The sequence below is a fragment of the Oryctolagus cuniculus genome, chromosome 13 (assembly GCF_964237555.1).
Source record: "Oryctolagus cuniculus chromosome 13, mOryCun1.1, whole genome shotgun sequence".
Lineage (NCBI taxonomy): Eukaryota > Metazoa > Chordata > Mammalia > Lagomorpha > Leporidae > Oryctolagus > Oryctolagus cuniculus.
This window is the reverse complement of record NC_091444.1, coordinates 36,822,429-36,883,376: the sequence shown is the minus strand read 5'-3', so window position 1 is coordinate 36,883,376 and position 60,948 is coordinate 36,822,429. Positions and strand designations below refer to the sequence as shown.

At 41.3% G+C, this 60,948-nt stretch overlaps 1 long non-coding RNA gene across 1 annotated transcript; it reads left to right on the top strand.

Moving 5' to 3' along the window:
• The first annotated feature begins 3,132 nt into the window (after positions 1–3,132).
• LOC138844951 (uncharacterized) lies at positions 3,133–16,706 on the top strand. The gene is made up of 2 exons (XR_011381465.1): positions 3,133–4,001; positions 9,457–16,706. It is a non-coding gene; the product is annotated as an uncharacterized lncRNA (long non-coding RNA).
• Positions 16,707–60,948: the final 44,242 nt, after the last annotated feature.

Sequence of the window (60,948 nt, the reverse complement as noted above, 5' to 3'; positions counted from 1 at the left end):
ACTGATAAGCTGTAGGAGCTGATCCTGCTCCTGATTGGAGGAGAGCAGCATGCTCGGCGTGTGGGCAGCAGAGTTGGGATTGGTGGAAGAGGACTATAAAAGAGGAGAGAGACAACATGCACCAGGAACATCTGAGGGAACACCTGAGCAGCCCCCGAGAGAGCCGGCCGGCAGTGTGCCGCTCCTCCGCGGAAGCAGGGAAAGTGGCAGGGGGGGCCGCCCCTCCACAGAGGTGGAGGGGTCAGCAGCCAACCCGGGAAGGACCAGCAGCAAACCCGGGAAGGGCTGAGCAGACAAAAGAACAGCTCAGGGTCCTGTGTCGTTCCTCCATGAATGGGGGAGCGACATAATGGTGCCGTGACTCAGATATGAAGCCTAGGAGGGATAATGGTGCCGTGACTCGGATATGAAGCCTAGGAGGGATAATGGTGCCGTGACTCGGATATGAAGCCTAGGAGGGAAGAAGCGGGAAAATACCGGAGAGAGAGACTAGCAAAGAGCCTAGGGAAAAGCCGGACGGAAAAAGTGCCGGGAGAAATCTAGGGTTGAAAGTGAAAGTGAAAGCTATAAGAAACTTAGACTTGGATACGGACTATGGGAGAAGCTAGGAGAAAGCTAAGATTAAAAGTGAAAGTGAAAGCTAGAAAAAACTTAGACTCGGATACAGACTGTGGGGAGAAGCCAGGAGAAATGAGAGAGAAATATTGTTGGAAGAAAGTTAGGAAATATACCGGGTAGAGAAAAATACAAGCTAGGGAAAATGAAGCCGCAGGGGTAGGCCAAAGCGGAGACGTAAGCTAGGTTGGGATTCGTCAAGTCAGCCTGGGGAGCAAAAGACGGGAAGCCAAACTGAAAAGCAGAGACGTAAGCTAGGTTGGAATTCGTCAGGTTAGCCTGGGGAACTTAGACTGAAAACTAAACCGAGCAGCGGAAACGTGAGCTAGGCCGTGACTCGCAGAACCAGCCGAGCGCAGAGAAAGCGCGCGGGGCACAAGCGGAGAGAGCGCACAGGGCGCGAGTAGATAGGAGAGCGCCGGGCTGGCGCAGAGGCCATGGTACGGGTGCGAAGGGTGCGAAGGGCGCAGAGACCATGGAGCGCGCGCAAAGCTGGGAAGCTGCGCAGATGCGAGAAGCACAGGCTGAAGCCGCGCAGAGCTGGGAAGCCGCCGTGGGGTGGGTGCTGGGAAGCCGCGGGGATAAGAGAAACAGAAGTATAGAAGTAAAATGAGAGAAATAGGAATGCTGGCAGATAGAAGTAAAATAAGAGAAATAGGAATGCCCGGAGATAGAGAAATAGAGAAAAGTAAGGCCTCCCCACAACATGGTGATGAGAGGGCTCGGATTCGGTCTGTCTGATTTCTCCCGGCACTTTTTCCATCCGGCTTTTCCCTAGGCTCTTTGCTAGTCTCTTTCTCTGGTATTTTCCCGCTTCTTCCCTCCTAGGTTTCCTATCCGAGTCACGGCACCATTATCCCTCCTAGGCTTCATATCCGAGTCACGGCACCATTATCCCTCCTAGGCTTCATATCTGAGTCACAGCACCATTATCTCTCCTAGGCTTCATATCTGAGTCACGGCACCATTATCTCTCCTAGGCTTCATATCTGAGTCACGGCACCATTATGTCGCTCCCCCATTCATGGAGGAACGACACAGGACCCTGAGCTGTTCTTTTGTCTGCTCAGCCCTTCCCGGGTTTGCTGCTGGTCCTTCCCGGGTTGGCTGCTGACCCCTCCACCTCTGTGGAGGGGCGGCCCCCCCTGCCACTTTCCCTGCTTCCGCGGAGGAGCGGCACACTGCCGGCCGGCTCTCTCGGGGGCTGCTCAGGTGTTCCCTCAGATGTTCCTGGTGCATGTTGTCTCTCTCCTCTTTTATAGTCCTCTTCCACCAATCCCAACTCTGCTGCCCACACGCCGAGCATGCTGCTCTCCTCCAATCAGGAGCAGGATCAGCTCCTGCAGCTTATCAGTCAAATTGGTGAGAGGCAGGTGCGTAGAAGTTTACTCCTCCCCAGCGCCATATTGTGGGAGAGCAGATGCATAGAATAAGTCTTAATTCCAGTAACTTAGTCTAGTCCCAGTTGCTCCCCACAACAGAGGTACAGAGAGAGGTAGAAACAGAGAAAGGTCTTCCATCCGCTGGTTAACTCCCCAGATGGCCACAATGGCCGGAGCTGTGCCTATCAGAAGCCAGGAGCCAGGAGCTTCTTCTGGGTCACCCTCGTGGGTGCAGGGGCCCAAGGGCTTGGGCCGTCCTCTACTGCTATCCCAGGCCATAGCAGAGAGCTGGATTGGAAGAGGAGCAGCTGGGACTAGAACCAGCGCCCATGTGGGATGCCGGCACTTCAGGCTAGGGCATTAACCTGCTGCACCACAGTGCCAGCTCCCTGTCCTAGAACTTTATCTAAAGTGAGAGGTTTAATAGAAAACAGTCATGGATGAGCATCCATTGTGACTTCCCTCCTTGTTATGAAAAGAAGGGCAGAGATAGGCAGGGATATGATGAATCTTTTTTTTTTTTTAAGATTTATTTATTTATTTGAAAGACAGAGTTACACAGAGGAAAGGCAGAGAGAGAGAGAGAGAGAGAGAGAGAGAGAGAGAGAGAAAGAAAAAGAGAAAGTCTTCTATCCGCTGGTTCACTCCCCAACTGGCCAGAGCCATGCCGATCTGATGCCAGGAGCTAGGAGCTTCTTCCGGTTTCTCCACATGGGTGCAGGGGCCCAAGGACCTGGGCCATCTTCTAGTGCTTTCCCAGGCCATAGCAGAGAGCTGGATTGGAAGTGGAGTGGCCGGGACTCGAACCAGCATCCATGTGGGATGCTGGCACTGCAGGCGGTGGCTTCACCTGCTATGCCACAGTGCTGGCCCCAATAGATAAACCTTGCTGAATTTTGCTGGTCTTGGGAGAAAGGTGAATATTTCAGTAGCTGGACTGTGTATTCAAGCGGTCAGTGTATTCAATTCACATAACATGCTTATTGTGCTGGCTGGGGCTCAGAGACCAATAAAATAAAGATGAATAAAATTAAATATTCCTGCCTTCAAGATTAGTCTCCTGGGAGGACATCTGTGACCCTGCAATTGCAAAACAATGTAGTAAACACTTGATGAGAGGAGCAAGATGGGGAGGCAGGGTGGTCAGGAAGAGCTGAGAGTAGGGATCCAAGAAGGCATCAGGCAGTTGAGGATGGAGGTGGAAATTTCTTGTTGGACAGAAGAGCAGAGAGGGAGAGAAGGCACTCCAGGCAGAGATAATTGTGAGGTTTGCATAGCTAGTATGGGTTTGGGAGGAGCTTTTACTAGGTGGAAAACATTAGATTCTGGATACAGGTAGGTGGTAGGGGATAGAAAAGGAGAAAGGGGGACTGCTGGTCAAGGATACTAGGGTTAGGGAAGGGCATCTCTGCATATTAACTGTCTTTGGTGTGGCCCAGTGTACCCCAGATCACTCTATGCCAAACCACATTACCTCTGGGAAACAACCCTGGCCTTGGCATCATGTTTGGGTCACAGGATTTACAATTCCATCTTTGATCTCTTTTTCCTGAATGAAATTCAGGGAAGGGATGACTGGGGCTGTGGTTAGCCTCTCCCTAAGGCAGGCTGTGGCCTCTGAAGCTGATGATGACACAATTGCTCATCAACCCAACAGGCAGTGAGGGGTGTGGCAGCATCTTTCTTTCAGAACCTTGTGGCAGATGAGTGAACCCTTTACCCAGTTGGGGTTGAGCAGTCCTCTGAGTGTGGCCTGAACACCAGCTGCAGGTTGCAGGCTGCTGTGGAGAACACCCCATTGTATGGAGCAAGACATTCTGCAGAGCTGTTGGGACTTGAATAAATGCAGTGACCAAGGCTGCACTATGTCCAAAGCTGCTGTCAGAAACAAAATAAGGGAGAGTCGTCTTGAACCAGTGACCATCTGGGATGCCAGCACTGCAGGCTGCAGCTTAACACACTGTGCCATAGCCCTGGCCTCTACTTCATTTTTTAAGGACTATGGTGAGTACATTGTACCCATCTGAATTATCCAAGTTAATCTTCCTATTTTAAGATTAGCTGATTAGCAGTCTTAAATTTTCAGCATCATTAATTCTTCTCTCCCATATGTCCTAACATATTCACAAGTTAAAAGACATCATTGGGAGGCTTTTATTCTGCCTGTCATGTATATGTTCTCCCAAGTTTCATTTTTCCAAGTTCCACTGAACACTTTTATACCTTATCTCTTGATATGAATAATTTTTGAAAATCAATCATGGAGGATTCCAAGATGCTGGTATAGCAACAGGACAATCCAAGTCATGAGGGGCAAAATAGGTAGTTAAAAAGGAGAGAGGATACACACCAGGGATAAGAGCCATGGGAAGCCCAGGAGATCAACAGAGACTGGGCAGGTCCACGCTGAAGGAGCAAATAAGAAAGGGAAGTGGCAGAGGCATGGTGGAGGCATGGAATGGGGAGGCTGGCGCCAACCTCCACCAGACCAGGTTATATGGGAAATCACAGATCCATGGAGCTGCAGATAGCAGCAGGGGGGAGCTTAGTGAACTGCGTTTGAAGTTCCATGCAGGAAAAAAGAGAAGGTATAGAGGAACAAACAGAGGTTGGGCACCCCACTGCCCATCTACGTACACCCCTCTCCCCAACTGGACTTGCAGCCAGCTGGGAGAAGCCATCTTGTTTGTTTACATTTTTGAACATAAGTAGGGGACTGCCACCTTTGCCTCCCCTGCACATGCCCATCAATTGTGGGGGCCACCTCACCATACACCCCACCCAGGAACAAAGACCACAACATTTCAGAATAATTTCTTCTCCACTGCGCAAGCTGCACAGCAAGGAGAAGTCCCGAATATTGAAAACTTGAGCTTTTTCCATCCACCAGTGAGAAGTAAACAGGGGCCCCAGTAGGCAGGGCTCCGTGCACCAGAACTTGTACCCGCCCCCACCATGATTGAGAAGTGAGCGGGGCTCCAGTAGGTAGGGCTCTTCCACTAGCAACACATAGACACATAGCAGCTCATATCAGGGAAACCTCACCACAAGCACAGACACACAAATTAAAGAGAAAAGCAACCAAACAAAAAGAGAAAAAAATACACAAATGCTGAAAAACAAAGGAAAAACCCTAACTAATAAGGGAGACACTGCGAGTTCCCTAAAGGAACACTACAATTCTTCAATAATAGGTGGAGATGAAGAGATCAAGGATATGCCAGAAATGGAATTCAGAAAATTAATCATCAGATTACTCAGAAGCAATCAGAAGCAAATTCACTATCTAAATGAAAAGCTTTCCCAAGAAATTGAGATACTAAAGAGAAGTCAGAATGAAATACTAGAAATGAAGAATTCAATAGATCAAATAAAAAATGCAGTGCAAAGCCTTAGAAACAGAATAGGTGAGATAGAAGAAAGAATATCAGAACTAGAAGACAAATTTCTGGAAATATTACAGTCAGACCACATAAAAGAAGAATAAATTAGAAAACCAAAAAACATGGTTGGAAATCTACAAGATTCTATCAAACAACCAACATATGGATCTTAGGAATTCCAGAAGGCTTGGAAAGAGGGTAAGGATTAGAAGGCACTCTTAATGAAATAATAACAGAAAATGTCTCCAATCTGGAGAAAGAGACATCCAAGTACAGGAAGTACACAGAACTCCCAATAGACACGACCAGAAAAGATCTTCACCATGACACAATGTGGTAAAACTCCTCACAGTAAAACATAAGCAAAAGATCTTAAAATGTGCATAAGAGAAATGCCAAATTATAGTCAGAGGAACTCCAATTAGACTCACTGCAGATTTCTCATCAGAAACTCTACGGACAAGAAAAGAATGGCAAGATATATTCCAGTCCTAAGAGATAAAAACTGTCAACCCAGAATACTGTACCCTGCAAAGCTCCCACTTATGAATGAAGGAGAAATAAAGATCTTCCACACAGAAATCGAAAGAATTTGTAACTACTTGCCCAGCTCTACAAAAGATGTTCAAGGATGTGCTACACACAGAAACACAGAAACAGGAACATCACTATGAAAGAAGATGAATGCAGAAAATGACTCAGCAGAAGTACAAAGGAAACCCAAAATACAAAATTGGGACTATTTATGGAAATATGACAAGGCAAAGTCTGTGGGGAGCAACTGGGAGCAACTCGGACTAGACTAAGTTACTGGAATTAAGACTTATTCTATGCATCTGCTCTCCCACAATATGGCGCTGAGAAGGGAGAAACAGCTTCTACACAGCTGCCTCCAGTTCAACCAATAAACTGTAGGACCTGCTCCTGATTGGAGGAGAGCAGCATACTCGGCGTGTGGGTAGCAGAGTTGGGATTGGCGGAAGAGAACTATAAAGGAGGAGAGAGACAACATGCACCAGGAACATCTAAGAGGAACATCTATCTGAAGGAACACCTGTGCAGCCCCCGAGAGAGCCGGCCGGCGGTGTGCCGCTCCCCTGCGGAAGTGGGGAAAGTGGCCAGGGGGAACCGCCCTTCCACGGAGGTGGAAGGGACGGAAGCCAACCCGGGAAGAACCAGCAGCTAACCCGGGGAGGGCCGAGCAGATAAAAGAACAGCGCAGGGTCCTGTGTCGTTCCTCCGTGAAGAGGGGGAGCAACAAAGTCTGTATTTAACAATAGTCACCCTGAATGTAAATGGTCTCAACTCCCCAGTTAAAAGACACAGACTGGTTGAATTGATTAAAAAAAGAGCTCATTTTTTTTGATGCCTACAAGAAACACATCTTACAAACAAAGATGCACACAGACTGAAAGTGAGAGGATGGAAAAAGATAATTCATGCTAACAGAAACCAAAAAAGAGCTGGTGTGGCCATTCTAATATCAGACAAAATAGATTTAACGCAAAAAACTTTAAAAGAGACAAAGAAGGACACTCTATAATGATTAAAGGATCAATTCATCAGGAAGATGTGAGTATTATAAATGTATGTGCAGGGGGCTGGTGCTGTGGCATAGCAGGTAAAGATGCTGCCTGTGGTGCTGGCATCTTATATGGGTACCAGTTTGAGTCCCAGCTGCTACACTTATGATCCAGCTGTCTGTTAATGTCCAGGGAAAGCAGTAGAATATGGCCCAAGTCCTTGGGCCTCTGCATCTGCATGGGAGACCCAGAAGAAACTGGCTTCTAGCTTTGCCCTGGCACAGCCCCAGCCATTGCAGCCATTTGGGTAGTAAACGAGCAGATGGAAGATCGCTCTCTCTTCCCCCCTTCTCTCCCTGTCTCTCTCTATTACTCTGCCCATCAACAGAGGACTGGATAAAGAAATTATGGGATATGTACTTTGTGGAATACTACACAGAAGAAAAAAGAAATCCAGTAATTTGCAACAAATGAATCTGGAAAATCATACTTAGTGAAATAAGCCAGTCTCAAAGGGACAAATACCACATGTTCTCACTGATCTGTGATAACTAACAGAGCACCTAAAAGGAAATTTGTAGAAGTGAAATTGACACTTTGAGAAACAGTGACTTGAACAGCCTTTGTCTTGACTGTCAAGGAACAGTTTTTTCCCTCTTCCTTCTTAATACCATTGGTTGAAGTCTTTACTTAACATTGAATTAATCATATGTGTATAAAGTCAAGTGAAAATAGATGCCAGGAAAAATAAGAGTGTTAATAAAAGAGGGAGGAGCTATATAGTTCTGCATACATTCCTATGGAAATACTTCTAAAGGTACAGCTAAAAACTTGCCACGGAACTCCAAATCCCATTAAACTGGATGGTAGTAATACCATCTTAAGTGTTAAAGTGATTATATTAAATGTTAAATTGATCATATAGATAGATTAGGTGTTAAAGGGATAATATAAGTAATACCAAGTGTCTGGCAATAACAATACATAGAATTAAAAAGGAGAGAATGTTCCAACATGGGAAGCATCACACACAGCAGACTCATAGAATGACAATTGCTATAAATAACACTCTGACCTCAGAACCAGCCCTTAAGGCATTCTCATCTGGCTGAAAAGCCCATTAGAGCATTTCAGGCATGGAAAATCAATACACTGTGGCAAGAAAATATGTCCTACATAAAGATTCTTCGTGAGTGAGACCCCAGCTGAAAGAAGGGGCCATCAAAGAAGGATGTACTTTTCTCTGAAGGGAGGAGAGAACTTCTACTTTGCTTATGGCCTTGTCTAAATACTGATGGAATTTGTGGATTCAAAAGGCTTCCATAGCCATGGCAGCTCATATCAAGAGTCTCAGGGATCACTGATTTCATACATAAGAGTGTTAATTGTTAAGTTAACAACAAGAGTCACTGTGCACTTACTCCTCATGCAGGACCTCTTGTCCTCAATGAGTTGTACTATGAGAATTAACTGTAAAACTTGTTCTCAAAGTTTTGTTCTCACATATTTTGTGTATATGAGCAAATTGTTGAAGTCTTAGCTTGGAATTTGTCTTTCTGTATAAATTTAATTGCAAATGAATCTTAGTCGAGAATTAGGGATGGGAATGGGAGAGGGAGGAGGCGGAGGAGGGCTGGGAGTGGTGGTAGGAGGGTGGGAATGGTGGGAAGAATATCTGCATTCCTAAAGTTGTACTTATGAAATTTGTACGCATTAAATAAAAGGTTTCTTTGGAAAAAAAAAGGAAAACAAGGAGATGTCCACGTCTGGCTGCCAAGATGTCACACCTCATAGGCTAGAACTGGACAGAGTGACTTGCTGACATCCCTGCTATTAACAAAGGGCACATCTGTCTTCCCTGATGGTCTCAAGGCTCTTACTGACACCCTGGCTGGGCCTGTGGCTGCTGGCCCTGTGAGGACCTCTGCCTGCTGTCCAAGGCCCTTTATGTCTGGAATAGGGTGCATGAGGGCTTTGTTTCTGCTTGTCTGAATCACCCCGAGTGACATTCTTCAGGGTCTCTGTAGAATAGCAACAGCAGGAAAACCTTAGGGAAGAGAACCAGAGGATGGAGATTACAGATGCTAACTCTGTAGCCTGATGGATTCTTCCTTGAGCGTTGAATACAGACTGTTCTCAAGGCCTCTGGGAAGGAAGTGATGAACCAGTGGAGCAGGCAGATGTTTCCCATGGGTGGACCTGGGAGGGGAGACAGATGAAAATTGGGCGAGGACAGCAGATAAGCATAGGGTATGGGAGCAGAAGGCAGGGGAGAGGGGAGGTGCCATGTGGCCTTGCAGAAAGGAGGCAGGAACTGGGGGAGATAATACTTTCCAGATGAGGCCCAGAGGCCAGGCTGGGTGGGTCCCTGGCGATGGGGGCTGGGTTGGAGAGAGGGCTTCTAGAGAGCCAGTACAGGGAAGGAGTCATCACACTACAACGGAGAAGAATGGCCATGAACTTGTGGAAAGATTTATCAGGAGGTGTGAGGAAAATATCAGGGCTTTCTTTACCAATCTTTTCTTTTTCTCCTTTTCCCTCTGCCTCTTCCAGGCTCCCCCAATCTTTCCAGGCCTTCTTGAATAACTCCAGGTTTGACTGAAAAAGTAACATTTTATTCCAACCCTCAACCTCCTATGATTCCTTGATTTCAAAGCTGAGGTTCTGATGTAGAGAGCATCAGGTTTCTGAGGATAGCCTGGTGAGTGTGGGAATGTGGGAGACTGGGTAGTAGAGAGGGCAAGTTAGTTGCATGCAAAGTGGGGTCAGACTTTTGTCCCACTCCCTGGGTGGAGGGTGAGAAACTGTGACATGAAAGCAGAATCCTGGGCCCCTGAGGACTCTGGGCCATTCATGATGGGTCCTTGCTGAGGGGAGTTGAGATAGTAGTGGACATGTGGTTGAAAGGTGGAAAGGGGTTAGGTACCTCCAATGGCTCTCTCACTATTATAGTTTGGCCAAGGGAATTTCTTCTATAGCCCTTGAATAATTTAATTCTCTCTGCACGATTCAATCAAGGGGCTGGGATGTAGTTATCTGGTGGGATGATCAATCATACAATTTTTTCTTCTCCTTCCTTTTACCCCCAATTAATGAAGTGGGAAAACAAAACAGGAAAGAACCCCAAAAGACTGGATGCAAACCATCAGCATTCAAGAGCATAAATGGTTTTCTTCCACAGGACCCTTGCTTGTTGACTGCCATGACCCCTGGGCCCCCACCCACTTTCCACATTAAGGGAATTATGTTGTAAGGTAGAGCATTCAGTGGAGGGAACTGGAATCCTACTTCTGGGATGGCTTTATTAGACATTTGGGATCAGGGGATCTGATATAGGCCAAGGAATACCAGCTTGGGCGCAGTGTAATAACTATTTCTTTTTTTCTTTTTGACAGGCTGAGTGGATAGTGAGAGAGAGAGACAGAGAGAAAGGTCTTCCTTTTGCTGTTGGTTCACCCTCCAATGGCCTCCACAGCTGGCGTGCTGCGGCCGGCGCACCGCGATGATCCGAAGGCAGGAGCCAGGTGCTTCTCCTGGTCTCCCATGGGGTGCAGGGCCCAAGCACTTGGGCCATCCTCCACTGCCTTCCCGGGCCACAGCAGAGAGCTGGCCTAGAAGAGGGGCAACCGGGAAAGAATCCGGCGCCCCAACCAGGACTAGAACCCGGTGTGCCAGCGCTGCTAGGTGGAGGATTAGCCTATTGAGCCGCGGTGCCGGCCCATAACTATTTCTTTTGGCTTCACTGGGAGTAAGCTGAGGGGCAGGGCAATGCTGAAGTGAGTGAGTGGCTGGGGGACAGACACGGTGCAGTTCCTGGGCTCAAAAAGAAGCTCTGGGGAAAATGGGGATTCCTGCCATTGATCCTGGCTCTCTCCTTCCATTCATTTCTGCCATTTTGTAAAAATCTTTCCAAAGCTTTTTTGGGATTGCCAGAGAATTTTGGGAAATCCTAAAGTTTTTAGTTCTCTGAAATCCCTAGGGGCCTTGTCCTTGCTAAAGCTCTGGGAGAAGGAATAAGGGATCTATAAAAGAATTCTATATATATTTTAAAAAATAACAACAAAAATATTCAAGAAACATTTCATATTAATATAAAATTCTTTACATCTCAGCTCCTGAAGAGTCCTGTGTTGGGACTGTCAAACTTCTGAGAATCACATATCTTCATCCTCCACAAGGCAGTTGGTTGAAATGGTTTTGAGGTTTGCAAATCTGTCCTCTCCTCTGTGACTTGGCATCCCTAGGGCAGAGGAGCTCATATTTATGAATGCCTATCATGTGTCCTATTTGCTGTTTCAGACCTTTTTCCCAGTCAGCCCTACCCACCTCCAGATAGGTATTATCCCTATTGTGCAGGTGAGAACAATGAGGATCAGGGGGTAGGTGTCTGGTCCAGTTTAATAAAAGCCAAAATGCAGAGTAAAGAGGGGTCAGTCCTGGGATCTGGGCCCAGGTCAGCCTGACTTGGACAGATTTGCTATTCCACTACTGCATGCCCTCTTGTTATGGCTTTGGTTCTTGTTTTAAAGGTCACAAACACAAAACATTCTATTATTCAGGTCAGGTGTGCCATAATTCCAGGCTTGGCATTGAGCTCTTGGCCTCTGTGAGTGCCTTCAAGGTGAAGCCTATGATTTGAGTAGATGCCCCCGTTTCTCACAGCTGTGGGCTGAGTTGGGTTGAGACGGCCAGTGGCACAGAAGGTAGATAATTGATTTTCTTTTTATGAACGTTCATTTGAGGTTACTTCTCCATCTGTTCTCCTTCTGCGGTTTCAAAAAGGTCACGAGTCCTATACAGGAGCAAACCTGTCCCTTTCCTTCTAGGTCACTTCTTTACCATGGGAGGATTGGGGCTGAGCATGAACTGAGAGTGCTGGGTAAATGTCATGGTGCGGGGCTTTTCCAGATTGCTTATCCTTGATTGTATCAGGCTTTTTGGGGCCATCTGATGAATTGATTCTCAGCATGGCCAACTGCACAGAAATGCAAGACTGCTTGCAGTGGGACTGGGAGACAATGGCCACCTGAGTTACATGGCAAGCCCCCTGGATAGCTCTAGGAAGGGGAGGGCTGACAAGGTTGCTGATAATAGTCTATGATGGAGAGAAAGAATCCAAAGTACAAAGGGGTCATTGGCTTTGACGGATTTGGTGCCAATAGCATTTGCTTTTAGTCGTTTGTGTGGGTTAAGGACCACAAGGAAATGTCTATTTGGACTCAACAGTTGCTGCTATGTCTTAGAGGAGGGTTGATTTAAGGACCTTTTTACCATGTCCCATGAATTCCAGAGTAATCAAGTACATGTTAAAGCCATGACTGAGCCACAGAAAAGGCTTTTACCTGGTTTTCTATCAATACATATTAAGCTATTTTTCCCCATCCATAAAATGTGATAATGAATATTCCTGATAATGCCTCCTAAAGATATACCTGTCTTAAATGGGCCCCGATATTAACACAAATGGAAAAAATATATTCATAAAAGTTTTCATGTAAAGTACATTTTACATGGTAATAGCTATTTGAAAATTATTCATCCTTGTGTTGCATATTTAAGAATATTTTCAGTGTTGAGATAATAATTCTGGCCATAGTAGATAATATATGGCTTATTTTCTATATTTTCATTCAACATTCATTTACTCATTCATCTTTTATACTCTTTATTTACTAGCACAATGCTTTGCATAGGGTACACGGGCAATAAAACTTAGGTTTTGTTATTTGAAGAGCATGAAAGGTCACATATTAGGCCTAGCAATTAAGACACAGGTTAAGTAAGATACCTGTATCCCACATTGTTTCTGGATTTTTTTTAAGGATTTATTTATTTATTTGAAAGAGTTACAGAGAGAAAAGGAGAGGAAGAGAGGGAGAAAGATAAAGAGGTCTGGCTTCCATCTGCTCGTTTACTCCTCCACTAGCCACAATGGCCAGAGCTGCACCCATCTGAAGCCAGGAGCTTCTTCTGGGTCTCCTACATGGGTGCAGGGGCCCAAGGACTTGGTTCATCTTCTGCTGCTTTCTTAGGCCCTAGCAGAGAGCTGGATTGGAAGTGGATGGGACCGGTGCTGTGGCGCAGTGGGTTAACACCCTGGCCTGAAGCGCCAGCATCCCATATGGGTGCTGGTTCAAGACCTGGCTGCTCCACTTCTGATCTAGCTCTCCGCTATGGCCTGGGAAAGAGGTAGAAGATGGCCCAAGTCCTTGGGCCCCTGCACCCACGTGGGAGACCCAGAAAAGGTTCCTGGCTCCTGGCTTTGGATTGGCACAGCTCTGGCCATTGTGGCCAATTGGGGAGTGAACCATTGGATGGAAGACCTCTCTCTTTCTATCTCTGCCTCTCCTCTCTCTCTGTATAACTCTGACTTAAAAAAAGAAAAAGGAAGTGGAGCAGCTGGGACTTGAACCGGCACTCATATGAGATGCCGGCACTGCAGGCAGCAGCTTTACCTGCTATGCCATGGTACTGGTCCTGTTCCTGGATTTGTAACAAAAATTTAAGTTATACAGGTTTCATATATTTCATATATACAGATTTAGGAACATAGTGGGACTTCCTCCCCACCCTCCATCCCACCCACACTCCAATCCTTCCTCCCCCCCCCACCTCGGATTCCCACTCTTAATTTTTGCTATAATCTATTTTCAGTATATTTAACCTATAGTTAACCCTACTCTAGATAAGAGTTCAACAAATAGTATGAAGAGAAATAAAAACAAGACAAAAACAAAAAACAAAAAACCGCACTGTCGCTCCCCCTCTTCGTGGAGGAACGACACAGGACCCTGCGCTGTTCTTTTATCTGCTCGGCCCTCCCCGGGTTAGCTGCTGGTTCTTCCCGGGTTGGCTACCATCCCTTCCACCTCCGTGGAAGGGCGGTTCCCCCTGGCCACTTTCCCCACTTCCGCGGGGGAGCGGCACACCGCCGGCCGGCTCTCTCAGGGGCTGCACAGGTATTCCCTCAGATGTTCCTGGTGCATGTTGTCTCTCTCCTCCTTTATAGTCCTCTTCCACTAATCCCAACTCTGCTACCCACACGCCGAGTATGCTGCTCTCCTCCAATCAGGAGCAGGTCCTGCTGTTTATTGGTTGAACTGGAGGCAGCTGTGTAGAAGCTGTTTCTCCCTTCTCAGCGCCATATTGTGGGAGAGCAGATGCATAGAATAAGTCTTAATTCCAGTAACTTAGTCTAGTCCGAGTTGCTCTCAGTTGCTCCCCACACCGCACTGTTCCTCAATGGAACAGACAAGGGCCATAACCATTGATTCTCAAAATGTCTTATTTCACTCCAGTACATTACATTTCAGGTATTCGATTAGTTATATTGCATCAGGGAAAACGTGATAGTTTCTGGATTTGATATTTGGTTCTGTCTCCTGACTCCAGCTTTCTGCTGATGTAGACTGCAGGGGGCAACAGTGATGGTTTAAGTAATTGGATTCCTGCCACCTATGTGGGAGACCTGAATGAGTTCCTGGTCAGCGTGGCCCAGTGGGCTGTTTTGAGCATTTGAGGAGTGAAGTCTCTCTCTGTGTCTATCTGCTTTTCTTCCTCTCAAATAAATAAAAATATAAAGAAAGAGAAGAATATGAGTTTAGCAACAGTTGTAGGCCCTGTGCTGGGCACCAGAGGCAGAGTGTTGAGTAAGACACAGCCAGCGTTGGACTGGAGCTTAGGTCTAGGGGAAGCAGAAGGCAAAGCAATCTCTCAGGGAATGCCTCAGTAGAATACCAGAGGAAGAGCACCTCTCCAGGTCTTGAAGTACTCAGGGAATCTGAGGATAAACAGACATTAGCCAGGCAGAGGGGAGGAGTGGCTGCAGGAGCCTCACTTATCTGAAAGTTATGAGAGAGAGCATTGTATTACAAAGGACGTCTGTTCCCTGGAGAGAGGTCCCTGTCCTATGTTCCTGATGGCCTTCTTGCAGTCTGTACCCTTGCCTTTGGAAGTTTCCAAACAGTGTAAATTTGTTGCCTTTCCTCCCTCTTCAACCCCATCTCTCCGGGGATGTTTGGCAATGTCTGCAGACATTTTTGGTGGTTGCAGCCAGAGGGCTGGGGGTTGCTGCTGGCATCTAGTGGGTCCAGGCCAATGGTACAGCTAAACTTCCTAACCTTGCACAGGACACTCCTCCAACAAAGTATAAACAATGTTGCTGGTGAGAAACCCTCCTCCACACTTCATCTTTGGCCTCTGAGGTCCTTTGATGAGCACGTTCAGTAGTGCAAGGTGCGGCCCTCAGCTAGATGAGAGATTGAGGCACCAATTAGGAGCCTTTTCTCAGGTCCAGCTGCTGGATGTTGGAGAAGGAATTTTCTCTCCTCCACTCATGACCCTTTAGAAACTAATAGAGAACAGTAGGTCAATAACTAAAATGGATCAATATGCAAGCTGCTGCCTTTCAATGACGTTTTCACCAATAATCACCCTTAAGAGTTTGCAAAATGGAAATCATAGCCTTGTGTTGGGCAACTGTGACAAGTAAAGGAGATGACCTATATGAAGTATTTCACACAGAATGCGTCATTAGTGCTTCTTACTATTTTTATTCTGTGGCATGGCTTCTTTGACGTGTCATCTTGGCTCCCCAGTTAATCAAGCAATAATCTAGGTCTGTGGTGAAAGTATTTTGCAGATTGTAATTAGTGCCCCTAATCTTGTGACTTTAAGCAGATTTTATCCTGGGTCACCTAGGTGGTTCTGACTGAGTGGTGGCGATGACAGAGACCCAAAGACTAGGGCTAAGGCTCTCCCAAGTGAAAGAAGGAATTCTGCCTGTGGGAACAACCCTTGGCCTATGCTCATGAATTTCAGCCTGATTGAGATCTCCCCTTTCTGACTAGGAATATTGGACTTGCATAAGCAACACCTAATGAAATGCTGTTCCTATGTGTTCTAAATAGATGGTTCTGCTTATCTGGTTGAACCTTGACTGAGACAATTAGAATGAAGAATATCTTGTGTCCAAATGGCAGGAGGGACTTCAAGGAGCTTGAAACATGTTTAGAAACAGTTTCTGCTCCAACTTCTGTCTCTTACCTACATATGAGGTGATTGTAACAGAACCCAACCCTCAGAATAAAATGAAATTTATTTCAGCCAATGTTTCAGGATCTGAAGCCCAGAAAGTAGATTTCATGTGGAATTGGTATGGATGATTCAGTAGATAGGTCCTCTAAAATATTCCCATCTAAAAATATGTTTCACGGTCAGCTTCCTTATTTTGGATTTGCAGTTGTGCTTTCTGGAGGGTGGATCTCATGTTGAAGCATTTGTTTGTGGGGCTGAGTGATGACAGGGTGGAGGAAGATTAGAGTGAATCTTTTCTAGCCAAGGCAAAGTGTTGAGAAACCATGGAAGGGCTGATTGAGAGAAGAGGCTGTACAAGGAGAATTTCATGGGAAGAAACAGAAAAATATATTGGGGTTATAGACGAAATCTTGCTTATGGTATGAGAATATAAACTTTCCCATGTCTCCCCATTTAATCTTCAAAAAGTATTTATTTTTATCACTGAATTATGAGTGTAGGGTATAAAATGTAGAGTCTGGCTGCATGGCAAGTGTGTGGTATGGTGCAGGGTTCCTCATGGATCCAGTCAAATATGGACTACAAGACTGTTAAGGATGCACATTATATAGTTTTGGTACATCAGTTAGAAATGTTTGTTTTTTTATGATAGTGTCATTATTTAATGCATTCCTGAGATGGTTCTGGGTTCCATGATGGGAACTAAGAATATATCTGAGAACAAGATTGCCATTGATGTTATGCCGTTGACCATAGCATTATTAATATGAGAACATAATACAGATCAATAGAAGGCAATGCAAATATAATGTGTTGTGATGACAAGGCAAGTAGAAGATGCTACTGGAGCCCACCAGAACAACCCAGACCTGGGGGATCATGGAGCTTTCTGGGAAAAGTGACAGCTAATTTTAAACCAGAGGATGGGCAGGAGATAAGAAGACAAGAGCTAGAGACAGATGGCTAATGCCCATAGTCTAGCAAGCAATTTGTTGCTTGGATGCTATGTTTTTAGGGACTTGTCACTCTTCTATTTAGATTGCTTCTATTGGAAGTGTCCTATGGACTTGGTGCCTTGACATAGAGTGAGGACTCTATGTGAAGCTAAGGCTTTTTAACTCACTTCTAGTGGACAATCATTCTCCATGAAAGCCTCTGGTATGTGCTGAATATTTGTGTTCCCCCACATGTATATGTTGATTCTTAACCTCCAAGGTAATGATATTAGGAAGTAGGGCTTCAGGAAGGGGCTCAGGTCATGAAGGCAGAGGTCTCAGAAAGGTATTAGTGCCTTTAAGGAAAGAGCTCACTGGCCCTTTTCATCATGTGAGGATACAGTGAGAAAGGGCTGTCTGTTGCATTGTCTGGGCTTCATGCTGAGTACTGGAGATATGTCTGAGAATTCTTATGGTCTGGCCTGGAGAATGTGATACAGATCAGTAAAAGATAATGCCTAAAAAGGCAAGTAGTGGGTGCTATGGGAGTCTGTTAGAACAACCCAGATCTAGGGGGTCATGGGAGGAGTGACAGCTTATTCATCACTTGAGAAGGTTCATACAGTGAGAAGGTACTATCCATGAAGCAGGCCCTCACCACAAAGCAAAATTGTTGGTGACTTGATCTTGGACTTCTCAGCTCCAGAACCATGAGAAATAAATGTGTGTTGCCGGCGCCGCGGCTCACTAGGCTAATCCTCCACCTAGCAGCGCTGGCACACCGGGTTCTAGTCCCGGTCGGGGCGCCGGATTCTGTCCCGGTTGCCCCTCTTCCAGGCCAGCCCTCTGCTGTGGCCAGGGAGTGCAGTGGAGGATGGCCCAGGTGCTTGGGCCCTGCACCCCATGGGAGACCAGGAAAAGCACCTGGCTCCTGGCTCCTGCCATTGGATCAGCGCGGTGCGCCGGCCGCAGCGCGCCGGCAGCGGCGGCCATTGGAGGGTGAACCAACGGCAAAGGAAGACCTTTGTCTCTGTCTCTCTCTCTCACTGTCCACTCTGTCTGTCCAAAAAAAAAAAAAAAAAAAAAAAAAAAAAAAAAAAAAGAAATAAATGTGTGTTGTTTATAATTTGTACAGGTTATAGTGCTTTGCTATTTAGCCCAAATGGACTAAGTCAGCCTCCCAGGCAGAAACAATGACAGGCAGGCCCATCTGGCTGGCTTTTTGACCATCCTGTATGCAAAGGTTAAGGGAGGTACAATAGAAGCTGAGGAAATTATGAAGGCACATGCATTCACTTGATACCAAATCTCAAAATAACAGAATTTAGAAGTAACCCATAAAGCTGGAGAAAGGCAGTTTAAGAGCAAATGCAGGGGCTGGTGCTGTGGTGTAGTAGGTTAAGCCTCCACTGTGGCACTGGCATCCCAGGTGGGCACCAGTTACAGTCCCAGCTGCTCCATGTCTGATTCAGCTCCCTGCTGATGGCCTGAGAAAGCAGTGGAAGATGGCCCAGGTACTTGGGACCCTGTATTCATGTGGGAGACCCAGAAGAAACTCCTGCCTCTTGGATTCAGATCGACTCAGCTCTGGCTGTTGCAGCCACTTGGGGAGTGAACCAGAGGATGGAAGACCTTTCTCTCTGTCTCTCCCTCTCTCTGAAACTCTGCCTCTCAGATAAATAAATAAATCTTTAAAAAAAGAGCAAATACAAAGAAAGTCTTCACAGAGAATATTTTATGGAACGTTTATTCTCTACAATGTAACACAGAATGAAATTATAGAAGAGTTCAAGACCTTGGACAAATGAATAGATTAATAATGGGCTATTAAGGGAATCAAAGGCTAGTTGGAATAAATCACATTATCATCAAATTTTGACATCATGGGAGATTTAAAATGCCTCAGTAGCCCTGCTGGAGGGAGATGCTAGAAGACTTGTGGCCTGGGGACCCACACAATGACAGTGTGCTTTCTGTCAGAGGATGTCCTAAACCACATGTACTTCTGTTTGCATGAGGGGTCTTCAAAAAGTTCATGGAAAATGTGATTGGGAAAAACTGTGCATGGATTTCAAAAATTTTTTGTACCCAAATAAACTTCTCTTTTAATTCAACTTCCCATGAACTTTTGAAGTACTTTTATACAAATATTCTTTCTTTTCTCTCTTCTTTCCTGAAGGCAGGCTTATAGTTGCTGAGAGCCCATGATAGCTGCACACAGGAAACATGTATGCTACCTGCCTCACCATCCATTTTCTGCTTGCCATACTTTGCCTGTGCATCCTGTCTTCTTTCCTTGCTTTCTTTTCTCAGACTTTGATCCATATAGCTGCTTTTTCATTTTAAATCACCCATGTCTGCTGATTTATTTCTTTCAGAACTCTGAACCTGACTCTTGAGCTATCACAGTGAGAGTTTCTTTCATGTATGTTAATATGAGAATCAGCCAGAGTGAAGATACTTGCTCATCACTTGATGTGGCCATGGGATGCGTTGATTTGTCCGTGGACGTCTCTTTTGTTGATTGCAGCAAGGCATGGAAAATAATTTTCTAGGAAAGGACTAGGGCAAGAATTTTAGCTGAGTTGGGGAAGGACTGTTGTACGCCCTCTTGGTTTTAGGGTACTGCTAACCTATATGGAGTTGAGAACCTGTTATTCAGTCAACTCATCAACCAGCGATGATTTGTGGGTAGAGTATGGTCACCATTTTCAGGATTGTTGGCGTGGTTTTCCATGTCATGTTGCACTATGCAAAGCTTATGCTATACTTAGTGAGTTGCAGCGGCAGGTGGCAGAATGTGGAGTGAATGCCTTTTCCTTACCTGTTCCTGGGTGCTGTCTGCCTTGGGTGAGCTTGGCCTGGTGCTTCTCTTCTCCAAGCACAGCTGCATCAACATCCTCCTGTGTGCTCTCCATGCTCCAGGGCAGCCTGTAGCCGTGGTCTGTGGCTTTGTCTATTACTTCTGCCCTGTTATTGACTCTTTGCACTCTGACGCTTTCCTCTGAAATGTGAAGTAGAACTTGGGCCAGGAAGGCATGCAGTTCGTATGGTAGGTGATTTCTGGAAAAGGGAGGCCCTGTTAGCCCTGGATATAGTTGTTAAGGCACTAGACAGGGTGAAGTAGAAGAGTTCCTTGAAAGAGAAGGGAAGGAGGTGGCAACTTCTGATGTTCTAATAATGCTGTCTGATTCTAAGCTGCAAATGACAACTTTTTCTTTTTCTACATAATTTCTAAATTTGTTGTCATTATGTATGTTGAGTAAAATGTAAAATTTCTCTGATTTCATACTTTCTGAAAACTTGTGGCCTTCTTGAGTGTGAGATCAATTGAATCTTTCTTCTTAAATTAAGTAAAACCACTTTTGCTAATTAATTCAATAGATTAAAAGAAAATCAAAAAATACAGGCTCATAATACATGAAACAATACAAAGATGTATATATAAAACTAATAATATTTTCTGTACTACCAAGTTCTTAATAGAAGCACACACAAAAATAGCTGACATGTATTTTTTGCCCCCTAAAAATAAGCTCGTACTATATCATATCCCTGTCTTGTGTTTTTTACTCCTAAAAATGCATGACAGTCATCTCTTTGGATGAGTAAATGTCTCAGATCCTCTTCTGTTCAATGCATATGAGTATTGAGCACTTGAAACATGGCCAATCCTGATTTCTAGGATTTAATGTGAAAACAGAAAGAACATAAAAATATCACATATCTGATTAATTATTTTTGTTGATTGCAGATTGAAATAAAAATATTAGGATATATTGAGTTAAGTATAACATATTATTAAAATGGATTTTATTCTTAATATACAGTTGGTCTTCTGCGTACAAAGTTAATTGAAAATGAATCTTAATGGAGAATGGGACTGGGAAGCGGGAGAGGGAAGAGAAAGAGGGCTAGGAGTGTGGGTGGGAGGGTAGGTATGGTGGGAAGAAAAACTATATTTCTAAAGTTGTACATATGAAATTTGTATTCCTTAAAAAATAAATTAAATTAAAAAAAGGAACAACATAATGTAATGAGTACTGTACAACATGTTCCAGCAATGGATGTTAAAATTAAAGAATAAAAGTTTAAGAAAAAATGGATTTCATTTCTTTTATTTTAAGAAATGCGACTGTTAGATGATGTAAAATCGGGGCCCCTGCTGTGGCTCACTGGGTTTAAGCTATAGCCTGCAGTGCTAGCATTCCGTATGGCCTCCGGTTCGAATCCTGGCTGCTTCTGGTCTAGCTCCCTGCTAATGTGCCTAGGAAAGCAGTGGAAGATGGCCCAAATCCTTGGGCCCCTGCACCTATGTGGGAGATGCAGAAGAAGCTCCTGGCTCCTGGCTTTGGTCTGGCCCAGCTCTGGATGTTGCAGCCATTTAGGAAGTGAGCCAGAGGATGGAAGATCTCTCTCTCTCTCTCTCCCCGCCCCCCGCTCGCTCTCTCTCTCTCTCTCTCTCTCTCTGCCTCTCTGTAACTCTGCCATTCAAATAAATAAATCAATCTTAAAAAAAGAAGAGGTAAAATTACTTGCATTAACTTTATATTGCACAACACTGCTCTTACCCATTTTTCTTAACAGGTACATTATATTCTAAAGAACTTCATGTAAATATAAAAGTGTTTTGTTTGAAAGTCTTTCCATGGAGAGCACTTTATCTGACTATTGGTCTAGGGATGTGGCTGTTTTTCTTGAAGACCCTAACAGAGCAGTCATAACTAATGCAAACTATACATTCCTAATTAGATATTGAACAAACTGCAAAACTGCTAAATTATACCTGTTGCAACAGCAATTCCCCTGAGTCCTGCTCTTTTTGAAAAGTGGCCATTTATGCAAATTATTTTGCAGAGTTACTTATACGTAATGCTGATGATAGAGGTTCTGAACCTACCTAGGACAAGTAGAGCTAGGAAGGCTTCATAGAAGCTTTAAATTTGATGTGGAATTTGCTTAAGGAGAGGCATTTGATAGAGTAATTTGGAAGAATATTTTAGGAGGAGCAATAAACTGATGAGTCTGTTGGATAAGCTATGTAGAACTTATAGCATTTTTTCTTTTATATAGAACAAAATCTGTTTTGGAATCAGAGGACCTAGGGTAGAGTTTGGCTTCAGCTGAATACCAGCTTTTTTTTTTTTTTTATTGAGTACCAGCTTTTAATCCCTACAATTCTCTAGGCCTTGGATTTCTCATTTGGTGAAATGAGGGAAAATGACCCCAATCTGACACTATTTACTTTTATACCATGATGTCTTTGAAGTCGATAGAAGAATATAATGATTTTAAATAAATTAGATATAAAGTTGTTTTATTTATTTTATTAAAAAGGACAGTCAATTTTACAAATATGCAACAGTAATAATGTCATAAATATATGCATCATCTTTATTTCAAAGGACCTAAATTGTATTCCTAGTTCTTTCATTTTCTCCTATTTTGTGGTCATGGATTTTAGAGAAGTAGACTTGCTCATGGTTGTATCATTAGTGGTCTAATTTCTCAGTCCTGTCCTTAATTTTGTTCCCTGTCTTTAAAATACCCCAACACAGTGTTTTCTAATATCTTCAGACTTATTCATGTATTTTAGTGACTAAATCCTTCCAAGAAGGAAAATTGTTTTAAGAGTGGAAAATTTGGGGGATATATATCTTGGACATACAGTTTGGCTGTGTCATAGGGAAATATTTATAAGCAGTGTACTAATGACTATTACAGATGGTCTCATGTTCATGGGTAGGGGTCTTCTTTTGGGCATTCTGCCTGCTCCTGTGCAGTGGTCCTTGCTCTTGGGCTCTGTTGTCTGTGCTGCCACAGGCCAGAGGAAGAGTAGAGTTGCTCCATGGCCAACTGAGAGCACCAGGCTAGTGATTCCTGCATTTGGTTTGGCTGCTTGTCCAGGCTAATGACCTTGTTGCAAAGCCTCTGGCAGGTGTGGTAAAGGGTTGGATGACTTTCATCAGGAAGGCCAGGCAGATATCAAAGCTCCAGACTGTGTCTCCAGGGAGAAGGGAAAATGCACAGGGCTGTCACAGATTTTGGTTGAAACAGTACGTGTGTATGAGTGTGTGTGTGTGTGTGTGTGTGTGTCTCCGGAAATGCTCAGGTTAACTTTGGCTACCAGGCAAAAGACATTCTACTCTTTTCGGGTATAACTCATGGGCCATCAAGTCCTCCAAGAAGAAATTGAGCTATCAGAACTCTGATAGTTCTGGGGTTGATTGTACTTTCCCAGAGTTTCACATTATTCATTTCCAGAAAGTAATTTTAGCGATTGCCTTGTGGTCTTTTTGAATGAGACGTTTTGAGAAATAGGAGAAATTTGAAAGGATTGGCTCACCATCAAAATATATCCTTTCTGAATGCTCCTAAGGGCAGTGCAACTGCCAATTTGGGAAGGAAACTTGTTGGAATTTCTGTCTCTGGAGGTTTTTAATGGGAAGCTAGATAGCTATCTTTCTTGGTCCATTTAGTTGGATACATGCCTGGGACAGGAGTATCAGTTGACCTTGTAGTCTCTTCCAGTACTGGCTTTTTATGACTGAGGGGGTAGATTCATGAGGCTGGATTAGTTTGAGGTTTTTACCTGTCTTGCCCATCTTTAATATTTGGCCCAGTGTCTCTTAATTTTGTTTCTCCAAGCATATTTAAAATTCTTTGAGGTCTGGAGTGCTGCCTTGTACTTTTTTCATGTTCTCCATAGAAGTGAGACAGAGTACTGGTATAATTTTCAAGCAAGATTCTGGAGGAGATGGTGTTCAGGCAAACGGGAGCTAGTTTCCAGGTGGAAGGTGGATCATTAAAGGGAGGGAGGATCCCATATCTTCCAGGTTTGGAGGGAAGGGATCAAAAATGGTGTGGCTGTGTGTTATAGACTGATGTATGAGGAGTCTTCAACAAGTTTTGGGGAAAATGTGTATTATAAAAAAAACCTTTGCATGGATTTCAAAAACTTTTGCACCAAAATAAACTTTTAATTCGAATTTTCACAAACTTTCTAAAGTGCTCTAGTATGTGTCCCTTCTAAATTCTTAAACCCCAACTGGTTGTATTTAGAATGAGGAAGTAATTAAGATGAAATGATGTCATCAGGGTGGGGCCCTGCTCAAATAGGATTAGTATCCTTATAAGAGGTGGCACCACAAGGGGGCCTTGCCTAGCCATTAAGATGCCATTTGGGATGCCTCCTGGCAAGAAAGTGCTTGGGTTCAAGTTCTGGCTCCACTCCCAATTCTAGCTTCCTGTAAATTTGTGTCCTGGGAAGCAGTAGGTGATAGTTCAAGGAGTTGGTCCCTGATACAAACATGGGAGGCTCAGATTGAGTTCCAGTCTCCTGACTTTGGCCTGGCTCAGCCTTAACTGTTACAGACATTTGAGGAGCCAGCCAGTGGATTGGAACTTGCTCTCAAATAAATAAAACGAAAAAGAAGTGATACCAGAGAGTGTTCTCTCTTCCCCTCCCTCTCTTATCACACCCACTCAGGAAAAGCCAAAGCCATGTGAGGAACTAAAAGCTGTTTATTTTGTTGCAATAGTTTTTGGAAATTTATGCATAGTTTTTCATATATGTATTTTCCATGAACTTTTGAAGTCCCCCTCATTAACTTAAGCTTCATTGATAAAGAATGAGGTGATAGATAAGAAGTGGGTAGAAAGCAGATTGGATACATTTGGAAAAACTATTGTGGGCAATAGCTGTGGGTGCTGATCAAGGAAAAGCCAAAGATTTGTTGGGTGGTGCTCAGGTAAATTTGGAAGTTGCAAATAGACAGTGAAGCCAATTCTGAGCGCTATCAGGCTGGTGTCATTGTTCTACAGCTGGAAGGGACAGGATTGGGGAATGGGGATGGAGCATTGACTTGGGATTGGAATCTTCCTGAGAAATGTGGTAGAAAGATAGAAATACAAGGTAATTGGCCGGCGCCACGGCTTACTGGGCTAATCCTCCGCCTTGCGGCTCTGGCACACTGGGTTCTAGTCCCGGTCGGGGCGCCGGATTCTGTCCCAGTTGCCTCTCTTCCAGGCCAGCTCTCTGCTATGGCCAGGGAGTGCAGTGGAGGATGGCCCAAGTTCTTGGGCCCTGCACCCCATGGGAGACCAGGAGAAGTCCCTGGCTCCTGCCATCGGATCAGCGTGGTGCACCGGCCGCATTGCGCCAGCCGTGGCGGCCATTGGAGGGTGAACCAACGGCAAAGGAAGACCTTTGTCTCTGTCTCTCTCTCTCACTGTCCACTCTGCCTGTCCAAAAAAAAAAAAAAAAAAAAGAAATACAAGGTAATCAAGGTCAGCAGACAGAGAGTTGGGGGAACCATCTAGGGATATAGACTTGGCAGAAAACCATCTAGGGATATAGACTTGGCAGAAAAGGCAAAATTCTGCTGGCTGTTACAAAAACATGGAAGGGCCAAGAGGCGGGACTATTCTGTGAGGCCATAGAATGAGTGAATGAGTGTGGTGGAAATAAGGAAATGAGAAAACTCAGAAGAGATGAGAATATCGCCAAGGAATGGAATATCCAGGTTCATGATTTTTGGGAGATGACAAAACTCAGGCAAGCTGTGGCTGTGAGGATGTATAGTCTAAATGCAGGGAAGGAAATGTGAGTAGAGTTAGGGAGACACATGAACATTAACATTTCATTGTTGGAGGCTTATCACATGAGTGAATGTGCATATTTCCTAGGGTTTGGTTAGGTGTAAGAGTGGAAAGAAGGACTATGAGTGAGCCCTCAACAAATCATAATGGGTAGAGCATATAGTGCTTTGGGTGCCCAAAGGTGGGTCTCTTAACCAGACCCAGGGGCACAGGTCAGACTTCTGGGGAAAGTGATGGTGAACCTGAACCTCAAAGGATAAGTCAGGTAAACCAGAGGAGGGAGAAGCATAACAAAGTGGAGAGTGGAAGAGGAGGGTTGTTGTAGGTAGAGGGAAGGAAAGTGTTAAATACACCAATGTTTTATGAAGTGCCTAGGTTCATAAAATGAAAGCTAATGGAGATGTAGAATCTTTTACTAAATTATGTGATATATGGGTTGATAATTCTCCCTACTAACAGTAGCCCCTATTTTGTTCTTTTTAATTAAATTTTTTCTTATTAACTTAGACTGCCAGGGGCTGCAATTGGCATTCGTATATTCACAACAGATTGTGAAACCATTTACTCTATGGAAGGATAGGAGATGTTTCCAAGGAATAGGATATCTTCCTCACATATTGCATTGACTTAACCCTCTTTCTCCAGATCTGTTTTAAACTATAGAACAACTGTATTTTTATCCTATAAGACTGAATTAAAAAACCCAAGGACTGGCAAAGCATAGTGCAAAACATGGAAGATGGATAATATACCCAAGAGCATTTTGACTTGTGCCTTGGAGAGGTGAAAATGAAGGAGCGTTATTAATATGTGCAAATGTTCACATGTGAATTGTGGATTAAGAAGAGAGAAAAGCACTCAGAGAGCCAAAATATGTTCAGGGAAATGAGAAAGTCATAAAAGAAGCCAACTGTGTTTCAACTAAATACCCTGTATCATAAATTATTTCCAAGGAGATTTAATTAACTGACATGTTGCAGTTGGAACTCTGTTCCTTTACTGAGAAGGCGCAGGATGCGAGGCAATATGGAGAGCTCAGGCTTTGGACCAAGATGGATCTGAGCCTACATCCTGGCTCTGCCGTGCTCTTGGTGAGCAGTTGACCTTGAGCAAGTGTCCAAGTTTTTTCTGGGCCTTAATTTCAGCATCAGGAGAAGAAAAGACAAAAATCTGAGGGGAAGGATCAGTGGAACTTTTAGAAATTATGTATGTAAAGTACTTAGAACAGTATTTCAAACATAGAAAGCAAATAAATGGTAGCTATTACCTACCACTACTGTTAACTGTTAGCACTCTGTTCAATAACTGAGTTTACAGTAGGAGGAATGCCTGAAAGGGGGTTTTGACATGCATTTTTAATAAATTATTGCCTTATAAAAATAATTCAGAATGCAAGTGGTGCGTTGGCAGTGTTGTGGACATGGTCACACTTCCTCTGGGGTGCCAGGAGACATTTGTCAATGAGCTGATATGTGTGTGTTTGTGGAGAAGGGTGTTGGGGAGATAGGAAGGTAATTGGGAGGTGGGGCAGCTTCTACTCTCTAAAAACAGTCTAGAAGCCTATCACACTAGACTTTTCTGAATGTGACTTAGAGAAATAATCTATCCATAGCAGCCATGTACTAACACTGCTGGGATCTATTTTGCATAGGGAAGATAGTGACCCTCTTGGCAGTATTCCCAACTCCTTATTTGAGGTAAGGTTCATAGAAAAAGGTGGCATCAGAATATTGGCATAGGACTATGACCTGCGAGAAAGGGAGATGGGGTGCTGAGCCTTCTTGTAAAAGCCTGTGTGCTATGAGTCTTGAGGGGCCCCTCCTGTTCACCTTCCTGAACTCATGGCATATGTCCAGCTGGATTGTATACAGTACTGGCTTTCAGTTCCAATTGTGCACCTGTCCTGAGAAGGTGCCAGGAAGCTTCCATCTTCCTGCTTAATCAACAAATTAACTGAAATTTAGATTTGACTATTTACATGACATCCAGAAATGCATTTTAAGCATATAATCACTGCTTAGATGCCCCTGAAAATAAGAAAAGCATATTTGAAAATTTGAAGTTTCATGAAATAGTGTCATTAGGATAACATAACAAGGATGAAGGCAAAATGAAATAGATAAAGTGAAATATTGGCTTGATGATTTTAGAATTGGGAAGTATAATCTCCAAAAGGAGATTTTTTTTTCAGTAAACACAGTTAAATTTCTAGGAAAATCACCTGGGAATGCTGTCGGTTTTTCTTCTTCAGACTCCCTGAGGTTAGGCCTTCATTTGCTTTGAATGAATGAAGGAAGCCTGCCTACAGGTGGAGGTGTTGCTTAGGGAACTGGGGGTCTCATGTTGTTGAACCTTTTTGATTCCACATTAAAGAGTAGAGCTGTACATTTTAAATGAAGTATTTAAAATATTTAGATATGTGGATTTCTGGAGTCATGCAACTAACAAAATATTTATATTATTTATTCCCCTAAAGTGAACCTGGCTTGGACTGGCAAATGTGGGCTGGCTGTGGACAAAGTGCTCCCCAGATGCTGACAATTGTGATTTCTCTTGGTTGAGTGACATCTGTGTTTTTGGCCAGCTGCTTTTCCCCCCCTCCTTTCTGTCTTCTAAAAATCACCTTTTATCTGCCCAGAAGGTTGATTTATTTATTTATTTATGTATTTTTAAATTTATTTATTTATTTATTTTTAACTCAGAAACCTTTAATTAAGGTGTACAAACTTCATGCATTTCATAAATACAAATTTAAGAGCATAGTGATTCTTCCCACCCTACCTGCCCTTCTACCTGCACTCCCACCCTTCTTCCTCCTCCCTCTACTAGTCCCATTCTTATTTTGTACAAACATTTATTTTCAGTTAACTTTATATTCATAAGACTAACTCTACACTAAGTAAAGTTTTTAATAAATAGTATGAAGAAAAAAACCCCTATTCCTCAACAGTCAAGACAAGGGCTGTTAAAATCATTTCATCTCAAAGTGTCAATTTCACTCCTATAGGTTGTCTTTTAGGTACTCTATTAGTTACCACAGATCAGAGAAAACATACGGTATTTGTCTTTTGGGGTCTGGCATATTTCACTAAGTATGATGGTTTCCAGTTGCATCCATTTTGTTGCATATGACAGGATTTCATTTTATTTTACCTCTGTGTAGTATTCCACAGTGTTATATCTGATAAATCTTTATTCAGTCTTTTTAAAATTTATTTCTTTTTATTTTTTTAACAGGCAGAGTGGACAGTGAGAGAGAGAGAGACAGAGAGAAAGGTCTTCCTTTGCTGTTGGTTCACCCCCCCCCCCCCCCAACAGCCGCTGCGGTGGGTGGTGCGCTGCGGCTGGCGCACTGCACTGATCCGAAGCCAGGAGCCAGGCGCTTCTCTTGGTCTCCCATGTGCGTGCAGGGCCCAGGCACTTGGGCCACCCTCCACTGCACTCCTGGACCACAGCAGAGAGCTGGACTGAAAGAGGGGCACTGGGACAGAATCTGGCGCCCCGACCGGGACTAGAACCTGGGGTGCCGGCGCTGCAGGCGGAGGATTAGCCTATTGAGCTGTGGCACCGGCCTCCAGTCTTTAGTTGCTGGACGTTTGGGTTGATGCTATATCTTAGATATTGTGAATTGAGCTGTAATAAATATTAGTGTACAAATTACTCCTTCATATGCTGATTTCATTTCATTTGGGTAAATCCCTAGGAGTGGGATGGCTGGGTCTTATGGTAGATGTATTTTCAAATATCTGAGGAATCCCCATACTGTCTCCAAAAATCTTATTACTAGTTTACATTGCCACCAACAGTATGGGATGGTACCTTTTCCCCCACATTATCACAAGCATTTATTATTTTTTGATTTTTGGATTATGGCCATTGTAACTGGAGTGAAGTGAAACTTCATTGTGGTTTTTCACTTGTATTTACCTGATGGTCAGGATTCAAAGCACTTTTTTTTAATGTGTATCTTGGGCCTTTGTATTTCATCCTTTGAAAAATACCTGCTCATGTATTTTGCCAATTTCTTAACTGGATTGTTTGTTTTGTTGTTGAGTTTCTTGAGCTCTTTATAGATCCTGGGTATTAATTCTTTATCAGTTGCATAGTTTGCAAATATTTTCTCCCATTCTGTTGGTTCCCTCTTCACTTTGTTGAGTGTCTCATTTGCAGTGTAGAAGCTTATTAGCTTGATGTAATCCCATTTGCCTATTATGTATTTATAGCCTGTGCTTTTGGGGTCCTTTCCAAGAAGACTTTGCAAAGACTCTTGGAAACTCTGCCAATATCTTAGAGTTTCTTCAACACTTTCCTCTAGTAATTTGGTGATATCATGTCATTGGTTTAAGAATGCTTTAAAAAAAAAAGGTTTATTTATTTATTTATTTGAAAGGCAGAGTTACATAGAGACAGAGGGAGAGAGAGCGAGAGGGGTCTTCCATCCACTGGTTCACTCCCTAAATGGCTGCAGTGGCCGGAGCTGGGCTGATCTGAAGCCAGGAGCCAGGAGCTTCTTTCCAGTCTCCCATGCAAGTGTAGGGGCTCAAGCACTTGAGCCATCTTCTGCTTTCCCAGGCCTTAGCAGAGAGCTAGATTGGAAGTGGAGCAGCCAGGACTCGAACTGGTGACCATATGGGATGCCAGCCCTGCAGGTGGCTGCTTTACCTGCTACACCACAATGCTGGCTCCTCATGTTGTATATTTAGATCTTTGATCCATTGTTAGTTCATGTTTGTATAAGGTCTAAGGTAGGGGTCTTGTTTCATATTTATGCCTGTGACGATCCAATTTTCCCAGAACCATTTGTTGGAGAGACTGTCCTTTCTTCAGGGATTGGTTGTAGCTCATTTGTCAAAGATTAGTTGGTTGTAGCTGTGTGGATTAATTTCTGGGGTTTCCATTCTGTTCCAGTGGTCTACGTGTCTATTTTCATGCCAGTACCAGGTTATTTTGATTATAACTACCCTGTAGTATATCTTGAAATCTGGTATTGTGATGCTTCCAGCTTTGTTTTTGTTGTTTAAGATTACTTTAGGTATTCAGGGTCTCTTGTTTTCCCAAATGAATTTTAGCATTGCTTTTCTAGGTCTAAGAAGAATGTTGTTGGCATTTTGATTGAGATTACATTGTGTCTGTAAATTGCTTTGAGTAGTAAGGACATTTTGAAGGTACTAACTTCCACTCCATGAACATGAATGATTTTTCCATATTTTGCATTTTCTTCTATTTATTTGTGTAGTGTTTTGTAATTTTCATTCTAGAGATCTTTTTTATCCTTGATTAAGTTTATTCCAAGGTATTTAATTTTTGGTAGCTATCGTGAATGGTACTGATCTTATAAGTTATTTCTCAGCCATGGCATCATATTTGTATATAAGGGCTGTTGATTTTTCTGTGTTCAATTTATATCCTGCAACTTAACCTTTGTCTTTTAGGAGTTTCAATAGTCTCTTACTGGAATTTTCTGGTTTTCCTGTATATAGGATCATGTCATCTGCAAACAGAAATAATTTGACTTCCTCTTTTCTAATTTGTACTCTTTGATTTCTTTTTCTTGCATATGGCTCTGGCTATAACTTCCAGAACTGTATTGAATAGCAATGGTAAAATTGGCCATCCTCGACTAGTTCCAGATCTTAGTGGAAATGCCTCCAACTTCTCCCCATTCCATATGATATTGGCTGTGTGTTTGTCATAAAATGCCTTGAATGTGTTGAGGAATGTTCTTTCTAACAAACCTTCGGTTTGCTTAAGGTTTTTATTTTGAAAGAATGTTGTATTTTATCAAATGCTTTCTTTGCATCTACTGAGATAGTCATATGGTTTTTTTCTTCAATTTGTTAATGTGATGTATCACATTCATTGATTTGAGTATATTGAACTCTCATCCCTCCATAATAGGGATAAATCCTACTTGTTCTAGGTGAATGTCTTTCTGGTGTGTGGTTTGATTCAATTAGCTAATATTTTGTTGAGGATTTTTTTTTCATTTGTGTTCATTAGTGATGTTGGTCTGCAGTTCTCTTTCTTTGTTGTATCTTTTTCTGGTTTTGGAATTAAGACTATGCTGGCCTAATAGTTGGAGTTTGGGAGGATTCCCTCCCTATTAGTTGTTTTTAACAGTTGAGGAGAATGCAATTAGTTCTTTTTAAAATTTTTTTTTATTTTTTAAGGAATACAAATTTCATAAGTACAACTTTAGGAGTATAGTTATTCTTCCCAACATACCAGCCCTCCAACCCACACTTGCACCCCACCTCCTCCTTCCTCTCTCCTTCCTAGTCTCATTCTCCATTAAGATTCATTTTCAATTAACTTTGTACACAGAAGATCAACTCTATACTAAGTAGATTTCAACAATTTGCACACACACACACACACACACACAATTGTTTGAGAACTGGTAGAAGTCCTGCATGGGGAGTTAGTGCACAGTGACTCTGGTTGTTAATTTAACAATTAATACTTTTATGTATGATGTCAGTGACCACCCGAGGCTCTTGAAATGAACTGCCTAGACTATGGAGGCATTTTGAGTGCACAAACTCCATAAGTATTTGCACAAGGCCATAAGCAAAGTGGAAGTTCTCTCTTCCCTTTAGAGAAAAGTACATCCTCTTTGATAGCCACTTCTTTCCATTGAGGTCTCAATCACAGAGTTCCTTCTTGTAGAATATTTTTGCCACAGTGTCTTGGCTTACCATACCTGAAATGCTCTCATAGGCTTTTCAGCCAGACCAAGAAGCCTTAAGGGCTGATTTTGAAGTCAGAGTGTTACTTAAAGCGATTGTCTTTCTATGAGTCTGCTGTGCGGCCTGCTTCCCATGTTGGACATTCTCTGCTTTTTAATTATGTCTATTATTATAAACAGGCATTTGATTCTATTTGTATGATCCCTTTAATACTTAATCCTATCTATATGTTCACTTTAACACTTAATATGATCACTTTAATAATTAAGATGACATTTTTACCACCAAGTTTATTGAGATTTGGAGTCCCATGACAAGTTTTTTTTTTTTAAGTTTTATTTTATTTATTTGAAAGACAGAGTTACAGAGAGGTAGAGACAGAGAGAGGTTTTCCATCTGCTGGTTCACTCCCCAGATGGCTGTAACAGTTGAAGCTGTGCTGATCTGAAGCCAGGAGCCAGGAGCTTCTTCTGGATTTCCCATGTGGGTGCAGGGGCCCAAGGACTTGGGCCATCTTCACTGCTTTTCCAGTCCATAGCAGAGAGCTGGATCCGAAGAGGAGCAGCTGGGATGCCGGCGCTTCAGGCCAGGGTTTTAACCTGCTGTGCAAAAATGCCAATCCCCATGACAAGTTTTTACATTGTGCTTTTGGAAGTAAGTCCATAGGAATGTATGCAGACTATACAGTTTTTTTTTAAAAAAGATTCATTTTATTTGAAACTCAGAATTACACACAAAGAGAAGGAGAGGCAGAGAGAGAAAGAGAGAGAGAAAGAGAGAAAGAGAGAAAGAGAGAGGGGGGGGAGGGAGGGAGAGGTCTTCCATCCACTGGTTCATTCCCAGTTTGCCACGACGGATGGAGCTGCACCAATCTGAAGGCAGGATCCAGGAGCTTCTTCAGGGTTTCCCATGTGGGTGCAGGGACCCAAGGACTTGGGCCATCTTCTACTGCTTTCACAGGCCATAGCAGAGATCTGGATTGGAAGTGGAGCACCTGGGACTTGAACTGGCACCCATATGAGATACCGGCACTGCAGGCAGTGGCTTTACCCACTACACCACAGTACCAGACCCAAACTATACAATTTTACAGTTACAAACTTCCTCCTTCCTCTCTTATTCCTATTCTTATTTTTTTTACAGAGATCTATTTTCAATTGGCTTTATATACAATGATTAATTCTATGCCAAGAGTTCAACAAATAGTGTGAAGAAAAAAAAAAGATGAAAAAACAAAGAAAAGAAAATTGTTCCTGGACAGTCTAGATAAGGACAGCTCAAGTCATCCCTTCTTGAAGTGTGAATTTCACTTCTACAAATTTTGCTTTAGGTGCTCTATTAGTTCTCAGATATGGTATTTGTCCCTTTGGGACTGGCTGATTTCACAAAGTATGATGTTTTCCAGATTCATCCATTTTGTTGAAAATGACCAGATTTTTTTTACTGCTGTGTAATATTCCATAGTATGCATGTCCCATAATTAATTTATTTTTAAGGAAAGCTTTTATTTAATAAATAGAAATTTCATAAATACAACTTTTGGAGTATAGTGGTTCTTCCCCCCATATCCACCATCCCACCCCCGTACTGTCCTACCTCTTATTCTCTCTCCCATCCCATTCTTCATTAAGATTCATTTTTAATTATCTTTATATACAGAAGATCAACTTTATACTAAGTAAAGATGTCAACAGTTTGCACCCATAGACACACAAAGTATAAAGTACTGTTTGAAGACAAGTTTTACCGTTAATTCTCATAGTCCAGTTCATTAAGGGCAGAGGTCCTACATGGGGAGCAAGTGCACAGTGACTCCTATTGTTGATTTAATAATTGACACTCCTATTTATGACATCAGTGATCACCCAAGGCTCTTGTCATGAGCTGCCAAGGCTATGGAAGCCTTTTGAGTCCACAAATTCCAAAAGTATTTAGACAGGGCCATAATCAAAGTGGAACTTCTCTCCTCTCTTCAGAGAAAAGTACATTCTTCTTTGATGGCCCCTTCTTTCCACTGGGATCTCAGTCATAGAAATCCTTCATGTAGATAATTTTTTGCTACTGTGTCTTGGGTTTCCATGCCTGAAATGCTCTAATAGGCTTTTCAGCCAGATAAGAATGCCTTAAGGGCTGATTCTGAGGCCAGAGTGCTATTTTGGGCATTTGTCATTCTATGAGTCTGCTATGTGGCCTGCTTCCCATGCTGGATCATTCTCTTCTTTTTAATTCTTTTTTTTTTAACAGGAAGAGTGGACAGTGAAAGAGAGAGAGAGAGACAGAGACAAAGGTCTTTCTTTTGCCGTTGGTTCACCCTCCAATGGCCGCCACGGCCAGCGCGCTGTGGCCAGCACATTGCGCTGATCCGAAGCCAGGAGCCAGGTGCTTCTCCTGGTCTCCCATGCAGGTGCAAGGCCCAAGGACTTGGGCCATCCTCCACTGCACTCCCTGGCCATAGCAGAGAGCTGGCCTGGAAGAGGGGCAACCGGGACAGAATCTGGCGCCCCGACCAGGACTAGAACCCTGTGTGCCGGGGCCGCAAGGTGGAGGATTAGCCTATTGAGCCATGGCGCCGGCCTTCTTTTTAATTCTATCTATTGTTATTAGCAGACACTTGGTCTTATTTATGTGATCCCTTTGACACTTAATTCTATATGATCAGTTACATACTTAATGTGATCACTTTAACATATAAAATAACATTATACCTGCCAACTTAATGGAATTTGGAGTCCTATGGCAAATTTTTAGCTTTACGCTTATGTGTAAGTCTGAATGTGTGCTGAACTGTACATCTCCTCCCTCTCTCATTCCCACTTTTATTATTTACAGGGATAAATTTTCAATTACATCTAAACACCTAAGAATATTTCTGTGTTAAGTAAAGAGTTCAACCAATGGTATTAAGTAGAAAAAAGAAAATATTAAAAAGAATGAAATAGTAAGCTGTTCCTCTACAGTCAGGACAAGGGCTGATCAAGTCATTGCTTCTCATAGTGTCAGTTTCATTTCTACAAGTTTCCTTTTAGGTACTAAGTTATTTGTCACAGATCAGGGAGAACATATAATATTTGTTCCTTTGAGACTGGCTTATTTCATTCAGTATGGTGTTTTGCAGCTTCTTCCATTTTTTTGTAAATGACCAGATTTCATTTTTTTAACTGCTGTGTAGTATTCCATAGAGTACATATCCCATAATTTCTTTATCCAGTCTTCCCTTGATAAACATTTAGATTGATTTCAGGTCTTAGCTATTATGGATTGAGCTTCAATAAACATTGAGGTGCAGATAGCTCTTTTATTTGCCAGTTGAATTTTTCTTGGGTAAATTCTGAAGAGTGGGATGGCTGGGTCATATATTCAGATTTCTGAGGTATCTCCAAACTGTCATCCATAGTGGCTTTACCAGTTTGCATTCCTACCAACAGTGTTAGTGTACCTTTTTCCCCACACCCTCACCAGCATTTGTTGTTTATTGATTTTTGTATGAAAGCCATTCTAGCCAGGTGAGGTGAAACATCATTGTGGTTTTGATTTGCATTTCTCTGATTGCTAGTGATCCTGAACATATTTTTATGTTTCTGTTGGCCATTTGGATTTCCTCTTTTGAAAAATTTCTGTTTAAATCCTTGATCCATCTCTTTAGGTGGGTTGTTTGTTTTGTTGTTGTTTAGTTTCTTGATCTCTTTGTAAATTCTGGTTATTAATCCTTTTTTCAGTTGCATAGTTTGCAAATTATTTCCTCCATTCTGTCAGTTGCCTTCTTCATTTTCCTGTTTCTTTTGCTGTAAAGTAACTTACTGATTTGAGGTAATCCCATTTGTTGATTTTAGCTTTGTCTTTGCCTCTGGGGTCTTTTCTAAGAACTCTTTGCCTGTGCCAATGTCTTGCAAGGTTTCCCTAATATTCTCTAATAATTTGATGCTGTCAGGTTTTAGATTTAGATCTTTAATCCATGTTGGGTGGATTTTTGTCTGAGGTGTAAGGTTGGGGTCTTGCTTCATATTTCTGCATGTGGAAATCCAGTTTTCCCAGCACCATTTGTTGAAGAGTCTGTCCTTGTTCTAGGGATTGGTTTTAGCTCCTTGGTTATATATAAGTTGGTTGTATATATTTGGATTGATTTCTGATGTTTCTATTCTGTTCCATTGGTCTATCCATCTGTTTCTGTACTAGTACCAGGCTGTTTTGATTATAACTGCCTTGTAATATGTCTTGAAATCTGGTATTGTGATGCCTCAGGCTTTGCTTTAGTTGTATAAGATTGTTTTAGCTTTGAGGTCTTCTATATTTCCATATGAATTTCAGCATCATTTTTTCTAGGTCTGAGAAGAATGTCTTTGGTATTTTGATTGGTATTGCTTTGAATCTGTAAATTACTTTTGGAAGAACGGACATTTTGTTGATATTGATTCTTCTAATCCATGAACATGGAAGATTTTTCCATTTTTTTGTATCTTCCTCTATTTCTTTCCAACTGGCCTCATAGTTGGAGTTTGGGAGGATTCTCTCCCTATCAGTTGTTTTTAATAGTTGTGATGAATTGCAATTAGTTCTTCTTAAAAAGTTTGGTAGAATTCAGCAGATAAGCCATCTGGTCCTGGGCTTTTCTTTGTTGGGAAAGTCTTTTCACTGATTCAGTCTCCATCTGGTTATTGGTGTGTTTAGGTTTTGAATGCTTCCAACTTTCCCCCATTTGATAGAATGTTGATGTGGGTTTATCATAAATTGCCTTGATTCTGTTGAGGAATGTTCCTCCTTTACCCGATTTTCTTAGTGTTTTCATCATGAAAGGGTGTTGTATTTTATCAAAAGCTTTCTCTGCATGTATTGAGATAATCATATGGTTTTTGTTCAGCAGTTTGTTAATGTGATGTACCTCATTTATTGATTTGGGTATGTTGAACCTTCATCCCTCTGTAATAAGGATAAATCCTACTTGTTCTAGGTGAATGTCTTTCTGATATGTGCTTTGATTCAATTAGCTAATATTTTGTTGTGAATTTTTACATTTGTGTTCATCAGTAATGGTGGTCTGTAGTTCTCTTTCTTTGTTGTATCTTTTTCTGGTTTTGGAATTAAGACAATGCTGGCCTTATAGTTGGAATTTGGGAGGTTTCCCTCCCTTCCAGTTGTTTTTAATAGTTGCAAAGAATTGAAATTATTTCTTCTTTACAAGTTTGGTAGAATTCAGCAGTTAAGCCATCTGGTCCTGGGCTTTTCTTTGTTGGGAAGGTCTTTTTTACTGAATCAGTCTCCATCTTGGTTATTGGTATGTTTAGGTTTTGTATGTCTTCATGACTCAATTTTGATAGATTTTATGTATCCAGGAATCTTTTTTCTATATTTTCCAATTTGTTTGTGTAACTGTTTATATTAATTCCTGATGATTCTTTTTATCTGTGGTGTCCTTGTCCTTCGTAACATCTGCTTTTTATTTCTGATCTTATTATGAGTTGTCTATCTCCAACTCCCCTTTTTTTGTTAGTTGGGCCAAGGATGTATCAATTTTGTTTATTTATTCAAAAAATCAGTTCTTTATTTCACTGATATTTTGTATTTTTTTTGGTTTCAGTCTTATTCTTTAATTTTAATTATTTCTTTGCTCCGACTAATTTTAGTTTTGGTTCCTGTTTTTCTAGGCCCTTGACAGGCATTGTTGGGTCATTTACTTGATGGAGCAAATTTACCTAAAGGCCTTTCCAATTTCTTGATGTAAGTTCTAAGTGCTATAAACTTCCTTCATAGTACTGGGTTTTTGTTGAATCCATAGTATTGATATGTTGTGTTGTCATCTTCATTAATTTCTAGGAACATTTATTTTTCTTTTTTATTTCTTCTATGACCCACTGTTCATTCAGGAATGGGTTGTTCAGTCTCCACATAATTACATATTTTCTAGAGTTTCTTAAGTTATTAATTTCCAGCTTCATTCCATTGTGGTCAGAAAAGATACATGGTATTTCAAATGTTTTAATTTTGTTGAGACTTACTTTATAGCCTAGTGTGTGGTCTATCCTAGAGAAAGTTCCATGAATTGGTGAAAATTCTGCAGCTGTGGATAAAATATTCTGTAGATATCAATTAGGTAAATTTGCTCCCTAGTATAAATTTGCTCTGCTGTTTCTTTGTTGATTTTTTTTGTCTAGTTGATTTGTGTCTATTGATAAAAGTGGGATGTTGAAGTCTCCCATCATTATTATACTGGAGTTTATGTCTTTCTTTAGATTCAGTAACATTTATTTTAAATAGACAGGTGGCCTAGCATTGGGTGCATATACATTTACTATAATCACATCTTTCTGTTGAATTGATACCATAATCATTACATAATAACCTTCTTTGTCTCTTTTAACAGTTTATGTGTTAAAGTCTATTTTTTTTCTGTTATTAGGATGACTACTAGTTCTTGCTCTGCTCATATTTGCTTTCCATTAGCATGGAATATCTTTATCCTTTTACTTTCAGTCTGTATGTATCTTTGTTGGTGATGTGTGTTTCTTGCAGACAGCAAATGGCCAGTCTTTGTCTTTTGATTGGATAATTTGGCTATTTTACATTCAAAGTTTTTATTGATAAGTAATGATTTGGTCTTTCCATTTCTCCATAAATATATCTATTGTTTGTTTTGGATTTACATTGTACTTTTAAAATGTTACCTTGCTGTTTCTTAAAATTTTTTTAATTTGACAAGTAGAGTTATAGACAGTGAGAGAAAGACAGAGTGAAAGGTCCTCCCTCTGTTGGTTCACTCCCCAAATGGCCGCCACAGCTGGCACTGCACCAATCCGAAGCCAGGAGCCAGGTGCCTCCCCCTGGTCTCCCATGCTGGTGCAGGGGCCCATCCTCCACTGCCCTCCCGGGCCACAGCAGAGAGCTGAACTGGAAGAGGAGCAACAAGGACTAGAACCTGACACCCATATGGGATGCTGGCGCTGCAGGTGGAGGATTAACCAAGTGAGCCATGCTGCCGGCCCCAGTGCTTTTTAAATTTTTTGAAAATATTTTATTTAAGCTACACAAATTTCATGTATTTCATATATACAGATTTAGGAACATAGTGATACTTCCCACTCTGCCCTCCTTCCCACCCATGCTCCCATCCTTCTTCCACCTCCCTCTCCTATTCCCACTCTCAATTTTTATAAAGATATATTTTCAGGCCGGCGCCGCGGCTCACTAGGCTAATCCTCCTCCTAGCGGCGCCGGCACACCGGGTTCTAGTCCCGGTTGGGGCGCCGGATTCTGTCCCGGTTGCTCCTCTTCCAGGCCAGCTCTCTGCTGTGGCCAGGGAGTGCAGTGGAGGATGGCCCAGGTGCTTGGGCCCTGCACCCCATGGGAGACCAGGAAAAGCACCTGGCTCCTGGCTCCTGCCATCGGATCAGCGCGGTGCGCCGGCCGCAGCGCGCTGGCCGTGGCGGCCATTGGAGGGTGAACCAACGGTAAAAGGAGGACCTTTCTCTCTGTCTCTCTCTCTCACTGTCCACTCTGCCTGTCAATGACTATGACCTTGTCTAAACAAGATAAGAGTCGGAGAACTCAGAGGGCTTCCATAGCCTTGGAAACTCTTGACTGGAGCATAGGGAGATTACTGATGCCATAGACAGGAGTGTCAATTGGTAAAGTCAACAACAGGAGTCACTGTGCACTTACTCCTCATGTAGGATCTCTGTCCTTAATGTGCTGTGCATTGAGATTTAATGCTATAACGAGTACTCAAACAATATATTTCACTTTGTGTTTCTATGGGGGTGCAAACTGTTGAAATCTTTACTTAATGCATACTAAACTGATCTTCTGTTAAAAAAAAAAAGAAATTATCAATTCCCAACTTGACTCTCACTGGGATTAAACATGACAATAGGTCTGATCTGATTTCATCATCATTTAAAAAAAATCATCTATTATTTTTCACTTTATGTTTCTGTGTGGGAGCAAACTGTTGAAATCCTTACTTAATGTATACTAAGCTGATCTTCTGTATATTAAGATAATCGAAAATGAATCTTGATGTGAATGGAAGGGGAGAGGGAGTGGGAAAGGGGAGGGTTGTGGGTGGGAGGGACGGTATGGGGGGGAAGCCATTGTAATCCATAAATCGTACTTTGGAAATTTATATTCATTAAATAAAAGTTAAAAAAAAGAAAGAGATGGAGGAGGGGCGAGAGAAATGAGAAATAGAAAAAAACAACAAACAAAAAAAAATAAAATGAGTTACACGTTACAAAAAAAAAAGGATATATTTTCAGTTTACTTTATATTCATAAGTTTAACCCTGCTCTAAATAAAAGGTTCAACATATAGTATGAAGAAAAAAAACCCACTATTCCTCAACAGTTGAGAAAAGAGCTATTAACAATCATCAAATCTCAAAACGTCCATTTCACTCCAATATATTACATTTTAGGTGCTCTATTAGTTACTCCAGATCAGGGAAAACATATGATATCTGTCTTTTGTGGACTGACATATGTCACTAAGTATAATGGTTTCTATTTGCATACATTTTGTTGTAAAATGCAGGATTTCATTTTTTCTTTTTTTTTTCTTTTCTTTTTTACAGCTGAGTAGTACTCCATAGTATATATATATATATATATATATATATATATCATAATTTATTTATCCAGTGTTCAGTTCATGGACATCTGAGTTCATTCCATATCTTAGCTATTGTGAATTGAGCTGCTATAAACATAGGGGTATAGATCACTCTTTCGTATATTGATCTCTTTTTGTTTGGGTAAATTCCCAGTAGTAGGTGACTGGATCACATGATAGGTCTATATTTATATTTCTAAAGTATCTCCATACTGTCTTCCACAGTGACTGCATCAGTTTACATTCCCACCAACACTGGATTATGGTACCTTCCCCTCCACATCCTCACCAACATTTGTTGTTTGTTGATTTCTGTATGTAAGCCATGATAATTGGGGTGAGGTAAAGCCTCATTGTGGTTTTTATTTGCATTTCCCTGATGACTAGTGATCCTAAGCATTTTTTCCAAATGTCTTGGCCACTTGAATTTCCTCTCTTCCAAAAATGCCTGTTCAAGTGCTTTGCTCACTTTGTAACTGGATTGTTGGTTTTATTGTTGTTGGATTTCTTGAGCTCTTTATAGATTCTGGATATTAATCCATCATCAGTCTCATAGTTTGCAAGTATTTTCTCCCCTATTGTTGGTTGCCTCTTCACATTGCTGAGTATTTCTTTTGCAGTACAGAAGCTTCTCAGTTTGATGTAATCCCATTTGTCAGTTTTGGCTTTGATTGCCTGTACTTCTGGAATTTTTTCCAAGAAGTCTTTGCCTGTGCCAATGTCTTGAGAGTTTCCTTGGTGTTCTCTAATAATTTGATGGTAACGGGTCATAGATTCAGATCTTTGATCCATTTTCTGTGGATTTTTGTGTAAGGGGTATGGTATGGGTCTAGTTTCATACTTCTCTATGTGGAGGTCCAGTTTTCCCAGCACCATTTGTTGAAGAGAGCATCTTTGTTCTTTTTTTTTTTTAAAGATTTATTTATTTATTTGAAAGGTAGTTTTTTAAAATGTTTATTTAATAAATATAAATTTCCAAAGTACAACTTTTGGATTATAGTGGCTTCCCCCCCCCCCCCATTACCTCCCTCCCACCCTCAACCATCCCATCTCCCACTCCCTCTCCCATCCCATTCTTCATCAAGATTCATTGAAAGGTAGTTTTACAGAGGCAGGGAGAGAGAGAGAGAGAGAGAGAGAGCGCACGCGTGCGAGAGAGAGATCTTCCATCCTCTGGTTCACTCCCCAAATGGGCGCAATGGCTGGAGATGGGCCTATCCAAAGCCTGGAGCCTGGAGCTTCTTCCGAGTATCCCACCTGGGTGTAGGGGCCCAAGCACCTGGACCATCCTCTACTGCTTTCCCAGGCAAAGAGCTGGATTGGAAGCTGAGCATCTGGGACTCTAATCAGCACTCATATGGGATGACAGCACTGTAGGCACAGGTTTTACATGTTATGCCACAGCACAGGCCTCGTCCTTCTTGTGTGATTGATTTTAGCTCCTTTGTCAAAGATAAGTTGGTTGTAGATGCATGGATTGATTTCTGGAGTGTGTATTCCATTCCATTGCTCTATACACCTTTTTTTTTTTTTTTTTTGCCAGTACCAGTTTGTTTTAATTATAACTGCCTTGTAGTATGTCTTGAATCTGGTATTGTAATGCTCTGGCTTTGTTTTTTGATGTATAAGATTGCTCTAGTTGTTTGAGATTTCTTATGTTTCCATATGAATTTTACCATCATATTTCTAGATATGAGAGAAATGTCATTGGTATTTCGATTGGAATTGAATCTGTAAATTGCTTTCAGTATTATGGACATTTTGATGATATTGAATCTTCCAGTCCATTTTGTGGAAGTTTTTTTCCATTTTTAATATGTTTTTCTCTTTCATTCTTTAATATTTCATCATAGAGATCTTTGACATCTGTGGATCTGTGGTTAAATGTATTACAAGATGTTTAAGTTTTTTTTTTTTGACAGGCAGAGTGGACAGTGAGAGAGAGAGACAGAGAGAAAGGTCTTCCGTTTGCCATTGGTTCACTCACCAATGGCCGCCGCGGCTGGCGTGCTGCGGCTGGCACACCGCGCTGATCCGATGGCAGGAGCCAAGTACTTATCCTGGTCTCCCATGGGGTGCAGGGCCCAAGCACTTGGGCCATCCTCCACTGCCTTCCCGGGCCACAGCAGAGAGCTGGCCTGGAAAAGGGGCAACCAGGACAGAATCTGGTGCCCCAACCGGTGTGTTGGCGCCGCAAGGCAGAGGATTAGCCTAGTGAACTGCGGTGCTGGCCTTTAATTTTTTCTAGCTGTTGTGAATGGGATTGATCTTAGTAGTTCTTTCTCAGCCATGACATTGCTTGTGTATACAAAGGCTATTTATTTTTGTGTGTTGATTTTATATCCTGCCACTTTACCAAACTCTTTTGTGCATTTCCATAGTCTCAATGGAGTCTTTTGGATCCCTTATATATAGACCATGTCATCTGCTAATATGGATAGTTTGACTTCCTCCAATCCAATTGTTTCCCTTTGGTTTCTTTTTTTTTTGCATAATGGCTCTGGTTAAATTTTCCATGATTATGTTGAAAAGCAATTGTGAGAGTCTGTGGAGCCAACATCCCATGTGGGCGCCACTTCTAGTCCTGGCTGATCCTTTTCTGATACAGCTCTCTGCTGTGGCCTGGGAATGCAGTAGAAGATGGCCAAAAGTTCTTGGGCACCTGCACCCATGTGGGAAACCTGGATAAAACTTCTGGCTCCTGTCTTCAGATTGGCCCAACTCCAGCTATTGCAACCATTTGGGTAGTGAACCATCAGATGGAAGACTTTTCTTTCTGTCTGTCTCTGTAACTGTACCTCTCAAATAAATAAATAAAACTTAAAAAAAGATGTTGGCTGTGGTTTTGTCATAGATTTCCTTGATTTTGTTGAGGAATGTTCCTTCTATACCCAATTTGCTTAGAGTCATCATGAAAAGATGTTGTATTTTATCAAATGCTTTCTCTGCATCGATTGAAATAATCGTATGGTTTTTGTTCTTCGTTAACGTGATGCATCAAATTTATTGATTTCTGAATGTTGAACTATCCCTACATACCAGGAATAAATCCTACCTGGTTCAGGTGAATGATCTTTCTGATGTATTGTTGGATTTGATTAGCTAGTATTTTGTTAAGGATTTTTGCATCTATTGTCATCAGGCATATTAGTCTGCAGTTATCTTTCTCTGTTGTATCTTTTTCTGGTTTAGGAATTAAGGTGATGCAGGTTTCATAGAAGGAGTTTCAGAAGATTCCTTCCCTTTCAGTTGTTTTGAGTATCTTGAGAAGAATTGTAGTTGTTCTTTAAATGCCTGGTAGAATTCAGCAGTGGAGCTGTCTGGTCCTGGGCTTTTTTCTTTCGGGAAGGTCGTTATTACTGATTCAATCTCTGTCCTGGTTATTGGTCTGTTTAGGTTTTCTATGTCTTCATGTCTCAATTTTTGTACATTGTATGTGTCCAGAAATTTATCCATTACTTCTAGGTCTCCTAATTTGTTGATATATAGCTCTTTGTAGTAATTCTTGATGATTCTTTTTAAAATTTTTTTATTGTTTCAACCAACTTCTATTTACAGAATATAAATCTCTTCAAAAAGATACATTCTGGCTGGCCCTGTGGCGCAGTGGGTTAACGCCCTGGCCTGAAGTGCTGGCATCCCATATAGGCGCTGGTTCTAGTCCCGGCTGCTCACTTCCGATTCAGCTCTCTGCTGTGGCCTGGGAAAGCAGTAGAAGATGGCCCAAGTCCTTGGGCCCCTGCATCTGCATAGGAGACCCAGAAGAAGCTCCTCGCTCCTGGCTCCTGGTTTCAGATCTGCGTAGCTCCAGCCATTGCGGCCAATTGGGGATTGAACCAGCAGATGGAAGACCACCCTCTCTCTCTCTCTCTCTCTCTCTGCCTCTCCTCTATCTGTGTAACTCTTTCAAATAAATAAATAAATCTTTAAAAAGAATAAAAAGAAACCGAAAAGATACATTCCCTCATTTAAAAGCTTTATTAAACAGAAAGCCTAACCATCATTATTTATATTTAAACAGAAATATATATCATTAAAAGTGTATAAACATAGAACACAAAATGTAATTTTTACTTAAGCAGTTACATGAATGAGACTCTTTTTAAGTTTCTTCACTGATGATCCCATTGAACCATTGAGCAAATTGTACTTAAACTAACCATAGTAAAAATGTAAAAATTCAAGTTTAAACATAAAATTGTGGAACAACAACAAAAAAGAACAGGAAGTATCTTCATTACCAAGCAGATTAACAAACGCGCAGACACTCAGATACTTTTGGAGGCATATCAAGAGACCTATATCAAAGGTTAACTTCATTTGAGAAGTATCAGTACATGTTCAGTGCTGAGACTATTTGTAGCATAAAGATGTTCACAGTGCTTATATACACTGTCATTATTTTCATCCTTTAAGTAGTTCAAATCTTTCTTTCATTTCTAATTTTATCCAGAAATAAAAATCTAATTCATTACATAATGTATCTTATCAATTTCAGTTTTCAAGTATTCAAGTAAAGAAAACCGAAGTATTATCTTTGTGGCAACAACACACTTATGGACTGAACTTCAAAGATAGGGAAAAATTCATTTAAAATAACTGATACACTCTTCTGCCTGAAGACATAAGAACTAATACTTAACACTGGAATACACAAATGGTATGTAACAAAAGAAGGAAAAAAAGAGATGGTCCAATATAATCAATGTCTTCTTTTTAAAAAGATTCAAATCCAGTTTGCCTTAATATGTGGCTAGATTCCCAGGGACAGATATTCTGAAATCTAAGGAACAACAGAAGAAAAACCAATGTAAGTTCAATTTCCCTGCTGTTTTCCCATAAATATTCCTGTTATTTACTTTGCATTTCCTTCGTACTTTTACTGGGAAATTTTCTTTTTTTTTTTTTTTTTAAATTTTTTATTTATTTTTTATTTATTTTTAACTTTTATATAATGAATATAAATTTCCAAAGTACGATTTATGGATTACAATGGCTTACCCCCCATACCGTCCCTCCCACCCACAACCCTCCCCTTTCCCACTCCCTCTCCCCTTCCATTCACATCAAGATTCATTTTCGATTATCTTAATATACAGAAGATCAGCTTAGTATACATTAAGTAAGGCTTTCAACAGTTTGCTCCCACACAGAAACATAAAGTGAAAAATAATAGATGATTTTTTTTAATGATGATGAAATCAGATCAGACCTATTGTCATGTTTAATCCCAGTGAGAGTCAAGTTGGGAGTTGATAGTTTCTTTTCTTTTCTTTTTTTTTTTTTTTTTTTTTTTTTTTTTTTTACAGAGGATCAGTTTAGTATGCATTAAGTAAAGATTTCAACAGTTTGCACCCCCATAGAAACACAAAGTGAAATATATTATTTGAGTACTCATTATAGCATTAAATCTCAATGCACAGCACATTAAGGACAGAGATCCTACATGAGGAGTAAGTGCACAGTGACTCCTGTTGTTGACTTTACCAATTGACACTCCTGTCTATGGCATCAGTAATCTCCCTATGCTCCAGTCATGAGTTTCCAAGGCTATGGAAGCCCCTTGAGTTCTCCGACTCTTATCTTGTTTAGACAAGGTCATAGTCAGAGTGGAGGTTCTCTTCTCCCTTCAGAGAAAGGTACCTCCTTCTTTGAAGACCTGTTCTTTCCACTGAGATCTCACTCACAGAGATCTTTTGCCAGAGTGTCTTGGCTTTCCATGCCTGAAATACTCTCATGGGCTTTTCAGCCAGATCCGAGTGCCTTTAGGGCTGATTCTGAGGCCAGAGTGCTATTTAGGGCATCTGCCATTCTATGAGTCTGCTGAGTATCTCACTTCCCATGTTGGATCACTCTCCCCTTTATATATTTTCTTTCTTTTTCTTTTTAAATTTATTTGACAGCTAGAGTTAAACAGTGAGAGAGAAAGACAGAGAGAAAGGTCTTCCTTCCATTGGTTCACTCCCCAAATGGCTGCTATGGCTGGTGCGCTGAGCTGATCTGCAGCCAGGAGCCAGGTGCTTCCTCCTGGTCTCCCATGCAGGTGCAGGGGCCCAAGCACTTGGGCCATCCTCCACTGCCTTTCCAGACCACAGCAGAGAGCTCGACTGGACAAGGAACAACTGGGACTAGAACCCGGCGCCCATATGGGATGCTGGCGCCACATGTGGAGGATTAACCAAGTGAGCCATGGCGCCAGCCCCTACTGGGAAATTTTCTATCTTTACCTTCTTTCATATTGATGACCATGTTTCTGTGTGTAGTATATCCTTAAGTATCTTTTGTAAGGCTGGACATGTGGTGACAAATTCTTTCAATTTCTGTTTGTTATGGAAGGTCTTTATTTCACCTTCATTCATAAATGAGAGCTTCACAGGGTACAGTATTCTGGGTTGACAGTACTTTTCTCTTAAGACTTAGAATATATTTTGCCATTACCTCCTAGCTTGCAGGGTTTTTGATGAGACATCAGCTGCGAGTCCAATTAGAGATCCTCTGAAAGTAATCTGGTGTTTCTCTTGTGCACATTTTAGAATCTTTTCTTTTTTACTGTGGAGAGTTTGATTACAAAGTGTCAGGATGAGGATCTTTTCTTGTCATGTCTATCAGAAGTTCTATGTGCTTTCTGTATTTGGGCTTCCCTTTCTTTCTCCAGATTAGGAAAGTTTTCTGTAATTATTTCACTGAAAAGACTTCTAACTATTCTCTCCTTCCACACTTTCAGGAACTCCTAAGACCCATATATTTGGTTGTTTGATAGTATCCCATAAATCCTCAATACTGTTTTCTAATTTCTTCTTTTTTTGGGTCTGGCTGTAAAATTTTCAGAGATTTGTCTTCTAACTCCAATATTCTTTATTCTGTCTTATCGAGTCTGTTGTTAAGTCTTTCCACTGCATTTTTATTTGATCTATTGAATTATTCATTTCCAGTATTTCATTTTGCTTTCTCTTTAAAATTTCAACTTCATGGAAGAAGTGTTCATTCATGTTATATATAGATTTCTTTAATTCGTGGATTTGCTCCTGATTACTTCTAACTAATCCTACAATCAATTTTTTGAATTCTGTTTCAGGTATTTCTTCAATCTCTTCATTTTCACATTCTAGTATTGAAGTGTTGTGTTCCTTTGGCTGCGTCACATTGTCTTCCTTATTCTTATTTCTTGAGTTGCTATGCTTATTTTTTGGTCATTTATGGAGATGCTTGTTAGTTATTTTTTTCCCCTGTGGTGGCTTTTATCTTTAGACTATGCTTCTGTGTATTAGTGGCATATCTGCTCTCTCAGTGAATACCCTGAGTTGTGTGCTGGGCGTGGCCAGGGAGTTCTGTTCAGTGCTCCAGGGTGAGGGGAGTGTCCAAGGTGACACCCAAATTGTACATGGTAAATCTCCTTCCTTTTTTTTAATCAGAAGGGATAATTAATCTGCTCTGTTGGTATAGTCTCATGTTCACCCCCTCTCCTCCAAGGAGAACAATGCCTGGTCACTATCCCCAGTGGGTATAATGTTTTTTTGCACTGCCACAAGCACCACACAAAGGATCTCTGCATTCCTCAGTATGAGCATGGACCCTGCAGTGATGACCCTCACCAGGGAGTCTGGGGCCCCAAGCATGTGGAGCCTCCCGCAGTGATCACCCTAAGACTCAGCTACACCCTTTGCCCTCACACACAGCCACAGTGTTTTTATAGTCCCAGCACACAAAGCTCCCACAATCATGAGCATCCATCCCCTTGTCAGTGCTCCCAGCCAGACTCAGGTGTCTCTGCTTGGCTGGCACTCAGACACAAGCTGGCACAGCTATCACGTATGTCCAAAATGGTGCCCACCCTCTCTCGGCTTGTTATAGGATGCCAGTGCCAGATGATCAGGGAGAAAGAAATGTGTCCTCCCACCACCCCTTATTCCCTCTGGGTTCACATGTACACTGTCTCACACGGGGCTCCAAGCTGGACTTCCACCAGGCTCTTCCCACAGCTTTACTGCTAGTGGCTTGGGCTGTTGCATTCTGGTGTCACCTCACTCTCCAAAGCTGGTGCTGGGGCTGCTGGCTGCCGGGGTCATGAATTGTGTGCATCCACTCCTTCTACGTAGATCTACAGTGTCCCTCTAATTTGTGTGGAGCTTCCTCTGCTGTTTTCTCTCTTACTCTTCCCTGAGACTGGACTCTCTCCACATTTTTTAAAACTATCTTCCGCTAGACTAGAGCAGTAAGATTTCTCCCTATTCCACCATCTTGGACCTTGATGATTCTTTTTATTTCTGTGGTATCTATTGTTACATTTACTTTTTCATCTCTGACTTTATTGATTTGGGTCTTTTCCTCCAGTACTTTTTGTTAGTTGGGCCAATGGTGTATCCATTTTGTTTACTTTTTTAAAAAAACTGCTCTTCATTTTCACTGATCATTTGTATTGTGTTTTTGCTTTATTTTGTTTATTATCTAATTTTAGTTATTTCTTTCCTCCTACGGATCTTGGGTTTTATTTATTTTTCTAGGTCCTTTAGATGCATTGACATCTCATTTATTTGTTGCCTTTCCAATTTTTTCTTATAGGCACCAATTGCTATAAAATCCCCTCTCAATACTGATTTTGTTGTATCTCATTAGTTTTAATATGGTGTATTGTCATTTTCATTTGTTTCCAGAAATTTTTAAATTTCTCTTGCCTTTTTTTGGGACCCACTGTTCTTTCAGAAGCATGTTCGGTCTCCATGTGTTTACATACATTCTAGAAATTCTTGGGTTGTTGATTTCCAGCTTCAATCCATGTGGTCAGATAAGATGCATGGTATTATTTCCATTTTTTTGAATTTACTGAGACTTGCTTTATGGCCTAGTATATGGTCTATTCTAGAGAAAGTTCCATGCACTGCTGAGAAGAACATGTATTCTTAAACTGTGGGATGAGAAGTTCTCTAGATATCAGTTAGATTCATTTGGTCCATAGTGTCGATTAGCTCTGTTTTTTCTTTTTTTGTATTTTTTGTTTTTGTTCTTTTGTTTCTTTGTTGAGTGTCTGTCTAATTGATCCGTACATTGATGAAAGTGGAATGTTGAAGTTCCCCATTACTTTTGAATTGGATTTTATGTTTCCCTTTAGATCCATTAACATTTCTTTTAAATAGCCAGGTACCCTGTAATTGGGTGCATATATATTTATTATAGTCACATCTTCCTGTTGAATTGATCCTTTAATTATTACATAGTGCTCTTCTTTGTCTTTTTAAACAGTTTTTTGTTAAAGCCTATTTTGTCTGATATTAGATTGACTACATCTGCCCTTTTTTTTACTTTCCATTAGAATGGAATATCTTTTTCCATCCTTTAACTTTCAGTCTGTGTGTATCATTGTTGGTGACATATGTTTCCTGTAGGCAGCAAATAGATGAATCTTGTTTTTTAATCCATTCAACCAGTCTGTATCTTTTTATTGGATAGTTTATGCCATTTACATTCAAGATGACTATTGATAAGTGATGATTTGGCCTTGCTATTTCCCCAAAAATATTCCTATTGTTTACTTTGGATTTTCTTTGTACTTTTACAGGGAAATTTTCTGCCTTCACATTCTTTCATAATAACGGGTTTCTTTCGCTCTGAGTGTGTGTGTGTGTGTGTGTCGCAAATCCTTAAGCATATTTTGTAACACTTGATGAGTGCTGATAAATTCTTTCAATTTCTGTTTGTTATGGAAGGTCTTATTTTCACCTTCATTCATAAATGAGAGCCTTGCAGGGCACAATATTCTGGGTTGAGAGATTTTTTTCCTTTAGGCCTTGGACTATGTCTCTTCAGTCTCTCCAACTTGTAAGGTTTCTGTTTAGAAATCAGCTGTCAGTTATTGGAGATACTCTGAAGGTAATCTGATATTTCTCTCATGCACATTTTGGAATCTTTTATTTATGTTTTATTCTGAGAGTTTTATTATAATGTGTTGTGGTGAATATCTTTTCTGATCATGTCTATTAGGAGTTCTATGTGCTTCCTGTACTTGGATGTTCCTATCTTCTCCAAATTAGGGAAGTTTTCTGCCATTATTTCACTAAATAGGCTTTCTTTTTTTTATTTTTATTTTTGACAGGCAGAGTGGACAGTGAGAGAGAGAGACAGAGAGACAGAGACAAAGGTCTTTCTTTTGCCATTGGTTCACCCTCCAATGGCCGCCGTGGCTGGTGCGCTGCGGCCAGCGCACTGCGCTGATCCAAAGGCAGGAGCCAGGTACTAGTGAGCCACGGCGCCAGCCTAAATAGGCTTTCTAATCTACTCTGTTTCCACACCTTCAGGTACTCCTAGGACACATATGTTTGGTTGATAGTATGCTATAAATATTGAGCGCTATTTTGGTTTTCCTTTTTTTTTTTCCCCAGAGAAACTATTTATTTGATGAGTACAAATTTGATTAGTACAACTTCATACTCCCCACTCCCCGGCACTCCTGCCCCACCTCTTCCTCCCTCTACAGTCTCAGTCCCATTCTCCATTAAGAAAAAACAAAACAAAACAAAACAAAAATACTATTCCTTGACAGACAGTTCAAGTCCTTGCTACTCAAAGTGTCAATTTCACATCTACAGATTTGCTTTTAGCTGCTCTATTAGTTAGCACAGATAAGAGACAACATATGGCATTTATCCCTTAGGGACTGGCTTATATCACTAAGCATGATGTTTTCCAGATTCATTCATTTTGTTGCAAATGACTGAATTTCATTTTTATGGCTGTGTAGTACTCCATAGAGTACATAGCCCATAATTTCTTTTTTTATTTTTTTATTTTTATTTTTATTTTTTATTTTTGACAGGCAGAGTGGACAGTGAGAGAGAGAGACAGAGAGAAAGGTCTTCCTTTGCCATTGGTTCACCCTCCAATGGCCGCCATGGCTGGCACACTGCGGCCGGCGCACCACGCTGATCCGAAGGCAGGAGCCAGGTGCTTCTCCTGGTCTCCCATGCGGGTGCAGGGCCCAAGCATTTGGGCCATTCTCCACTGCACTCCCTGGCCATAGCAGAGAGCTGGCCTGGAAGAGGGGCAACCGGGACAGAATCCGGTGCCCCAACTGGAGGATTAGCCTATTGAGCTGCGGCGCCGGCCCCATAATTTCTTTATTCTTAATTTCTCCAGTGTTCAGTTGACAGGCATTTAGGTTGATTTGATGTCTTAGTTAGTGTGAATTGAGCTGCAGTAAACATGGAAGTGCAGATAACTCTTATTCTAATGTATAAACATGGAAGATTTTTTCCTACTTTTTTTATCTTCTATTTATTTCTTTAGTGTTTTGTAATTCTCATCATAGAGATCTTTGACATACTTGGTTAATTTATTCCAAGGTGTTTGATTTTTTTTTTGTAGCTATTGTGAATGGGTTCGATCTTAGAAGGTGTTTTTCAGCTGTGGCATTGTCTGTGTATACAAAGACTGTTGATTTTTGTGTATTGATTTTATATCTTGCTACTTTACCAAACTCTTCTATGAGTTCCAGTAGTCTCTTGTTGGAGTATTTTAGATCCCCTGTATATAGAATTATGTCTTCTGCAAATAGGGATAGTTTGACTTACTCCTTCCCAATATGAATCCCTTTCACTTATTTTTCTTGCCTAATGTCTCTGGATAAAATTTCAAGGATGATATTGAATAGCAATGGTGAGCAATGGTGAGAGTGGGCATCCTTTTCTGGTTCCAGATTTCAATGGGAATGCTTCCAACTTTTCCCCATGCAATAGATTGCTGGCCATGTATTTGTCATAAATTGCCTTGATTGCATTGAAGAATATTCCTTCTATTCCCAATTTGCTTAGAGTTTTCATCATGAAACGGTGTTGTATTTTATCAAAAGCTTTCTCTGTAGCTATTGAGAGAATCATATGGTTTTTGTTCTTCAGTTTGTTAATATGATGTATCACATTGATTGATTTGTGACTGTTGAACCATTCTTGCATACCAGGGATAAATCCCACTTGGTTCAGGTGAATGAACTTTCTGATGTGTTGTTGGATTTGATTTGCCAGAATTTTATTGGGGATTTTTGGTCTGTAATTCTCTTTCTCTGTTATATCTTTTTCAGGTTTAGGAATGAAGGTGATGCTGGCTTCAGAGAAAGAATTTGGGAGGGGCTGGCGCCGCGGCTCACTAGGCTAATCCTCCGCCTTGCGGCGCTGGCACACTGGGTTCTAGTCCCGGTCGGGGCACCGGATTCTGTCCTGGTTGCCCCTCTTCCAGGCCAGCTCTCTGCTGTGGCCCAGGAAGGCAGTGGAGAATGGCCCGAGTACTTGGGCCCTGCACCCCATGGGAGACCAGGATAAGTAACTGGTTCCTGCCATCGGATCAGCGCAGTGCACCGGCCGCAGTGCACCAGCTGTGGTGGCCATTGGAGGGTGAACCAACGGCAAAGGAAGACCTTTCTCTCTGTCTCTCTCTCTCATTGTCCACTCTGCCTGTCAAAAAAAAAAAAAAAGAAAGAAAGAATTTGGGAGGATTCCCTGCATTTTAATTGTTTGAATATCTTGAGAAGAAGTGGAGTTAGTTCTTTAAATGTCTAGATGTTTAGCAGAATTCAGCAGTGAAGCCATCCATTCCAGGCTTTTTTTTTTTTTTGTTGGGAGGGTTTTATTGCTGATTCAGTTTGATTCAATTTCCATCTTGGTAATGGGTCTGTTAAAGTTTTCTGTGTTTTCATGGCTCACTTTAGGTAGGTTGTATGTGTCCAGGAATCTGTCCATTTCTTCTAGGTGTCCCAGTTTGTTGACATACAGTTCTTTGTATTAATTTCTGATGATTCTTTTTATTTCTGTGGTGTCACATTTCTTTTTTCATCTCTAATTTTATTGATTTGGGTCTTATCTCTCCTTTTGTTGGTTATTTAGGCCAATGGTCTGTCAATTTTGCTTTTTTTTTTAAAAAAAAAAAACAGCTCTTCTTTTCGCTGATTTTGTGTATTTTTTTGTTTCAATTTTGTTGATTTCTTCTCTAATTTTAATTATTTCATTTCACCTACTAGTTTTGGGTTTGGGTTGCTGTTGTTTTTCTAGATCCTTGAGATGCATTGATAGCTCATTTAATTTGTGCCTTTCCAATGTCTTCTTATAGGCACCTATTGCTATAAACTTTCCTTTTAACATTGCTGTCTGCTGTATCCCAAAGGTTTTGATATGTTGTAGTGTCTTCTTCATTTGTTTCCAGAAATTTTGTATTTCTCTTTTGATTTCTTCTGTGATCCATTGTTCATTCAGGAGCATGTTGTTCACCCTCCATGTTTTTGCATATCTTCTAGAGTTTCCTGAGTTGCTGATATCCAGCTTCATTTGATTGTGGTTCAAGAAGATGCATGGTATGACTGCAATTTTTTGAATTTGCTGACTTGTTTTATGTCCTAGCAAGTGGTCAATCCTAGAGAATGTTCTATGTACAGGTGAGAAGAATGTGTATTCTGCAACTGTAAGATGAAAAGTTCTATAGATATCTGTTAGGTCCACTTAGTTTATAGTGTTGATTATCTCTGCTGTTTCCTTGTTGATTTTCTGCCTGGTTGATCTGTACATTGCTGAAAGTGAGGTATTGAAATCCCCCATTGTATTTGAGTCTATGTCTTCTGTTATATCCCTTAACATTTCTTTAGCTAGCCAGGTTCCCTGTTATTAGATGCTTATATATTTATAATAGTTACATCTTCTTGTTGAATTGATCTCTTAATCATTACATAATGCTCTTCTTTGTCTCTTTTAAAGTTTGTGTGCATTATGTCTGATATTAGAGTGGCTACACCAGCTCTTTTTTGTTTTCTGTTAGCATGGGATATCTTTTTCCATCCTTTCACTTTGAGCCTGTGTGTGTTTTTGTTGGTGAGATATGTTTGTTGTAGGCAGCAAATAGATGGATTTTGTTTTTGTTTTTATTTTATTTTATTTATTTATTTTTATTTATTTGACAGGTAGAGTTATAGACAGTGAAAGAGAGAGACAGAGAGAAAGTCTTCCTTCCATTGGTTCACTCCCCAAATGGCTGCTATGGCCGGTGCTGCGCCGATCTGAAGCCAGGAACCAGGTGCTTCCTCCTGGTCTCCCTGTGAGTGCAGGGGCCCAAAACCTGCCCTACCAGGCCACAGCAAAGAGCTGGACTGGAAGAGGAGCAACTGGGACTAGAACCTGGTGCCCATATGGGATGCCGGCGCTGCAGGCGGAGGATTAACCAAGTGAGCCACGGCACTGGCCCCTGGTTTTTTTTTTTTTTGAGTCCATTCAGCCTATCTGTGTATTTTAACTGGAGTGTTAAGTGCATTTACACTGAAGGTGACTATTTTTTTTTCTGTTAAATGAGAAGGGAATTTTCTGTTTTCTTTTTTTTTTAACTTTTATTTAATGAATATAAATTTCCAAAGTACGACTTATGGATTACAATGGCTTCCCCCCCCATACCGTCCTTCCCACCCACAACCCTCCCCTTTCCCACTCCCTCTCCCTTTCCATTCACATCAAGATTCATTTTCGATTATCTTAATATACAGAAGATCAGCTTAGTATACATTAAGTATGGATTTCAACAGTTTGCTCCCACACAGAAACATAAAGTGAAAAATAATAGATGATTTTTTTTTAAATGATGATGAAATCAGATCAGACCTATTGTCATGTTTAATCCCAGTGAGAGTCAAGTTGGGAATTGATAATTTTTTTTTTTTTTTACAGAGGATCAGTTTAGTATGCATTAAGTAAGGATTTCAACAGTTTGTACCCCCATAGAAACACAAAGTGAAATATATTGTTTGAGTACTCGTTATAGCATTAAATCTCAATGCACAGCACATTAAGGATAGAGATCCTACATGAGGAGTAAGTGCACAGTGACTCCTGTTGTTGACTTTACCAATTGACACTCCTGTCTATGGCATCAGTAATCTCCCTATGCTCCAGTCATGAGTTTCCAAGGCTATGGAAGCCCTCTGAGTTCTCCGCCTCTTATCTTGTTTAGACAAGGTCATAGTCAAAGTGGAGGTTCTCTCCTCCCTTCAGAGAAAGGTACCTCCTTCTTTGAGGACCTGTTCTTTCCACTGGGATCTCGCTCACAGAGATCTTTTGCCAGAGTGTCTTGGCTTTCCATGCCTGAAATACTCTCATGGGCTTTTCAGCCAGATCCGAATGCCTTTAGGGCTGATTCTGAGGCCAGAGTGCTATTTAGGACATCCGCCATTCTATGAGTCTGCTGAGTATCTCACTTCCCATGTTGGATCACTCTCCCCTTTATTTACTCCATCGGTTAGCGTTAGCAGGTACTAGACTTGTCTATGTGCTCCCTTTGATTCCCAGTCCCTCCACCATGACCAACTGTGAACTGAAATTGATCACCTGGAACAGTGAGATGGCATTGGTACATGCCACCTCGATGGGATTGAATTGGAATCCCCTGGTATGCTTCCAACTCCACCACTTGGGACAAGTCAGCCTGAGCATGTCCCAAATTATACATCTCTTCCCTCTCCCATTCCCACTCCCATGTTCAACAGGGATCACACTTTTTCTTTTTCTTTTTTTTTTAACTTTTATTTAATGAATATAAATTTCCAAAGTACGATTTATGGGTTACAATGGCTTCACCCCATACCGTCCCTCCCGCCCACAGCCCTCCCCTTTCCCACTCCCTCTCCCCTTCCATTCACATCAAGATTCATTTTCGATTATCTTAATATACAGAAGATCATCTTAGTATACATTAAGTAAGGATTTCAACAGTTTGCTCCCACACAGAAACATAAAGTGAGGAATAATAGATGATTTTTTTAAAATGATGATGAAATCAGATCAGACCTATTGTCATGTTTAATCACAGTGAGAGTCAAGTTGGGAGTTGATAATTTTTTTTTTTTTACAGAGGATCAGTTTAGTATGCATTAAGTAAAATTTCAACAGTTTTCACCCCCATAGAAACACAAAGTGAAATATATTGTTTGAGTACTCGTTATAGCATTAAATCTCAATGCACAGCACATTAAGGATAGAGATCCTACATGAGGAGTAAGTGCACAGTGACTCCTGTTGTTGACTTTACAAATTGACACTCCTGTCTATGGCATCAGTAATCTCCCTATGCTCCAGTCATGAGTTTCCAAGGCTATGGAAGCCCCTTGAGTTCTCCGATTCTTATCTTGTTTAGACAAGGTCATAGTCAAAGTGGAGGTTCTCTCCTCCCTTCAGAGAAAGGTACCTCCTTCTTTGAAGACCTGTTCTTACCACTGAGATCTCACTCACAGAGATCTTTTGCCAGAGTGTCTTGGCTTTCCATGCCTGAAATACTCTCATGGGCTTTTCAGCCAGATCCGAATGCCTTTAGGGCTGATTCTGAGGCCAGAGTGCTATTTAGGACATCTGCCATTCTATGAGTCTGCTGGGTATCTCACTTCCCATGTTGGATCGCTCTCCCCTTTATTTATTCTATCGGTTAGTGTTAGCAGGTACTAGACTTGTTTATGTGCTCCCTTTGACTCTTAGTCTGAAGGTGACTATTGATAAGTAATGACTTTGCCCAGACATTTTCCAAAAATATTACTATTTTTTACTTTGGATTTCCTTTGTACTTTTACTGAGTGCGTTCCTTCCTTTACTTTCTTCCATAGTGATGACCATGCTTCTGTGTTTCTATGTTTCTGTGTGCAGCACATCCTTTAGCATCTTCTGCACAGCTGGTCAGGTGGTGATGAATTCTTTCAGTTTCTGTTTGTCGTGGAAGGCCTTTATATCACTTTTATTCATAAATGAGAGCTTTGCAGTGTACTGTAGTCTGGGTTGAAAGTTCTTTTCTCTTAAGACTTGGATTATATCTTTCCATTCTCTCCTAGCCTGCAGGATTTCTGATGAGAACTCCACTATAAGTCTAATTGGAAATCCTCTGAAAGTAATCTGCCCTTTCTCTCTTGAACATTTTAGAATCGTTGAATCATTTCTTTATGTTTTACTATGTGTCATGGTGATCTTTCTGATCATGTCTATTAGGAGTTTTATGTGCTTCCTGTACTTGGATGTCCCTTTCTTTCTCCAAATTGGGGAAGTTTTCTGTTATTATTTCACTAAAAGGCCTACTAATCCTTTCTCTCTTTCCACATCTTCAGAAACTCCTAGGGCGCATATGTTCAGTTGTTTGATACTATCCTGTTTGTTCCCAACAGTGTTTTTTAGTTTTTTAATTTCTTCTACTTGTGTTTGGTATCAATGTATAATTTCCTATGCTTTGTCTTCTAAGTCAGATATTCTTTCTTTTGCTTTACTGATTCTGTTGTTAATGTTCTCCACTGTATTTTTTAAAATTTTTTGTATTGAATTTCTCATTTCTTTTTTTTTCCAAACTTTTATTTAATGAATATAAATTTCCAAAGTACAGCTTATGGATTACAATGGCTTCCCCCCCATAATGTCCCTCCCACCCGCAACTCTCCCCTTTCCCACTCCCTCTCCCCTTCCATTCACATCAAGATTCATTTTCAATTCTCTTTATATACAGAAGATCAGTTTAGCATACATTAAGTAAAGATTTCAACAGTTTGCTGCCACACAGAAACATAAAGTGAAAAATACTGTTTGAGTACTAGTTATAGCATTAAATCTCAATGTACAGCACACTAAGGACAGAGATCCTACATGAGGAGTAAGTGCACAGTGACTCCTGTTGTTGACTTAACAAATTGACACTCTTGTTTATGGCCTCAGTAATAACCCTAGGCTCTTGTCATGAGCTGCCAAGGCTATGGAAGCCCCCTGAGTTCACTGACTCTGATCATATTTAGACAAGGCCACGGTCAAAGTGGAAGTTCTCTCCTCCCTTCAGGGAAAGGTACCTCCTTCTTTGATGACCTGTTCTTTCCACTGGAATCTCACTCGCGGAGATCTTTCATTTAGTTTTTTTTTTTTTCCCCCCAGAGTATCTTGGCTTTCCATGCCTGAAATAGTCTCATGGGCTTTTCAGCCGGATCCGCATGCCTTAAGGGCTGATTCTGAGGCCAGAGTGCTGTTTAGGACATCTGCCATTCTATGGGTCTGCTGTGTATCTCACTTCCCATGTTGGATCGTTCTCTCCCTTTTTTATTCTATCAGCTAGTATTTGCAGACACTATTCTTGTTTATGCGATCCCTTTGGTTCTTAGTCCTATCATTATGATCAATTATGAACAGAAATTGATCACTGGGACTAGTGAGATGGCATTGGTACATGCCACATTGATGGGATTGAATTGGAATCCCCTGGTATGTTTCTAACTCTACCGTTTGAGGTAAGTCAGCTTGAGCGTGTCCCAAATTGCACATCTCTTCCCTCTCTTATTACCACTCTTACATTTAACAGTGATCATTTTTCAGTTAAGTTTCAACACTTAAGAAGAATTGTGTATTGATTACAGTATTCAACCAAATGTATTAAGTAGAACAAACAAAAAAATACTAAGAGGGATAACATATCCAGTTGCTCATCAACAGTCAGGGTGAGGGCTGATCAAGTCACCGTTTCTCATAGTGTTCATTTCACTTTAACAGGTTTCCTTTTTGGTGCTCAGTTAGTTGTAACCTATCAAGGAGAACAAGTGGTATTTGTCCCTTTGGGATTGGCTTATTTCATTCAACATAATGTTTTCCAAATTCCTAACAGGGATCACTTTTCAGTTAAAATTTAAACACCTAAGAATAATTGTGTGTTAATTACAGAGTTCAACCAATGGTACTAGAACAAAAAAAATACTAAAATGGATCAAGTATTACATTGTACATCAACCGTCAGGACAAGAGCTGATCAAGTCACTGTTTCTCATAGTGTCCATTTCACTTCAACAAGTTTCCCCCTTGGTGCTCAGTTAGTAGTCGCCGATCAGGGAGAACATATGGTATTTGTCCCTTTGGGACTGGCTTAATTCACTCAGCATGATGTTTTCCAAATTCCTCCATCTTGTTGCAAATGACTGGGTTTCGTTGTTTTTGACTGCTGTATAGTATTCTATAGAGTACACATCCCATAATTTCTTTATCCAGTCTACTGTTGATGGGCATTTGGGTTGGTTCCAGGTCTTAGCTATTGTGAATTGAGCTGCAATAAACATTAATGTGCAGACAGCTTGTTTGTTTGCCAATTTCATTTCCTTTGGGTAAATTCCAAGGAGTGGGATGGCTGGGTTGAATGGTAGGGTTATCTTCAGGTTTGTGAGGAATCTCCAGACTGACTTCCATAGTGGCTTAACCAATTTGCATTCTCACCAACAGTGGGTTAGTGTCTCTTTTTCCCCACATCCTCTCCAGCATCTGTTGTTGGTAGATTTCTGCATGTGAGCCATTCTAACCGGGGTGAGGTGAAACCTCATTGTGGTTTTGATTTGCATTTCCCTGATTGCTAGTGATCTTGAACATTTTTTCATGTGTCTGTTGGCCATTTGGATTTCTTCTTTTGAAAAATGTCTAAGATTTCATTTTGATTTATCTTTAAGATCTCAGTTTTGTGGGAGAATTTTTCTTGCATGTCATGTATGGATTTCATTAGTTCATGCATTTGCTTCTGATTACTTCTAAGTAATCTTGTGATCAATTTTTTTGAATTCCATTTGTGTAATTTCTTCAGTCTCATCATCTTCAAAATCTAGTATTGAGGTGTTGTGTTCTTTTGGGGGTGTCATGTTGTCTTTTTTGTTCTTATTTCTTGGATTGGTGTGTTTGTTATTTGGCATTTGTGGGTATACTCATTGATTTCTTCTTTGATTTTAGTTGTGGTACCTTTTATCTTTGGAGTATATCTGATTGTATTAGTGTAGTATCTGCTTTCAGGGAATACCTAGAGGTTTGTGCTGGGAGTGGTCAGGGAGCGTCGTTCAGTGCTCCTGGGTGAAGTGCGTGTCTGAGGTGACATACTGAGGTTTGGCATGGTAAATCTCCTTTTTTTTTTTTTTTAACCCGAGAGGAGTTTTCTTCTTGTCTATTGGCATAGTCTCAGCTGAGCTCCTCTCCTCGAAGGACACCAGTGCCTGGGCATTAGCCCCAATGACTATATTATTCATCTGCTGTGCCACAAGGTCCACACAAAGGATCTGTACAGTCCTCAGTATAATTCAGATTCCCCAGCAATGTCTCTCATTAGGTAACCAGGGAGCCCTGATCGTGTGGAGCTTCCCACAGTGAGTGCCCAATGTCCCAGCCATACCCTGAGTCCTCCCACGCAGCCTCAGTGTT